This window comes from Mchenga conophoros, linkage group LG3 (assembly GCF_057382185.1).
Source record: "Mchenga conophoros isolate Kocher_MC1m ecotype Shallow Benthic linkage group LG3, M_conophoros_male_GT1.1, whole genome shotgun sequence".
Taxonomy (NCBI): domain Eukaryota; kingdom Metazoa; phylum Chordata; class Actinopteri; order Cichliformes; family Cichlidae; genus Mchenga; species Mchenga conophoros.
The window spans coordinates 28761769-28831528 of NC_140528.1; the positions used below are offsets into that span (position 1 = coordinate 28761769).

Consider the following 69760-nt stretch of genomic DNA (forward strand, 5'->3'; position numbering starts at 1 on the left):
AATCCGATGAAACACCTGGCGACGCATAGCGTTTTTTTAAAAGCAGAGAAATGCGCCGTATTTGATAGCTTGCTGCGAGACCTCACACCGAGCGCATCTACTGCGGGTGGGTTGCCTGTTATCAGACCCGGAGTTAGCAACATCCCCCAAAAACCCGAAGAATAGAGTCCTGGCCCCTAGCCCTGCCAGTGTAGCAGAAATGATGAGGATGATGATGCAGCAGCAGCCATTCTTCTCTGTGTGAGTAGCTTAATGTTGTTCGTGTGTAATTTACGTTGAGTAGGCTAACCACATTATTACATTAATGCATGTAAGGTGAACTAGCAAACATCATCATAGCTACATGCGGCTGTCTTCTTGTTTGATGGCAGATACTCCCTTCACCCTGGCCAAAAAGGCTAAAATGACCAAAGAAAAAGTGGAAAACAGTTAATCATGAGAGGTTTTTGGACAAAGTTTGTGTTTTTTCCATTGTTTAAGCACTGCTTCCAGCCAAGAGTGATACCATATATGCCCCATAGCTGCAGAAAAGGCTAACATTGTTATCTTTTTACAAAAAACCAGCTGAACATGAGAGGTTTTTGGACCAATTTTGTGTTCTCTATTCTTTAAGCACCGGTTTGAGCACCGTTTAAGCAGGAACATATTCTCGTTTCACTGTGTACTGTACCTGGACATGGTTGTGTAACACAATAACGGGAAAAGACAATATTAATTATTATTAATTAAAGAATATATTAATGGGCCAATAGGTTCGACTATAGAAGCACAGGGATGTGTTTTAATGAGACACAGAGACAGGAATGTAACTCAAAAGAACAAACCGGCTTTAGTGAAATAAAGCACGAGTTTGACAACCACAGGTTAAAGGCGATTTACAATTGTAGAAAAGAACAACAAATGAAAGCAAAGTAAAACACATAAAAATAGTAACTTTTGATCTCAATGTTGGGACACCCTAGTAACCTGACTCCTTAACTGTTATAGAAAGCAGATTACACAAATTCAGTGTTCATTCAGATGTCTGTGAAGGTTCTCAGTCATCCAGGTCATCGTAGTCAAAGGAGCTTGCAAAGAAAAGCGTCTGGATAATGATGACAAGGTGGGGCCAGGTTTCACAATGAATCACCCGAAACTCTGGCTGATTGGGACCCACACCCAGTTTCACACCTTGGCTCAGGTGATTAGAGGATCATCAGGGGGTCCTTTTGTCTCTCTGTGGGGGGTCACTCCCACTAGGTTTATATCTGGGACTCTCCACCATTTGACCTTAGAACTGAAGAAGCTTCTCGGATGAGAGGTGAAACGTCTTCAAGCAACTTAAAGAAGTCCAGACGCTTTTCTTTGCAAGCTCCTTTGTTCATTCAGATGAAAATCTCACACACCTTTCACATGTGGAGAATGTTCTACACAACAGCTTATCATTTAAAGTCCCAAACAAACATGTCCAAGGGGTAAAGTCCAAAAATTCCCAGGGTGTGAAAGAAAATAGGGGTGAGAGAATGTCAGTCAGTGGTGTTATAACCGGCTGTGTGTGAAAGTGTGAGTGATACAGTCCTACCACAACGCAAAGTGCAGCAGATCATCAAGAAAGAAGCAAATCTCAGTCTTTCAAAGTCCAGGTGGGAAGGCTCGCACCTCAGGAACAATCCAGTGTACAATAAACCAGACCTGTCAACAGAAGGGGTCAGCAACTCAAATATTAATTATGCTGTTCTAGCTGTAATTCACAACTTAGAAGTTTAATGACGTCATATTTGACATAAATGACAAAAAATAAAACATCTCTCTCATACAAACTATGCATTAATGCAACGTATTGTAAAACACTTTTCCAAATAATATATGAAAACATTAAAACTTACAATCCAACTAAGTAAAGTTATTGCAAATGCGACAATTATAAATCAAAACAATTTAGAGAAATTCAGTTACTCAACAATAAAGTGCAAAACAAACTAAAACTAACTGTGTGTGTAGTATGTGCTCACTGATCTCAGCACATCGTGGCCGAACACAGTGGTATGGTGTCTCTCAGTCAGAATCATGGGGTTAGAACAATGCCACCTTAAAATGAAACTGAAAAACAATATTGTAACTGAAATAAATGTATTCTTGTATTGAAAGTTTAAAAAAAAATGATAGTGAAAAACAATTAATTGAAACTACATTTTTTGTATCGCTTACAATTTGTTTTTCAGTTTCAATCTGCTGGCACTGTCCGGGGGCGCGCTTGAGCTACATCTGGTGAAGTTGTGGTAAAATGTTAATGTAACCCAGTGTTAATTTGGTTAACTGATATTGTGTGATATTCAGTATATATGTATATATCTGTATTGGGTGTTCGGTTATCAAATGTTCTTCAATGATTTTGAGGGTTTTTGTATTGCTATTGGTTTGCGGCTGCTTTACGACGGTCGACTGTGGTAGTACATCCTAGTGGGAGGGGCTACGAGCTCACATGGCTTGTAGCTGTGCCAGAGCAACACGTTCTCACTCCCAACTCGTCAAATGTGTGACGCATGGTCAGGCTCCCTCTGCTTCACTTAACGACGCGAAGGGGGTACCCTGCGCGTCGAGAACTGACGTGCAGGGTCCTCTCATTGAATACTATAGAGCTCCCTAAACGTTGCTTATTGACGACAAGAGATTGCCGTGGAAGAGCCTGTTGTCCGTATTTATATATTTCCGAAATCCCACTGTAGTGAAGTGTACTGAACACAATATACAGGGTGGGCCATTTATATGGATACACTGTAATAACATGGGAATGGTTGGTGATATTAAAGTCCTGTTTATGGCACATTAGTATATGTGAGGGGGCAAACTCCTCAAGATGGGCGGTGACCATGGTAGCTGTTTAGAAGTCGGCCATCTTGGATACAACTTTTGTTTTTCCAATAGGAAGAGGGCCATGTGACACATCAAACTTATTGGTAATGTCACAAGAACAACAATGGTGTGCTTGGTTTCAACGTAACTTTATTCTTTCATGAGTTATTTACAACTTTCTCTTTGTTCACAGCCATTGACATGTCGAAGAGGTTAACGTTTCTCGCAGTTAGTATCATGGTTGCTAGGCCACCTGAACAGCACGCCTCTCACTTCCGCACTTCTCGTACTTATAGTACGCACCGTACGTAGTACGCGTAGTGCACGTACTTCAAGCATGCGACCCTGAATTGGGACACAGCCCTGGAATCGATTAGTCACTTCCGGAGTACTTCCGGTAAGGTCAAAAGGTCAAGGCTAGGGTCATCAATCAAACTCGCATTCTTGAGTGACACAAGCAGGGGTGGATATGGCTCTGTGGAAAAATTAAATAATTATAACTTAAGCTGTCAACTGACCATAGTTGGTTTTAGTACATAAATATTGGGCTGACTGTGTTTCTGCCCATATGGAAAAGAAATAGGAAAAACTTATAAAAGACCTGCATAAGATGTGGCCTGCTTCATATAGTGAATCATGTCAGGCTTACATGATTTACTCATGAAAGTGGCCACTTTCTCATTACTTTCACATAAGTATCCAAAACATACATGTTTCATTTATATGATTTTTCTAGGCATCTTATATCTGTTTTCACTCTTGTGTGCTGTTCATACAAGTTTTTTTTCTTTAGCATTCTGCAGTGTATAGGCAGCGTGAGCTAGTGCATGAGGTTGAGAAATACTTTATTATACGTTTTTAAAAGTTTTAAATTGTGTAACAAAAAAATATACAAATACCAATTTAATAATTGTTTAAGTATTATTAAACAGCACAAGACACAATAGTAGGAATATGCTTGTTTGATATTTAGCAGAACAGTGTCCAAGATGTTTACTGATATACTTTCTTGTCACAGGCTGGGTCTCCGACCCAGCACTCTGAGTTTTCTTTGTATTTTTTGATATGTTATTAGTTTGTGTTATTTCCTATTTTTGCCTTTAGTTTAGGCAGTTATTGGTTATTGTTCCTGGGTTTTCTATGTTTTGGGGTTTGGTATTTATTCATCACGTGTTGGGTCTGTTGTGTTGTCATGTTTAGTTGTTAGTATTTCCTGTTTTATTTTGACAATGTCATGTGTTCTTTGTTCATTGTATTTAGCTTTCTCTCCTGGTCCTGTCATTAGGTTTATGTCTGTCAGCTGTTCCCCCATGTGTCCCCACTTCCCCTGATCACCTCATGTCTGTATTTAAGCCTTTTGTTTTCTTCATGCCATTGTCGGTTCGTCTGTTTATCTCACCAGGGTCACAGTTTTAGTCATGGTCTTAGCCTGTTTACCTCACCTCAGTCATAGTTCTAGTTTTCATCTGTTATGTATTATTAGTCTTAGTCATGGTCTTTGTTTATTATTTTTTCCACCACAGTCATAGTTTAGGTTTTGGTCTCAGTACCATTTAGTATTTTGTTTCTTAGTGTTTTGCCTGTTTGTTTTTGGTCTCTTGGTTCATTTCCCTGCCGTCATCGCATTAAAGGTTCACCTTTCTGTTAATCATTACAATTCCTCGTCATCATCTGCTTTTGGGTCCTGTTTCCACACACATCGGCGCACCCCGCCGTGACAGAACGAACCGAACAGTATGGACCCAGCGGATGCTGCTCTCACCGAGTGTCTGGAGGAGACTGCTCGGATCCAAGTGATCCTCGACCGCATCTTTACAGCGCCCGATTTAAAGAGCAAGCAGGTAATGGTTAACGTTGCTGAAGCTATTATGGAGAGGGATCCCCGCCTTCTCCAGCTCCCGGACTCACCTGCCATAGTTGCTGCCTTTACCAGGATAAAGGAGATGCTGCAGGCCCAGGCACTGTCGAGTCAGGAAATGGCTTCCAGCACCCACCAGTCACAACAACCCCACAATCAGTCATCTCCATTGCTGCCTCCGGAACCTGAGTGTGTTCGTGTCGGTTCGCTGAGATTCGCCACAGCGTCACCACCTCTCAGCTCACCAGTTTCCACGCCCTCATCACAGTCTCGCCATACTCCTGCCACGGTCCAGCGCGAGGAAGCGCTGGACACCGTTGATTTAGATCACGACGAGCGTCAGTCGATATACTGCGCTCTATTGGAGGAGGAGCTCCGGTGGAAGCCGTGGCTCATTCCGGAGCACGAGCACTCTTTCCGGGGAACTCGACTGGCTCTCGGGGGACCTCGGAGTTACCAGGGACTTCCACCTATTTCACCGCCGTCTTCCACTCCTAAGAAAAAGCGGCGTGCGCGCCGCCGACGCTCCATTACACAAACACAAGTGAGTGACTATATCTTGGCACCTCATGTTTTTTCTCCGGAGGTTATGGAAACTGACACTACTTTTCCGGTTAATGAGCCCGGCTATACAGAGACTGTTTGCCCTGGAAAAGCTAGCCATCAGGCTCAGCTAAGCTGCTGTGGGACTGCTATCCAGGCCGGTTTGGAGACGGAGGTACAGCTGGTGCAGCCAATTTCAGTGTCAGTCGGAGGGCCCGGGGAGCCCGTCCGGCCTCATGTTTCGTTTGCTGGAGGTTCAGGAGAACCCAGCCAGCTTCATGTTTCGTCTGCTGGAGGTTCAGGAGAACCCAGCCAGCCTCATGTTTCGTCTGCTGGAGGTTCAGGAGAACCCAGCCAGCCTCATGTTTCGTCTGCTGGAGGTTCAGGAAAACCCAGCCAGCTTCATGTTTCGTCTGCTGGAGGTTCAGGAGAACCCAGCCAGCCTCATGTTTCGTCTGCTGGAGGTTCAGGAGAACCCAGCCAGCCTCATGCTTCGTTTGCTGGAGGTTCAGGAGAATCCAGCCAGCTACGTGCTTCGTCTGCTGGAGTTTCAGAAGAATCCAGCCAGCTTCGTGCTTCGTCTGCTGGAGGTTCAGTTGAACCCAGCCGGCTTCAAGTTTCGTCTGCTGGAGGGCCCGAGATGCCCGTCCAGCCTCATGCCTCGTCAGCTGGGGGGCCCGAGGAGCCCGTCCAGCCTCACGCCTCGTCAGCTGGCGGGCCCGAGGAGCCCGTCCAGCCTCACGCCTCGTCAGCTGGCGGGCCCGAGGAGCCCGTCCAGCCTCACGCCTCGTCAGCTGGCGGGCCCGAGGAGCCCGTCCAGCCTCACGCCTCGTCAGCTGGCGGGCCTGAGGAGCCCGTCTGGCCACCTTCTGCTTCACCACCTGTGGCTGCAGCGCCACCTCCTGCGGCTCCCGTGCCGCTGCCTGCAGGACCACCACCTGCTGCGCTACTGCTTGCTGCTTCTACGCCTCAGCCTGAGGACGACGCCTCACCTGGTTCTGCCACACCTCAGTCTGAGAACTCATACGAACTCATTTCACCCACTATAGACTGTGTGTTGCTGCAACTTGAAAAGCAACCTGCCTCGTCAGCTGGAGGGCCCGAGGAGCCCGTCCAGCCTCATGCCTCGTCAGCTGGAGGGTCCGAGGGGACCGTTCGGCCGCCACCTGCGGCCGCCTCGTCGTCACCTGGTCCAGCTTCGTCAGAGTCTTCATCCTCGTCTGGTCCAGCTTCGTCAGAGTCTTCATCGTCGTCTGGTCCAGCTTCGTCCGAGTCTTCATCCTCGTCTGGTCCAGCTTCGTCCGAGTCTTCATCCTCGTCTGGTCCAGCTTCGTCAGAGTCTTCATCCTCGTCGGGTCCGGCCTCTGCCTCTGCTGCTCCGCCTGGTCCGGCCTCTGCCTCTGCAGCTCCGCCTGGTCCGGCCTCCGAGTGTTCAGCTTCGTCTGCTCCTGCACTTCCCGTCCGGCCTGCTCGTCCCGTCCGGCCTGCTCGTCCCGTCCGGCCTGCTCGTCCTGCACGTCCTGCTCGTCCTGTCCGGCCTGCACGTCCTGTCCGGCCTGCTCGTCCTGCACGTCCGGTCCGGTCTGTACATCCTGTCCGGCCTGCTCGTCCTGCACGTTCTGTCCGGCCGATGACTGGACGTCGTTGCCGTCATGGACAGCCCTCTGAACTACGCCGCCGTCATGGACGGCCCCCTGAACTGCTACGCCACCAGTGCCTCCCGCCCGGCCGGCCTCCTGACCTGCTCGGTCGCCGTCGCTGCCTCCCGCCCGGTCGGCCTCCTGATCTGCTCCGTCGCCACCGGTGCCTTCTACCTGGCCGGCCTCCTGAACTGTTTTCTGGGCTCTTGGACCGTTGGCCTCCTGGTCGGCCTCCTGAACTTTTGAACTGTCTTTTGTTTTGTTGTCGGCCTCCGGGGCGGCCACCTGAACCGCTTCGCCATTCGCTCCTGTTCTGCCGGGTTCATGGTCGCCCTCCTGAAGTCGGGTCTCGGATTTTTTGTGTCATTGTTGTGTTTGCTCTGTGTGTTTTCGTTTCTTTGTTTTTTGTGGCCTTGTTTCTGGCCCTCCGTCCTGGGCCCCCGCCGCCCGCCCTTGGTGGGTTGTTGTGGTTTTGTTTTCTGGGTGTTTTCGGGCGTCTGGAATCCGCCCTTGAGGGGGGGGCTCTGTCACAGGCTGGGTCTCCGACCCAGCACTCTGAGTTTTCTTTGTATTTTTTGATATGTTATTAGTTTGTGTTATTTCCTATTTTTGCCTTTAGTTTAGGCAGTTATTGGTTATTGTTCCTGGGTTTTCTATGTTTTGGGGTTTGGTATTTATTCATCACGTGTTGGGTCTGTTGTGTTGTCATGTTTAGTTGTTAGTATTTCCTGTTTTATTTTGACAATGTCATGTGTTCTTTGTTCATTGTATTTAGCTTTCTCTCCTGGTCCTGTCATTAGGTTTATGTCTGTCAGCTGTTCCCCCATGTGTCCCCACTTCCCCTGATCACCTCATGTCTGTATTTAAGCCTTTTGTTTTCTTCATGCCATTGTCGGTTCGTCTGTTTATCTCACCAGGGTCACAGTTTTAGTCATGGTCTTAGCCTGTTTACCTCACCTCAGTCATAGTTCTAGTTTTCATCTGTTATGTATTATTAGTCTTAGTCATGGTCTTTGTTTATTATTTTTTCCACCACAGTCATAGTTTAGGTTTTGGTCTCAGTACCATTTAGTATTTTGTTTCTTAGTGTTTTGCCTGTTTGTTTTTGGTCTCTTGGTTCATTTCCCTGCCGTCATCGCATTAAAGGTTCACCTTTCTGTTAATCATTACAATTCCTCGTCATCATCTGCTTTTGGGTCCTGTTTCCACACACATCGGCGCACCCCGCCGTGACATTTCTTGCATTTGAAAATCACCGTTGGACTGAGTTTAACTGCATTAGAAGAAATGCTGATAGTTATTTTTTAGCCATACTTATAGTGTTTAAGTGTTCTACTATAAATCTCAAGTTCAAGGATGATAAAACATTAGCAAAATTTAAAATAGTAAGCTAACACAAAATTTATATATATTTTTATTTTGTTAGATTTCAAATCTTTTTCAGTGGATAAATAATTAGTATTGCTCACTCAGGAAAAATGAAGTCATCTGTAGTACTTTGTACTCACAATGATTAAGTCGTCCTAATTTAGTCATCAAGCGTTGTTAGTGTCTCTTTGTTTTCTAGGCAATGCGTTTGCATACGTTTTTTAAGCTCAGAGAACTAGTAAGATTTTACAGTGTGGATGTATGTGATATTTAAGAGCACACTGATAAGCATGAAGCATTTAAATGCACAGACCATTTTGATTCAATGCTTAAGATTTTAATGATGAAGAAGATGAGAAACAACAATTCATTCTGGGAAACAACGTTTTGCTAAACGCATTCTTTCAAGTACACATGCAGTCTGCTCCTGTTAAAAGAGCAACTCCAGTTTATGTCACTTGTCGCTTCATTCCTTATGCAGCATTACAGTAAAAGAAAAGAAGTAAATCAAATCAGAACCAGATTCTTATTGTGATATATTAGAGGATTTGCTCTGTCGTCAGGTAGGCCACGCCTTCACGAGAGCCCAGGAATCAGCAGATGGCCCTGACACAAATAAATGGGTATTGGCTGTCACATCTCCCATCATTCCAACACTTGCTTCCTGTAAGTACACAAAATCAGCATGAACTGAAATCACAATCACATGGAGAAATGATCACTGATCTAAATATGTTGTTCTGTATAACAACAGCACCTGACACATACATGTGTTTAGCATTGCATCAAAACACTATGTAAATAATTAATATGATGGAAAAATGTACTGCTGACATTTTTTCACTCATCACTGTTTGTCACATTAAATGCATAAAGATTATTTGGGGGATTCTGGGTATTGTTTCCTTTTTTCTTTAACATTTATAGTGCTCTTACATTGTGCTTTTAGGTTTACCTGAAAAATTCACCATTAAGCAATGCTCGTTTCCCCCAACGTTGTTAGGTTCTCCCTGACACCACTGCGTAAATGTGAAATAGGTTCCATCAATCCAAAACCAGTAATTCTCCTAGAAAACAGAAAAACGTAGGCAAGAATATGTTCACAAATAAGCTACAGTTCCAAGTTCTAAATGTGCATGTAGATACAATAATATGAAGAAGGAATTTTAAAGTCTTGAATAATCAGATCCCATCTTAAAGACCTCCATATCTACTGCAGGTGGGAACTAATCCCTGAGCCTGGTTCTGCCTCAGGTTTCTTCCTGTTAAAAATTGTTTTTCTTCCCCACTGTCACCACGTGCTTGCTAATGGGGGAGGGTCCTCTGAATAATGATAAGTGATATACCTGTTGACCATCTGAGCCACCAACCCATGTTAGTCCACTTTCACGAGAGGCACTAGATATGACGGCTCGAATGAACTGGTACTCGTCGTTGCTGTTTACAGATGCCAGGTTTGCATTCAAGGACTGGCAGATTCGCTACAATGGAAATCAACAGACTGAGTTTATAGAAATGACAACGTAAACAGAAAGAGTTAAGATTGCACAAAGGATAAATGATAAATTCACATCACTGCTTTTACCTGCGCCTGAGCCCAAGTCATTTGACGGTTATCGTAGAGAAAGCATCGATTCCCATACTGAGTCCAGCCGCTTGGACAAGATGCTGCTCTCTTCTCAACATGATGTTCTGCTGAAGACAATCAAAGAATATTGAGCTACTTTACTGTGTCGGAAAAGTTTTTAAAATAAAAATTCATGAAAAATGTGTTTTTATCTGAGTGTTAAAGATGAACTTTTTTAAGCTATAAATGTACTTGTCCATCACACATGAAAACAAATTTATGAAAGCTGACGTAGGAAAGCTGATGTACTGATGATAAAAATGTGATTAGTTTTGGTTTCAAACCTGAAAAGTCCACTGACCTGCTGAAATTGATGCCTCTGTCCCATTACTGGCCACTTCATCTGGAAGTGCTAGACAACAGCAAATGTTGATTTTCATTATAATTTTCAGTTTAATATATTCATGCATAAGATGTATAGATGATGCTCAGTATACTGGAATACTCACCAGCAGCAGTGCCCAGAGCCACCATTGCACAGAGAAGTGTAGACACAGTCAGCAGCTTCATGGTGATGTTTAGCATCTCTGTACAAATCAGAAAATTCAAAGTAGGTCGTTTATGAAAGAAAAGATAGACAATAATCTGACACTTCCCAGCAAGCATTTGATATAATACCTTATCTTCCCTGTTATCAGTGTCAGCTTGTAACTTCAGCCTTCAAGTGTGCAGGTGCTGAACCGAACACCAGCACTTATATACTGTTTCTGTACCTTCACTCAAAACCAAGAACAAACAGACTAAAATACACTGTTATTTATTTTAGCTCCATGCTTGCTGGCATTTCGCTTTATAACAATGGTTTTTACCTCCACCCAGATAAAATGTCACTGCTGTTTAATTTGTCATATTGACTGATGGTCAACACAGAGATACATAACCTCATCTTTGTGTCACACTGTTGTTTTGCATGGTGAAGGTAGCTGTCTTTTACTCATCATTATCCACACTAGATGAAATAAAACATGCCAACAGTGTGTTCCTTTGTTCTTCCCAGTAATGACTGGGGACACCCCTGAAATTGAGGAGCAACCTGAAAAGAACTTTTTGGTGAACAGCCAATTGGAAAATGAGACAGAAAAGGACAGTTTAGAATGACTTCCATGTAAAATAAAAGTCATTAGATGATCTATTAGTACACCAACTATATACATTTCAAGTGTGCAAAGAAAGAAAAGAAAAGGAAATAAAATGGTCTCTCAAACCTTTTTGTAGAAGAACACAAAACCCAAGTCTTAACTCAAGCATGGAGCTTTAACAGCAGCCCAGAGGACTCGGCTGAAAACTGCTTGGAAACCAAAAACCTCTGTGAAACGGCGACAGAAGCATCTTTGTGCGTCTGCGGTTCATTAAGTACCTCCAGATTATGACAAATGTCATCTTGATGATTTTCAAACTCAATATTGCCAAATAAAAAACCAAAAGGATATGGTTCAGTTGGACAACACACACACTTTCAGATTACCAGTCAGTGACATGCAGTAAATGGTGTGGGCTACAGTGTTGAAGACACAGCCAGTGTGCATGATGCAGGCACTCAGGTGAGCTATTAAAAATGTTAGCTTCTTATAGTTAGTAAAGCACAAGCTTTTGAAATAAGTGTTTCCTAGCTTTAGTGGTCTTTTGTGCTACTGAGCCACGTGTTTTCATTTAGTAGTCTTAGGCTACGTTCACACTGCAGGCGAAAGCCCATCAAATCCAACTTTTCTGACCCTATGAGACCATCTATCCCATCATGGTGTGACGCAGTGAAGCTGTCACTAATGCACCAGTGCAGCCTGCCTCACTTTCCCTGTTGCAGTAATGTTGAACCAAGTCAGCGCACTTTGCTGAGCTGCACCTGTGCAGATGCAGCTGCAGTGTAATGATGCACTCAGGGAAAGACACTGACTGGCCCGCACAGTTTATTAGCTGCACTCCTGCAGCAGCGCCCAGCTCGTCTACATGCGGCTCCAACCTTGTTTGCTCTCATTTATTTTTCTGGGTTTCTGGCAGCATGTTCATATTTCTAACTTGTGTAATTTTGACAGGATATATTTTTATGGAGAGCAAAATATTTAAAGTTTATTTTTTGAAGTTTATTTAATAATATTCCTGTCTTTTTTTAATTCATATATATGTTTAAAAACATTGTTTTAGTGTTCAATAAATGTTTATCTTGTGTGGCCCGAGACCTAAAGTGTGCCTTGACCTTTGGCCCCCTGTGCGATTGAGTTTGACACCCCTGACCTAGCACGATTGTTGGAACAATACAAGTAAGAATACAAGGCTTTAACTATGTCCTTATTGCAGCATTAATGAGCACAATAAAGCCAGCCTACTGATAAACATAAAGGCTGTTGAACAGATGACTTGTTTTTTTGTGAGACATAGAAAAGTTCTGGCTTCAGCGAACATGATTCAAGGTGAAAGGAGAAGACGTGGGTCAGGCAGCCAGGAGGAGCGGTGTGCCCAGAACCACACGAGGACCACAGAAGAGTGGCTCGTGTTCTTGGGTAAGCCACCCCTGCTGATACACGTGTCCTTCAACATGCAAAGTGCTGCTCGTTGCTACATATAACAATTCTGGTGTGTTTGGTCCATTTCTTGGTCTTGGCTGCCCAGCTTGGCCTTACCTTGGCCTCAGAAACATTTCACGTCAGAGAGTACACGCCTGTCACATGTACGCCTTTTACTAACACTCAACAACAGCCTTCAGTAATTCTATATATCTGAAGCTCTCACATGTACACAAGGCTAGTAGGTCATCCTGAGTTCATCAATATATGTTCGTTTCATCTGTCTACAGTCTGTCTGTGTGTGTCTGTGGGAGGTTGTCTGTGTGTCGCACAGAGGCTGAAAGGACTTCATCCCAATAATGTGTTTGTTGACTGTTATTTCTAAAAGCTCTTTGTTTCTCTCACCTCATCCCCACCTGTGAAAAGATGACTGAATTTCCCAGAGTTCGTTCTGTTGGAGGTTTATTTCCTTCTGCTGCTGCTCAGAGATCATCAGAATCTATAAAGGCCTAAACTAACAAGCTTTTCCAATGGGACATTATTTTCAACAGACCTGAACAGAGTATAAGAGGACAAGAGAACATGAGTGTTTGTGTTCTACACATAGAAGTGAAGCTCTATTTGCTGCAAAACAAAGTTGTATAGAAAGATTTTCCATGTGGAAAATTATTGCTATTATTGCCAAATAGCATCTCTTGTCTGGAGAACAGGACTCACTGAAACATTATCCAGAGCTTTTGCTGACACGACATGTTCCAAGTCAAAGTCAGCTTTGTTGTCAGAAACCATGTGTGCAGATAATACACAGGAACTGGAAACTACAGCCTGAGTGTTGCACTAGAACAACGTAAAAACAACATGAAAGATAAAAAGACTGAGTTTGAAAAGAAATGAACTGTGGATTCATTTTAATTGTGAGACAGCATAGCAACCAGAGATTCTGAAAGAAACACACATTAGCAGGATTATGAATTGATTTACATGCCATTGAGTCAAATAATAAACAGCCAATCATTCTGTCTCAGAGCTTTTCATGCTTTCCTCAGCTCCTCCCATCTCTATGTTCAGTCGTACTCACTGCCCATCATCCCAACTCCTGAGGGAAGAAACATAATCCTTGTAATTAGAAGGATGTGATCTCATAGTGTGGCTGTGGTTCAGAAGGGAGCACATCTATCAGTCTGCATGCCAAATATCCTCGGGCAAGATGCTGACCCCAGGTTGTTCTCCACAGCCCACTGCAGTGTGAGTGTGGGATAGAAAGCACTTAAAGCTTGTGCCATTAATGAGGCGTGTTGTATAAAGTGGTGTGAGTGCTCAGGCAGAGTGTAAACAAGCCGAGTAAGACATACTCCACAAAATGAAAACTACATAATTCATTCTAAAGTTCAGAAGCTATATCTGAATTCTGCACTTATATTCTAATCTCTCTGCCTTATTTAAACATCCACGTTTTCAAAAATCTGTGGTAACCTCAATTGTTTTAATAATACATGTCGATTAGCTCTCCATTGTGTAGCCCCTTAAAATACAGCTTATTTCAAACCGTCAATCCTTCCTCTTGGATGCAGGATTATATTCTGTAGGAAAGCTGAACAGATGTGGAAAAAGACCTTATTAACCTTGTTCAACTGACTAAACGCTGCAAGAACATCTTACTTTACTGGCTTGATTAGCAGTGATAAGCACTATACGCACATCTCTGACTGCTTTGTCAAGGAGGGAGTGACAAAGCCGTCCTTCGGTGTAACCCGCCCTCAGAAAAGAATCTCCACAGATATTTGCGTGCTCATACTCAAGCTTGATATATTACTCACTGTCTCGTGAAGGTGTCTGATGATCAGTGTGTCAACGTTTTAAAATTCTCTCCCAAGTTGTGCATTAAGGTGAGCCTGACTCTGTCTGGCTGGTACTCCTCAGATAATATCTGATGTTTAGATCATTTATGATGTTTGTGCTTAAATGGTTTTATTTCATATAAAAACCTACAGTTACAAGCAAAATAGAGTAGAAAGCATTCTGTTAGTTCAGGCTTATTAAAAGCAGAAGAAAATCCAAATCTCTGGTGTAATGCACACACTGCTTCAGTCCTTAAGCTGCAGAAGAAAGGAGAGAATAAAAATGCAGACAAGTAGCGTCTGAGCCGATCACGTTCATCTGTAGTTCAGACATGTGGATTACAAACTGAGTTACAGGTGAACTGTTAGCTTGTTTCAGTGCTGGGATGATCACAGATTATGATAACGACAGATGGAGATTAGCATCATTCATATAAGAACAGGATCCAGATTTCCTCGCACACAGACAGTGAGAGCGACGGTGATCATGACAATCAAAACAAAAGTAGTTGATCAAAGACACGAAGAGAAGAAGAGCTTCATCTGTCAGTGTCTCACACACAGCAAGGACTTCTGAACATTGATTTATGTGTCATTAGAAGTGACCGAGATGCAGGAGATAAACACAACTACAGCACTTTTCAATTTTTAATTCAGTTTTATCGCCACTTCACATAATAATACATGATTTACTCTGTGTGCTGGGATATGAGAACGTTTTCAAAGCCACCGTATCAGTTAAAGAACCACCTCTACATCTGCTACCAACTCCTATTGAACAAACACAGCTCGATGTCATCACATTAACTAACAGCTGAGTGCTCTGCTGTGTGACTGAAACGTCTCGTTTTATTTCCAGTCTTCATTTCTGTTGCTTTATCCCACAAGTAGTCAGTAGGTATGCAGATTTAATTCCTCAGACTAACTGTGACAGTTCAGTGTAAACTGTTCTTTCAACATCAGGTTTAAACTTCAAAGAGAGACCATCAGTTAAAGAGGAGATTCAGATTAGAGACCTCTGCTGCCACCTTCTGATGAAGACGCTTTGTTCTCCACACAGAAGTAAAGCTGTGGCTGTGACTCAGTTCTTCCAGGTGATAAAGTATTTTTCATTTCTGTAGTTGGTACGTCGATATACTGAAGTAAATATTAATAATTCATTTTGGGGTTGTGTCATATTTATTATCTGGGAATCTGCTACATTAAACATGGCCAAATATTCAAAGTGTGTGTGTGTGCGTGTGTGTGTGTGTGTGTGTGTGTGTGTGTGTGTGTGTGTGTGTGTGTGTGTGTGTGTGTGTGTGTGTGCGTGTGTGCGTGTGTGTGTGTGTGTGTGTGCGTGTGTGTGTGTGCGTGTGTGTGTGTGTGTGTGTGTGCGTGTGTGTGTGTGTGTGTGTGTGTGCGTGTGCGTGTGTGTGTGTGTGCGTGTGTGTGTGTGCGTGTGTGTGTGTGTGTGTGTGTGCGTGTGTGTGTGTGTGTGCGTGTGCGTGTGTGTGTGTTTGAAATACAGCTCTGACTAGAGGAGTGGAAGTGCAACCCACCCACCAAATTCAACACTGTGGACCTCCAGCCATCCTTTTAAAGCTCTTGTCCACTCCTTTCTCATTCAGTGTGACTGCTTTTGCGAGGCTGGTCTTAAAGGGTCTCTTGTGTCTGAGGAGAGGATGGTTGCTTCCCAAACATTAATGCAACGACAGCACTGCACTTGAGTTTTTTCTGGCTGGATCAGAAGATTTGGATTTGCTCCCTTTGCCTTCATGTGAGCAAAGCTCCGTTAAATCTATTCTGAAGTTAGTCTCGTGATTTTTAAACATGGACTCATCAGGATTTGTTCAGTGCTGTAAGTGTGTCAGTCTGGTATCTGAATAGTTTTTGTGTGTCCTGTTGTTTGAATACTTATTTCAAAATCTCATGTGGTCCAGAGCCTGCTGAGGTGATGTTCACTGTGAGAGGATGTGGAAGCGTTCTTAGTGGGAAAAGCACAACCAGAGGTGCTGAAGCTCTTCAGATCAAACTGTCATTATTGTTGTTTCATCATGACTGGCTCCAGCTGAATTGCTGTTGGCTGTTCTTTGTCAGTCTGCGACTGACCTTTGACAACGTTTCTGTATTTTTCAAATGTAGAATTGAGCGTCTGTGGAGGGAGGTTTGGACAGGTGTGACACATTTACTATGATGTACTCACAGCTTGGAGGAAGATGGATTTCTCATCATCTCAGATACTCTTCATCTCTTCTGTGCCCAGCACTCCTTCCTCCCAAGTCTCAACGTGGATTTGTTCTCTGTTGTCTGTCATGATACCCACCCAGGTGTTTTGGAGTCTCCACTGAAGGATGAAGATGTTGAATCTCTACACCTTGACATTGATCCCCTTGTGCCTTCATCTAGTTTTAGAAGAGACATTTCCTGGACCGCACTCTCACATGCTCTGTACCTACATCACCATCTCTGAGAGTCGCAGCTTGGCCCGTCACAGGGTGAAGTTATAAGAACGTCTTATTTTACCAAGTCCTCTCTCAGGTTCCTAAATCATTGATGGCATTGAGATAGTTTTTTACAATAATCTCTTCTTCTGTAATATAAGAACCTCTCCTGCTTTTAATGGTACTTTTCATTACTTCCTGGTGCATTCTCGTCCCAAACAGATGCTGACGAGCTGACACAGTCACATGGAAGAGGGAGAGAAATCTGACAAAACTAATGATTTCAGTGAACCTCATGTCTAACAATGACAAATGTATAAAATAAATAAAGATGAAAGTAACACGTCCTCTTTAGTTTTCTGTGTTACTAATACTCCACTGAACAGATGTCTGAAGCTTCTCCTCTGGCAGGACAGGAGTGAGGCCTGGTCCTGTGAGCCGCTGTGAGGATGTACTCGGGGAAAGGTCACCGGCCTCAGACTCTTCACCTTTTTAAAGACAAAGCAGTCATTTAGATAGAAGATTGGACAGTGTTCACCTGCACAAAGAGAAATTAAATTAAATGTAATTACTGACCAACACTCACAGTGTTTTCTACAGCTGTGGCCAAACATTTAGAGAACAACAAGTGTTGCTTTTAGATCTTTTTGTCAGATGTTTTCTGAAGGATAGAAACTTCTATGTTTCTACAGCATGTGATTGATTATATTTGCTCAGCTCTGAGTTCTAATTGTAGCTGATGAGAAATGACTGAACCATCCTAGTGACAGTTCTGGATCTTAGACTGTAGGATCCACAGGAAGTTTATAAAGATGATGACCCCGAGCGTGTTTCTGCTGTGCTGATGGATCTCCAAGGAGCGTCCTGACTCTGTGTCACATGTTAGCTTCATGTGGGTCAAAGGTCAAAGCTGCTGACTGTCAGGAAGCTTCAGAGAAGATCAGACAAAAACGAAACAGAGCTGAAGATGAAGCAGATCTACATGTGACTGTTGATGGTTTCAGATGTGGATCTCTGTGCTGTCCACACACAGATGCAGGCTAATAAATACAAATAGAACAAGATAAAATACAAATACTATGAATAAATGAGTGGAGACTAAATGTAAGTGTGAGGTAGATGTATGTGCAAAGGAGCTGTGAGCTTGATATGAAAGATGACCTGATGTGCAAACATTACTGTTAAAACAGGTCAGCTGTCCAAGAGTCTGACAGCAGTGGGAAGAAGGAGTTGTTGAGTCTGGATGTTCTGGATTTTGAACTTCTGAACCTTCGTGCTGAGGGTAGAAGTGTGAACAGCCGTGTTGGGGGGATGTGGGGTCTTTGAGGATGGAGGCAGCTCTCCTCTGGACTCTGCGATGGTGGATGCAGAGGGCAGCGGGGTCCTGATCATCTTCTCTGCAGGCGTTTGGTCCATAGCAGTAGTGCTGCCGTACCATGCAGTGATGCAGCTGGTCAGTGTGCTCTCCACAGTGCAGCTGTAGAAGCTGCTGAGGATCTTGGGAATGAGTTTGTGAGGGATGACTGTATTGAAGGCGGAGCTATAATCAACAAAAAGCACCCTGAGGTCTTTGTTTTCCAGGTGGGAGAGGGAGTAGTGAGGGGCAGCAGCGATGGCGTCTGACGTGGACCTATTGGGCCGGTAGGCAGACTGCAGGGGGTCCAGAGTGTCTGGGATGTTGCTCTGGATGTAGGCCAGCACCACTCTCTCAAAGCACTTTGCAATGATGGGAGTCAGTGCGACTGGTCTGTAGGCGTTTAGTGGCTGGGCTTTTCTTGGGGAGGGGCATGATGGTCGTGGTCTTGAAGCATGTGGGGATAGTGCTCTGTGTGGGAGTCAAATTGTTAAATGTTGTCATTGTGTTACTTAAATTTGTAAGTCTTGGTTCAAGCAGCCTGATCAAAGACGTTCCTTTGTCTCTGACCACCTCTCCAGCCAGTTTGTTGGTGGGGAGGCTGCAGTGTTTTCTTATAGGCACATCTATGTGAGGGCTCTGTTTGCTGCTTAGTAAGCTTCCTGCTTTATCATCCTTTGTGGGCAGGAGGTCACACAAACGCACCCCAAACACACACACACACATAGGGCCTTATGTTTGTTGACCATAGGGGGGTTACAATGGGTGGTGCTTGTGTGTACTGTAACTGTGTTCAGTAAAAGGTCGTCTGTGGGTGGATTCAGTGCTTTCCTGACACACCGAGCGGTCCTCCCTTGCTAGCAAGTAAAAGCTGTTCGTCTTGTTTCCGTTAACAGGAACAAGTTTGTAAACCAGCGGGGCCTGTGGAAGCACAGACACAACACTCTGGCTGAGGAAAGGTTGAAGATGGAGGTGAGAACGTGGACTAACTCTGAATGCAGAGCTGGCTTGGAGCTGTGGAGACTTACTGAGGAGTAAAGTGGACATGAAGGAGTCACAGAGGGAGGAGGAGGTGAACAGTGATGTTTGTTAGACAGGATCAGACTGAAGAGGGAACATAAGAAGAGTTTCATGCTGGATTTGAACAGGACAGGAAGATAAGCTCCGCCCAGCAGCTGAGTCCTCTCTGCTCACACTGGTGTTGGACTGCAACATCAGGGAGTCTGCTTCCACATCTGGTTTCCACAGCTGGAGGAAGCTATCCCACGAGCACGCCTACGCCCCTCTGTCATTACTGAAGTAGTGATGGTGTTTAATCAGTGTGAGACTGTTTCACTGGTCCAAGCAGAGATTTACATAAATGAGCTTTTATGAGTTCTTATATTATCTGATCAGGCCGTTTGCTCCTGTTAAAGAGAAATGTGCATCGAACGTTGTGGGTATTCATGAGTCTAACACTTTAAACCTGTGTGTGACGTTGTGTCCTTGAACGGCCCTGACAGACGGCTGTAGTCCATAATATTAATGTTTCCTGCTGACTGAAATAAGCAGCTGAGCTCTGTGAGGGCAGAGCTGCTGCTAACAGGTGAGTCTGTTACCTGGACTGGACTGAGTGAGCTGCTGTGTCACAGCTTTATCAGTGACACACTCAGCATGTGTGTGTGTGATATGTCACAGTGCTGGAAACACACATGAAAATATATTAAAGGTTGAATCTTTGTTCTTTTGGTTTGTGGAACAAAAATCAGCAACGAAGAAACGCGAGCGTAAAACTTGGTGTAGAAGTGCAACAAACATAAGCCGGCTCATTTGATGCTGTGACGCTTGAAAAGGATTTGCGCACCTACATCATTATTTACGGTTTAAATTGTGCTGCCTTCAGGTGCACCTGGTAAATTCAGGAATCTCTACTCCAAACCACAGCAGGTTGTTTTAGAGGCTTTTCTGGGTTAATGTTGGTTTGTTGGCAGAAACATGTCTGTGATCGCTGTGTTGTTCTTTTTGATGCAGGATTTCATGTAACTCAGTGCTAAAATCATAACAATGAAGTTGAACAGTTCTAGTGCTCATGCGTCAGCTAGCATGCGTCAGCTAGCATGCAGCCTGTTTCAGTCGCTCCTGCTTTTACTCTTTACTCTAATTTTTTCTTACTTCTTTCTTTGTCCTTTACTGAGTGTGTTCATCTGTTTAAAAGCTTTCTTTTCAAACATGTGGATCGAGAGAGTTTTTGTTCTGCTGTTGCTTTCACTGAGGAATGGGACCGCAGCACAGCAGCTACACACCAGAGATCAGCTGAGCCGCCTGATGCTGCTGTTGCAGATTAACTGGTGTCTCAGATTAACTGGAGACGGTCAAACAGATGTGTGACAGACTTTAAGGAGCTGCTGCCAACAAACCAGCAAATAAACACTGAATATTTCATGTGTGACATTTGTGAGGTGGCCTTAAACACAGTCCGTCAGTCTTTTTGCTCTTGAACAGTGAAATATTAAAAACTGTCTGGAGTTTATTTGGTGATGTTCTCGTGCACGAGGCGAAAAAGGAAATCCAGGTAGTTTCTCCTGATCACCTGAGGCCGTCATTACTGTGTGAACCCACACACCACTCCTCACTCCTCCCACCCGCTGCACACAGTCACTGAGTACAGACCGGCTGATTCCTGTAAAGGGAGAGGCAGGAAGAGGCGGAGCAACAGCTGAAAAACAAGAAGCCCAACGTCATTTTGCAGAAGTGAAAGTGTGAGAGAGCAGCAGCAGAGCTGCAGTCGAGTCCTGTTTGTCTCTAAAAGAAGATTCACTGGAGTCCATCAGGTTCCTCTCAGCAACAGTGGTGAGTGCAGCTGATCACACTTCCTGCTTCTACACAAATCTTCACTCTGTTCACTTCATCAGGACTCATCACAGTCACACTGGATCCATAGAAATCTGCTCATGTAACCACAGATCCACTGTAGGAGCATCGAGCTGCTGCTTCAGTCTCACTGTGGCTCTGCTCAGGACTGTGGACTCAGGCTGTGCTCTGGACTTCAGACTGACTCCACACTTCCTGGTTATTCATCACTTCCTGTTCCTATTAGATTGATTCTGGATCTGATTGATCATAAGGATTACAGACGTGAAAACACCTATTTATTCTTTATTGATATAAAGCCTTTGATACTGTAAACCAGCAGATTTTGGTCAGTACTTCAAAAAGTCATTCACACATTTTACAAAGATTATCTGACTTAGTGTATCCTGTAAGAGTCACAGATGATCCTCAATCATTCAGAAAACAGTCGATGCTGCACTTTATAACTTTGTGTGGAAACATGAATCTCATTATTTAGACAGATGTGTTTGAATCATCCTGATAATCAGGCTTTAAACATGTCAGAGTTCCACACATCAGCTGTGATATTCAAGCTGACCTGGATCAAACATGTCATCAGACACAAACATAGATGATGCTGTTTAATCCCAAAGCTTATTTAAACAAACTGGAGGACAGAATTCCTCCTTAAATGGGATTTTGATCAAATCCACTGATCTCGTTTTCACACACAGGCTTTATCATGGTGGCTTCTTCTCTACTAACATCAATCTTTGATTTGGACAAACAAATATGTGAAACACAAAAATAAATCAATGTTTTCTGAGGATCCAGAATAACATGAATGATGTATCCCAGCGAGTGACTGGAAAAGTTCATCTTCTTCCACATCCTGAGTTTGTGAGGATGTTCCAGTATCTGTGAGAGAAAACAGGACAGTTTTTACTGACGCACAAATGGACCAAATATACAGACACCTCTGAATAAACATGTTCTCATCAATGCCATTAAAATACTGGATCAACAGTTAATAACACATTTCTGAGGTTTGTGATTCATCGTCCTCCTCACTGTCAGCTCTACTGGAACAGTCACTGTTTAATATTAATGGCTCGTTGATCTGGACGTACAATAAGAAGTATTCAGTCACCAACAAGGTCGAAGTTTACTTCACAGTGATTGATGGAAAATATCCAACAAACTGATTTATTCAAGTATACAAATGATCTGGATGAATCTTGGACCTTCTGTAAAACAGAGAAACAATTTCACATCTTTGTAACGACTGTATTTATCTTCATCCCCAAACGTTGATCCTGTCCATCTGGACGCTGCACTGTACAGCAGACACTACGATGTTAGGTTTGTGTTTGGATGAACCAGTTTGTGTCTGAGTGTGTTGCTGGGTCTCCACCAGTTACTCTGAGAACTGAAGAAGCTTCTCTGATGAAACGTCTTCAAGAAACTCAAAGAAGTCCAGACGCTTTTCTCTCCAAGCTCCTCAGACTACTGACGCTTGTTTCTCTCTTTGTAAAATGAAATTTAAAGTGAATTTTGAATCAAATGTTTCTCTTCTTTCTCCCTCAGAGTGCAGACATGTCTGCTGCCAGCAATCTGCGATCTGAAGATCAGTTTCTGTGCTCCATCTGTCTGGATGTGTTCACTGATCCAGTCTCTACACCATGTGGACACAACTTCTGCAAAACCTGCATCAGTCAGCACTGGGACATGAATGTCATCTGTAAGTGTCCCATGTGTAAAGAGACTTTCTACACTCGACCTCAGCTGAGGGTCAACACCTTCATCTCTGAGATGGTGGCTCAGTTCAGACGTGAAGCTCAGCAGAAAGCCAGCAGCAGCAGCTCAGAGCAACAAGCTGCCAAACCAGGAGAAGTTCCCTGTGACTTCTGCACTGGAACCAGACTGAAGGCCCTGAAGTCCTGCCTGGTGTGTCAGACCTCCTACTGTCAGACTCACCTGGAGCCTCATCTGACAGTGAAAGGTCTGAAAAGACATCAGCTGGTTGATGCTGTGGAGAACCTGGAAGGCAGGATGTGCACGAAGCACGATAACCTTCTGCAGCTGTTCTGTAAGACCGACCAGACATGTGTCTGCATGCTCTGCCCTGTTTTAGACCACAAGAACCACGAGTTTGTTCCTCTGAGAGAAGAATATGAAGGAAAGAAGGCAGAGCTGGAGAAGACAGAGGCTGAGATTCAACAGATGATCCAGAAGAGACGACTGAAGATTCAGGAGATCACAGAGTCGGTGAAGATGAGTAAAGATGCTGCAGACAGACAGAAAGCAGAAGGTGTTCAGGTCCTCACGGCTCTGATGGAGTCTGTTGAGAGACGCCTGAAGGAGCTCATGAAGGAGATCGAAGACAAACAGGAAGCTACAGAGAAACAGGCTGAAGGTCTCATCAAAGATCTGGAACAGGAAATCTCTGAGCTGATGGAGAGAAGCTCTGAGGTGGAGCAGCTCTCACGCTCTGAAGACCACCTCCACCTCCTCCAAAGCTTCTCCTCCCTGAAAGCTCCACCCAGCAAGGACTGGACAGAGGTCAGAGTTCATCCACCATCATATGAGGGGACTGTGGGGAGAGCTGTGGCTGAGCTGGAGGAGACAGTCTGGAAACCCATGAAGAAGAAGCTGTTAGAGGCTGAGCTGCAGAGGGTGCAGCAGCATGAGGTGGATGTGACTCTGGATCCTGATACAGCTCATCCTAACCTCATCCTGTCTGATGATGGAAAACAAGTGTACTGTGGTGATGTGAGGAAGAAACTTCCAGACAACCCAGAGAGATTTTCTAAGTGTGTTTGTGTTTTAGGAGAGCAGAGTTTCTCTTCAGGCAGATTTTACTTTGAGGTTCAGGTTAAAGGAAAGACTAAATGGGATTTAGGAGTGGCCACAGAGTCGATCAACAGGAAGGGAGACATCACACTGAGTCCTCAGGATGGTTTCTGGACTGTAGGGCTGGTAAATGGAAATGAGTACAAAGCTGCTGCTGGTCCTTCAGTCCCCCTCTGTCTCCATCCTGGTCCTGAGAAGGTGGGGGTGTTTGTGGATTATGAGGAGGGTCTGGTCTCCTTTTATGATGTAGGTGCTGCAGCTCTGATCTACTCCTTTACTGGCTGCTCCTTCACTCACAGACTCCACCCATACTTCTGTCCCTGTAACAATGATGGAGGTAAAAACTCTGCACCTCTGATCATCTGTCCTGTCAATCAAACTGATCAACGACTGATTTTATTGGATGAATGATTGATTTTTCTTGAAGGGAACAAATGAACATATTGAGTGTAAATCCTCTACAGTCTCCATGTTTCTATAGAATCTGATCATCAGGACTCTGATTCACACTTTGATTCTCATGGAGTTTGATTTGAACAGAAGAAAAGTTGAATCAGGAAATGTTCCCACTGATGGAGACTCGAGCTGAAGAGCAAATATCAGAGAACAAATGTCCAAAAGCTTCATTTCCAATAAAGTTTGTTCAATGCTTTGAGTGAATCCAGACTCATGTGTGGCTGTTATACGGAGCATCAGAGTCCAGCTGAGTTATGTTGGATACAAACTGCTTATTTTGGCTCTGTGAGGAGTTTTGTTCACTGAAAACTGATGAGACGGATAATATTCAAAGAACTCTGTAGAGATTCATGCATCCACGTTCTCCACCTGCAGGTGTGGAGGAGAAAGGTGGAGCACAGACTGCTGCATCCTTCCAGTCACATCATTTTGATGATTATATTTGCATGTTGTGATGATTTGGGTTAAAGACAAACAGAGTTGAACGGCTGCAGTCACAGCATGAAGACGATGCTGAAGCTGAGCTGTCAGTGAACATGTTTCACTGTGATTTGATTTGAAGAATAGAAAGTGTGTGTGGCTGCTGACAGCTGCAGTCTGTTAGTCTGCATGTTCAACACACAACTTGAGGCTGAGAGCGGTGTGTTCTTCCGACTAGCCTGCTAGGTGTTTTGCCGCCTCCTCTCAACCACGCAACACAACCCAACGTTCCAACGTGTCAGGAGCATCAGCACAGCTGAAATGCATTTTTCCTAAGCACCGCGTCTCTGTGGCTTTTAAACCCCAAAACACGCTACAACAAAAATGGGTCCACCCCAAGGATGGGGTCCCCCGGTGTAGTTTCCACTGTGAGAGACTGTGGGCTTCCTCAGAGTGAGGCTGAGAGCGGCAGGCCCAGCTGGAGTCTGACCTGTGGCCCTTCAGATAAAGCTGAAAAAGGCCAATATATGATATTAAATATAAAATATAATTAAAAAACAACATCAGAATGAACAACGAGCTGCTGTTAAGAACTCCCGACGTCCGTCCAAGGCCCGATTGGTTTCTGTTTCCATGACAACAACAACCGTATGTGGAAAAGACCAAAAACTGAAGCGGTGAAAAAGTTTTGTTGCAGATTAACTATTAACTTTATGTTATTCATTGTCAGCTCGTGCCATCATTAAAGCATGTTAGAACACACATGTAGGATTTCACGAATCATCGCTCCTAAATTTAATCGTATCCATAACAACTGTGTGTACGTGTTCGCTTTGAAAACATCACATTCTTTATGTTGGTTGGTTTAGACGAGTGATCTCCAGGATGAATGAGGGCAGAGGCCCGTTTCATGGAGACTGTTTAAGTGTAAACCTGGATTAAAAGCCACATTTGAACACCTTCATCAGAGGCTGTGACCATGTTGAAGGACTGATGCTGACGTGCTCTGACACTCATTAGCATAGAAAACAAAGTGGTGAAAGCACAGAGCCCTGAGGAGCTCCACTGGACGGTCTGTTCACAGAACATTTAATTATTTCACTTTTATTTACATGCAAAACAGCCTCAGAGAGAACAGCTGTTTCAGAGCTGCCAGCTTTATTGGAAAGATGAACTGAAATCCTAAAATAGTCCAATTCATGACAAACTGACACGGTGAAATGTTGCAGGATTCAAATGTGTCGATGGATGAACTCTTTCAGTATAAGATGCAATAATACAAAACACATGAAGGTGAGGAGGAATTCATTTAAAGTAAGTGTGATTTAAAGAGGACTGATTCTTTCCTGGTCAGGCTGAAGCTTTCACCGTCTGACCTCTGTAAACAAACCGAAACACGTTCAGTGTTTAGTTTTACCAATTAGGTTTCATGAATCACCATCTGAGAACGTCTCCGATGTGGGCGCCACTCACAGGGATCACTTCCTGTAGAAGGGTCACATGACCTGTTAAACCCAGAGAGCTTCGTGTGACCTCTGACCCTGATCACCAGCGTCAGGGTCAGTGAAGGTGAGATACCGTGTGACAGGAGGAGGAACTATAAAGTTTTATTTGTACGAACACGTAGAACAGATGAAGTCAGAACGAAGCAGGTGGAGCTCAGTCAGGGTGGAGGTGCAGACAGGTGAGCTGAAGGGGAGGAGCCAGTCTGGTCAGGAACTCTCTGTCTCCTCGAGTGAACCTCCTCACCTCTGAAACACACACACACACTCTGAAGGTTGCAGTCAGGGTGGTGAGGGTGGTGTGTGAGGGTGGGGTTACCTTCTGGTCTCTGGTTGGTGTGTTTCCTGCAGGTGAGGCTGAGCGGCCGAATCATGACATCGCTGCTGCACAGACACAACAGGAAGTGGAGGAGGAAGTCGTCAGCGTCCCCGTCACACACCTGAGACAGACACAGAGGTTATGTCTCTGCAGACTCACGGCTCGGCCCTGTGGAAACGTCCTGCAGGACGCCTGTTTCTCTCTGTGGTGGCCCCCCCACAGCGTCCCCACCGTGCTTCACTGTGTGGACGCTGTTCTTTGGGTTGTAGCTGCATCTTCTTCTCGTTTCACCTCCTCTGACCACAGGACGTTTCAGTCTGCAGGGTCTTTTAACACAGCTCCACCTGTGGGTGGAGGGGCCCTGTGGGTTCTCCTGGTGTGACCCGAGTCCTAAATGCCTCTCGCTGTCCTGCCCCTCCCCTGTGGTCTCCACCCTCCATGTGGGAGGTGTGGCGTTCACAGTCAGCCCTGATTACCCTCAGAACTACACCACCTGCTGCTTCATCAGGTCGAGTGGGTGGAGTCAGGGGCACGACCTGAGTCTCGCTGAAACACACGGCTGTAAGGCCCCTCCCTCCTGTTCACGTGGGCCCAGCGTGGGTCCGTCACACCTACAGACTTTTAAAGGTGGAAGTGGCCACGCCCCCAAACCAGTTCAGCAGTAAGGTGTGAGCAGACGGAGCTGTTACCAGGATGCAAACAGGATGTGTCCTTTCAAAGTTAAAGCCTCATCTTAAATTTTAAAGACAAAATAAAGTTTAAAGACGACGATGAGCACGTGACTCACCTGTGACAGGTTAACATATACACCTGACAGGTGCTACTGACCTGGCTCTGCCCACGAGGGAAGACTCTGATGTGACCTCTGACCCTGAGAGCTCTCTGAAGCCCCTCCCACTGAGCATCAGCCAATCCCAGCAGAGCACGAACCAGAGCAGCTGAGAAGCAGACGTGAGCCTCACCTGTCCCGTCATCGATCACCAGCCTGATCGAAGAGCAGAGCCACATGGTTTGATCATGTGACTGTTCATGTGTACTAATATCAGAGAGCAGAGACCGATGAGGGAAACCTCTGGCCACGCCCCTTAGTGACATCATCAAAGCTGGGTTGATACCTGAGTGTTAGCGGCGATGAGTCTGTAGAAACATCCAGGCTGGAGGACAGGAAACCACCGCGTACACACACCTGAGAACACCAGCACCACCTGCACACACACACACACACACACACACACACACGTAACTGTGTATCCAGGTGAGCTCAGGTAAACACACACAGGTGCGTCTCTCACCTTTCTCTCCTGCTTTTGTTCACTTTCTTTCTCTGTCATTGGCTCATTCTTTGGGTCCCGCCTCCAGCTGACCACTGGACCAATCACAGCAGCTTTCACTGAGAAGCACAGTCTCAGCCCTGCCTCCTGATCCTCTGCCTCCGCCCCTGTATTCCTCCAGGACACACCCTCCTTTTGCTCCACCCTGATCACCATGGAGACACAGGGCCAGGGGTTGCCGGAGTTGGCTTCTTCTTCTTCTCTTCTCCTCCTTTTACTCCCAGCAGTCTCTTCTTCTTCTTCTACTGTCTGCTTCCTGGCAGTGACATCCCCTCCTGGCTCCTCCCCCTTGTGTCTCAGGTGTGTCTCCATGGCAACAGATGGACTCAGGATGTGCAGGTGGTCCAGAGAGAACTGCAGGTAAACCCTGTGAATTGAACCCAGCTTTATTTAACTCATAATGTTTACAACCAGGAAGGAAGCTCACATCCTGAACCAATCAGACGCCCTCCTACATCACAGAATGGACCAATGAGCAGTCAGCATGCTGCAGGTTGTGTGTGTGTGTACCTGCAGTGTTTGTGTGTGATGAACCTGTCCTGGTCCAGGTGTTGGTAGGAGGGGAAATCTGATTGGAGGAATCTCTCTGTCACCATGGTGAACTGCACCACACCCACCAGACAACCTGCAGCACACACACACACACACATTAAAGAATAAAGCTGTGTGTCCCTGTGTGTGTGTCTGTGTGCGTGCATTGTACCGATCCAGGCGCTGTTAAAGACCGCCCTCTGCGCTCCCTCCTCCTCCTCGCTGCTCTCCGTCAGCACGCAGGCTGCAGCTCCCGCGGCGTCTCTGAGCTGCATCGAGTGTTTGAACTCAGACGTCTGTGACGGCAGCTCCAGCACGCCGACCAGCAGCAGGGGGCGCTGCCTGACACACAAACCGGCAAAAACCATTGGTACGTAATCACACGACTTCATGTGGGAGCTGCTGTCACCTTACCTCACAGCGTCTCCACCCCGAGGCTCGGAGGACAGAGTCCTGCAAGACCAGGACAGGAACCCGTTGATCTGGGCGGAGGTCAGGTTGGAGCCATCAGGGGGCAGCAGAGAGCTCAGAGGGGCCGAAGACCAGCAGCCAGTCTGCAGGGACTCCAGGAGCTCCGACACACCGAGGTACTGCCGGACCGCCGAGGACACGCTGTACTGCAGGGACACAGAGCACACTGAGCATGCTCCACACTCACCTGTAAGGAAGACAGGTGAGAGTGGGACCTACCTGCGTCACAGGACAGGTGTGAGGCTCGTCCAGCATCTCAGCGTAGATGTCTCTGCGTCCTCGTCCTCCAGCTCTGCTCAGAGTCTCCATCAGCCTCCAGGACAGCAAGCACACACACTGCTGCCTCCACACACCTTGGACCAGACTGAGGACCAAGACCAGAACCAGGACCAGGAAACAAGCCAGAGCCAGCGGAGGACAGGAGGACAAAGGTTAGGCTCTGCTGTCTCTGACTGTGGACAGGTGGTGGTGGGTGGAGCCTCACCTGTGTGCCAGCTGCGAGCTTAGGTGACAGGTCCACAGGTAATCGGACACATCTGTGTTTCTCTGCAGCAGTAACCGTGGTAACGCCCCATCTCCCGGGCAGCGGTTGTCGGGTGGCGAGCCTCCCGCCCTGCTGAAGGCCGTCACCCTCAGGCTGGAGCGCAGGCAGGTGCAAAGCATGCTGGGAGGGAAGTCCGGGCAGGGCCGGTACAGGAAGTGGGCGTGATGCAACTGCAGGGGGAGGAACCATCAAACTTTATTAGTCGTGGCTGCCACGAACACAAACGGGCATGATGATGTCACGTCATGTGACTCACCTCCACTCTGTCTCCCGCCCTCAGCTTCCTCTTCGCCGCCGGCTGATAGGCCACGCACAGACCCACCTTCCCATCCAGCACGTAGAGCCCCGCCCCCTCACTCACAACCTCAGTCACCGTGCCCTATCACAGCAGAGGAGGCTTAGTAATCAGCACACAGGTACAAACCTGTGGTAGCCAATCAGAGCTCACAGCACTCTCACCTGGTAGCTGATGACTTTGGATTGCTTTATCCTCACAGCTGATTGGTCCAGCTCCACCTCCTCATGCTCCGCCTCCTCACAGTCGTCCTCAGCAGGCTGTGACAGCAGGGACTCAGAGTGTGTGTGTTCCTGTGTGTGTTCCTGTGTGTGCGTGTAGTCGGCGTGCAGCTCGGAGCGCTTCGTCACACACAGGATGTTGTTTCCTCTCCAGCCTCGTAGCGCACACACACGTAGAGCTGTCACACACACGCTCTGCCCGACACACACACGCTGGATCCAGCTGAGCCGGCTGCTGTCCTGCACACACACACACACACTGAGCTTCATCGTCCCTCCTCACCATCATCATCCTCAGAGAGCTGGTACCTGTACGAGCACGGGCAGCGAGCGCGACTCATCCGTCAGCGTGAAGCAAAAGAAGGTCGTTCCTGCCACGGCCAGCAGAGGGCAGACTGAGCCCACCTCTCCGAACACGCTCAGCCGCTGACCTTTGACCCTGGAGCACACACACACATCTGTCACACACACTGCTCAGAAACTCCACTGCAGTTCAGAGGTCATGTGACCCACCTGTGCCTCAGCAGCCTGCCGGCCTCTCCGACTCCCACCGCTCCGCTTAGCTCCACCCTTCCAGGAGCAGCAGCCAATCCCTGCTCAGCACCAGGACACAACAGGACAGGGGAGCCAATCAGCTCCAAGAAGCCTGCGGCCTCTTCCTGGCCCGATGCATTGTGGGGGATGTAGTTCCAGTGAGGGAGGAAAACGGGACGATCGAGCCACAGGGGCGAGAGAGACAGGCACTGGATGAGGGCGAGAGAGAGACGCGGGTGAGAGAGAGGCGGAGTGTGTCCTGGGTGGATGCTGGAAGCCTGTACTGATGATGACAGCTTCATCAGCTCTGATCTGCAGTGATGCCGTTTGTTTTATAGCTGCAGTAGATCAGATTAGATCAGATTAGATTAGATCAGATCAGATCAGATCTGATCAGATTAGATTAGATCAGATCAGATGAAACTTTATTGATCCCTCGGCTGCGTTCCTCCAGGAAATTCGGTTTCCAACAGCCCAGCACCGACAGAAGTTACAGAAGGTGAGCAGAAATATACACATATACAAATACAGAGTATAGAAAAGGGAAGAATAGAATAAATAGCAATAAGAACACAAGGGAATTGCACATTTCAAGTACTGTGAGTCATTAATCCGTGCGGTGACGCTAGGACCACACTGAGCCTGCTGCAGCTGTCTGACTGTAATCTGTCAGGTTACTGCAGGTGATGCTATCTGTATACTTTATGTGAGGAGGAGGCTCCACATCTTTATAAAGCTCTGCTGTCATCACGTCTGTGCCAGCACAGTTACTCACTTGCTGACAGACTCTGTCTTTACATCCTTACTTATCGATCAGCTAAGTGAATCCATATAAACACAGCTCACATTTAACAAGTCCTGATGTTTCTGAGTTACAGAAATGAAAGTCAGCTGTTGAGCTTGTTTGCTTGTTTCATGCTGATGTAAACATCAGCAGAGAAGCGTGTGATGACCAGACTCTATCAGCACTTGTGTCCCTGCACAGAGAATGAGCTGAATTAAAGAGGAATTCGATTTCATTCACGTTGCACATGAACACCTGCAGTTTGTTGTGACCTCGTTACCATCAGTTCTGACCAGATCCGGTTTAGTGACCCTGCTGTGAAGAAGCTCCTGAGAACTAACCAGCTGATGGACCATGGGTTAAGGTTAGGCTCCTCCCCCTCTGACTCACCTCACACATGACGCTGCCGCTGGCGTCCGTCAGCCTGTACTCTCCGTCAGGGCCTTCTCTCAGACAGCCAATCAGCAGCAGGTTGACCCTCGGCAGCGCCCTCTGACCCGGCACGGCGAGCTCCGCCTCCCTGGCCCAGGCTCTCTGCTGATTGGTGCTCCAGGACAGGTTGCTGACGCAGGCCAGGTGCTGCTGGGAGACGAGCTGGGAGACGGACAGCAGCCTGCGGACAGACGGGAGGACAGCGGTAAGGCCAGGTCACGTGACCTGCGACAGCGATGATGTCAGCGGGCGTTACCTGTAGCTGACAGGTAAGCTGTGGGCCACACACATCTGCTGCTGGATCGCCTGCACCGCACACATGCTCAGGTCAAAGAGGCTGAGGTCACCGTGGTTACCTGGGAAAACAAAGTTTAAAGGGTAAACACAAACATAAACAACTGAAGCCCCGCCCACTGAGAACACCTGAAGTGGACACCAGAGCTGGTGTGTCAACAGGTGGGACCACCTGAGGAAGCAGCTGCTCTTCATCCTCAGACTCTTAGTCCTCCCTGTTCCTCACTGACAGTCGGTCACCTTCATGGCTCTGACCTTTGAACCACACTCACATCTACACACTGGACTGCTCTGATGACACCTGTGAGGGCAGGTGAGCCCTGCTTTCACTGTTTAAATAATGGTTTAAATAGTATTTGGTTTCATAAAAGACATGGACATCGTCATTAAGGATTTAAAGTACAGCTGATTTATCAGCCAGCTGTTTCAAACAAACAGGAACTCACCTGTCTGCGAGGGGGCGGAGCTACACACCACAGGACTCAGGTGTTCAGAGATGGAGGTGAAGATGTTCTTTAACCACAGGGACTCCTAAAGAAACAAAGCAGCAGGTCGGAGGTCACAATAATAAATGTAGAACAGGCTCACATCCTTATATTCTCTTTTCTGTGTGGATTTCTGCTATAGAATTAGCTCGAAACAGCGATCGGCTGCTGCTCTTAATTGCCAGGACAGGCCGGGTTTCGGCAACCCTCAAGGGTGCTTCGCAACCAGCGGGCCTTAACGCCGTTAAGATGCCGCCTAAGAGGAGCAACGTTAATGAGGAGGAACTGGAGGACATAAAGAAATCCCTAAACTTTATGTCTGAAGAAATAACAACAATTTCAAAACAACAAAATCTGATACTCAATTTAATGGATGATATTAAAGAACTAAGAAGGCAGAGCGAGGAAAAGGACAAGAAGATTGCTATGCTGGAAGGACGGGTGTCAGATCTGGAACAATATTCAAGAGTAAATGATGTGATAGTGACAGGACTGGAAACCAAGCATCAGACATACGCACGGGTAGCAGCAGCAGAGAGAGGGGAGCCACCCGAGCAAGAGCTACGCTCTTTGGAAGAGCAGGTAATGGCCTTCTTTAAAAGCAAAGGTATCAAAATGGACAGTAAAAATATTGAGGGATGCCATCCTCTTCCTGCCATTATCATTCATTTTGTTAATAGAAAACAGAAAAAAGAACTGCTCAAGCAAGGAAGAAAGCTAAAAGGTACAAATGTTTATTTAAATGAACACCTAATCAAGAAAAATGCAGACATTGCAAGAAGAGCAAGAATATTAAGAAAACAGAAGAAAATACAGTCAACTTGGACGTCAGACTGTAAAATATTCATTAAGTTAAATGGAACACCAGAGCAGGCTAAGGTTCTAGTCATCAAAGAGATGACGGAACTAGAAAAATATAACTGATAAATGCAAAGCAGTGCTAAATATGATGGGACCGTCCAAGTGCACAACCAACGCAGATGTCTGACAATTTTCAACTAACAACTCATATAGATATTGAAAATAAGACATTGATGTATGACAGCAACATAGATCCTGATTGTAATTTCTTTAACAATAAGACAAATGAATGCAATTATTATACAAATGAGCAACTTAAAAAGGAATTCAAGGTAGAACAGGGTATAACAATGGTTCACTTTAATAGTCGAAGCTTATATGCAAACTTTCAATCCATCAAAGACTACATAACACAGTTTGAACAGCCATTCAATGTGATAGCCATATCGGAGACCTGGATAACTCCTGGAAAAGAAGAAGACTTTAAAATAAATGGATATGAATTCCTTCATGTAGACAGGATCAACAAGAAAGGAGGTGGGGTGGCACTTTACATTGATAAAAACCTAAAGTACAAAAGAATGGGAAGAATGACAACTGTTATTGATGGAGTGATGGAATGTTTATCAGTGGAAATAAGTATAGAAAAAAGGAAAAACCTAATTGTCAGTTGTATATATAGAACACCAGGATCTAAGATTGAGATATTTAAGGATAATATGGAGGACTTATTTACAAATATAAATCAGAAAAGAATGTTTATTTGTGGGGACTTTAATATTGACTTATTGAATCCAAATCATAATAAGAGTACAGAAGAATTTATTGATTCCATGTACAGCATCGGTTTATTTCCACTGATAACAAGACCGACCAGAATAACATCTCATTGTGCAACTCTATTAGATAATATATTTACAAATATAATAGAAGGAAAGATAAAAAGTGGGCTGTTAATCAATGATATAAGTGACCATTTACCAGTCTTTGCATCGTATAAATGCCATTATAAAGTGAACAACGATGGACATAAGATTATTTACAAAAGAATAAGAACAGAGAAGACCTTAAATTGTCTTAGAAAGTAACTTTTAAAGCAAGATTGGAATATTGTGTATGAACAAACAGAAGTTAATAAAGCTTACGAAGGATTTTTAAGAACATTTAACACATTACTTGATAAAAACTGCCCAGTAATTGAAATCAATAGGAAACACAACTATGCAGGAAGACCATGGATGACAAAAGGACTACAAAATGCCAGCAAAAAAAAGAATACCCTATATCGAGAATTCATAAAAAAGAGAACAATAGAAACTGAAATGAAGTATAAAACTTACAAAAATAAATTACCTAATATAATGAGATCCTGTAAAAGAGAGTATTACATTAAAAGGTTAGAACACAATAAAGATAACACAAGAGATATATGGAATGTATTAAACAGAATAATCAAAAATGAATCAAGGAATAATGATTACCCTGGGTACTTTATAGAAGGGACAAGAAGTATTAATAACATGGAAGAGATAGTAAATGGCTTTAATGAATTCTTCGTAAACATAGGGCCAAAACTGGCAGAAGAAATAAAGGTTGATGGAATAGAAAGGGACACAGGTGAAAATATTGAAAGGAATAGTAGCTCAATGTTTTTAAGAGCAGTGGAAGAGAAAGAGATTTATGACATAGTTAGAGGACTTAAGAACAAAACCAGTACAGACTGGAATGATATTGATATGGTAACGGTAAAGACAGTTATTGATGGTATCGTAAAACCATTAAAATATATATTCAACTTGTCGTTTCAAAAAGGAGTTTTTCCACAAAAAATGAAAGTTGCTAAAGTTATTCCCATTTACAAAACCGGTGAAAGACATCATTTTACAAACTATAGACCAGTGTCAATACTCTCCCAGTTCTCTAAGATACTGGAACAACTCTTCATAAAAAGATTTGACAGTTTTGTGGAAAAATATGAATTAATGACAGATAGTCAGTATGGGTTCAGAAACAACAGATCAACAGCTTTGGCACTGATAGATTTAATGGAAAAGATAACGGAATGTATGGATAATAAGAGGTATGCGCTCGGAGTTTTCTTAGATCTAAAGAAGGCGTTTGATACTGTTAATCATGAAATTCTATTAAAAAAACTGGAAAAGTACGGGTTTAGGGGAGTGGTTTTGGAATGGTTAAAAAGCTATGTAGGGAATAGGCAACAATATGTACAAATAAATGAATATAAATCTAATTTGATGGATATAGCTTGTGGAGTACCTCAAGGTTCAGTACTGGGTCCAAAAATGTTTATTATGTACTTAAATGATATCTGCAGAGTATCGGAGATTTTAAAGTTTGTAATATTTGCAGATGACACAAATATACTGTGTGCAGGAGAGGAATTGCCACAGGTTTTGGAGATGATCACACAGGAATTAACGATATTAAAGAAGTGGTTTGATATAAATAAATTATCATTGAATCTAGATAAAACCAAATTCATGTTGTTTGGAAACCAAAAGAAAAACATCGAAGTAGAAATATGTGTTGACAATGTATATTTAGAAAGAGTCAATGAAATAAAATTTCTTGGGGTGATCATTGACCACGAGCTCTGTTGGAAGCCACACATTACTTATGTTTGGGGGAAATTGGCACGGGGCATTGCCGTCCTGGGGAAAGCAAAGCATATGTTGGATCAGAAAGCACTGCACATTTTATACTGTGCTTTACTACTGCCATATATGAGCTACTGTGTAGAGGTCTGGGGAAACACATACAAAAGTAACACAAAAACAATAACTATAATACAGAAAAGGGCCATTAGATTAATAAATAATGTGGGGTACAGGGACCATACAAATGCACTCTTTGTCAAAATGCAAGCTATTAAATTCCAAGACTTGGTGAAGCTTAAAACAGCGCAAATAATGTATAAAGTCAGAAATAAATTGCTTCCCAAAGAAATCTGTAAATTGTTCATAGAAAGAGAAGGTGGGTATAACTTAAGAGGGAAATGGAATTTAAAGATACAAAGTGCTAGAACAACTTTAAGAACTATGTCAATTGCAGGAGTTAAATTATGGAACAGTCTAACAGAAGAAATAAAAGACAGTCAAAACATAAAACAGTTTAAAGTAAAATATAAAAACCTAATTTTAAATAAGTATAAGAATGAAGAAAACAGGGTTAACCCAGGACGGTAATGTTGCTGGTAATGGTGTTGCGGTTCTTTTTTTTTGTTTTCTTTTGTTGTTTTTCCATAACTTGTGTATCTGCAAATATACACATTCTGTATTTTTCATATGAAAGAAACTATACTGTGGTGGGGCTTGCTAATTTCTTGTTTTTGATTTATGTATGTTATGTTTTGTTTTACTTCATATGTTTCATATGTTGTTTGTTTAATTTAAGACAAAAAAAAAATTAAATGAATGAGAGGTAAAACTTGAAGGGGTAGGGACAAATAAGTAAATACTTCAGCCTACTCCTTTTCAAACAAATACTGGAATGATATTTTGTAATGATTGTGAAGGCACATGTTTGAAATGTTTGAAATAAAAATGAACTGAACTGAACTCTGCCTACGTCATGACGCAGACAGTCTACGTACGCAGGGCTGTGCGTGTACGTAGACTGTTATTTATCGCTCAGTTCGGGCAAACAGGGTCAGACTGGGACTCACCGCCTCGGTGCTGGGCTTGACCCGGTCCAGGAGCTCCTGCAGGGGGTCCATGTCTTCGCTCCGGGTGCCGGTTTCTCCCCCTGCTGACAAACTCCCGCTCACGGCTTTCAAACAGCTTCCGGTCCTCCTCCTGTTGATGTCCTCCCTCTGACCGTCGCCCCCGTGTTCCCGCCTCTTACCGTTCATAAAGCCGCCATGATGCCCTACCGTCCTACTTTGTTTACTTTTGTTCTGTATTTTAAACAAATCATCAAACTTATTAAACTGACTAGTCTCTGCTCACGCAGGATCTCTACCGCGCATGTGCGGAACAACTTTTCCCTACCCTGCATTTCACAATAAAAGCCCTTCACGTTCACATACACTCAGTGGTCTCCTACCTCCTTTCCTAAGCACTTTTCCTTGTTAGAAACGTTCTGAGGTGGAGGAAATGTGTTTAGGAGATGTGATAAGAACTCAGGAAAGGAAACAGCTGTGTTTGAACTACAAGTCGATCACGTGACTCCAGCCCAGTGTGTTCTCAGCCTGATTAGTGCAGGTGAAGAACATGCTTTTATTATGAAGGGGTCAGACTTCCTGCTGAGGCTCAGGGTCATGTGACTGACAGCACCTTTTGCAGCTCACCTGACGCCACAAGGTGTTTCCTTTTCAGGAGGATGACACTGTGCGAACCTCGGGAATCTCAAACAAAAACACATTTCTGTCAAGTGGAAACTTTAAAATAAAATAAAATTATATATATACATATATATATATAATTTTATTTTTTGAGCTTGCAGAGCATAGATGCAGATCAAACTGAAGGTTTGTCACTGTTTTTTGTTCACTTTTTATCCAGGCTGCAGGTGTCTCAGTGGAAAAATAGAGCGTGGCTGAGCGCACCTGTGCAGACCAGTGATACAGTTTAAGATCAGAGAATTGTAACCCCCTCTTTCATATGGCAGGTACAACAAGCCAAGTCTTCATCTAGGACCTTTGTTATTCCAAATTAACCAATTAAAGATATCGTTTAACTTCTGAAAGGATTCTTTTGGAGGAGGCAGAGGACGTGACTCAATATAAAAACTCTGCATAACCTTTCATCCTTGTTCAGGAATAGGACGGAGGAGGATTTTGAATCATTTATAGCCAGAAAATCGTCTAAATAGCTCCATTTGTAGCATTAATTTTGCAACTTGGCTAACAGACAGCCAGTCTAGGGCCTAGGGCCAATCTCTGCTCTCGATCTCCTAACTGGAAACCAAATAGTACAGCTCTCATTGTAAGTGTCATCACCAGAGGTTCCATAGTCAGAATGAATAGCATTGGAGATAACGGGCACCCCTGATGAGTGGAACACTCCAATGTGACGGGTTAAGTTGAACCCATCTGAGAAAATGATTTCCAAATCCATATCTTGGGAGAAGGTTAAATAAATCTGACCAGTCTATTCTGTCCGAGGCCTGACGAGCGTCCAGTGATAATAAAGCTGCATCGTTAGCATCACATCTCTCATGAATTATATGAGAACCCTTCTTATATTGTGAAACCCTTGATGCTTTGGTACAAAGTGAATCAAATGTGGGATCCAAGGCTCTGATCTTCATGCTAAACATTTAAAGTATTTTAGTGTCAACCCCCGTCAGACTCTAAATGATGAGTGTTCTGCAGGTTTAGCAGGTTTCTCAGTACTCACTGCCTGTCTCACAGTGGGTGGAGAGCCTCCGTGTGATATGCTTCTACATACATGTTAAAAAGTGGAATTATTCTTTCTTCTGGGAAGGTTTTGTAAAGTCAGAAAGCCATCTGGCCCAGGTGCCTTACCACACAGCAAATCCAACATGTCCAAATGAAGACTGTCAGATTTGATTTCAGCTCTTTTAAAGTGTCTTTATAAGTTAATTTAACTCTTATTGGAGAGTTGGAACGTTAACTCTGACTTAGTGTTGAATACCAAATCTGTCTGGAGTTGATCATTCAACACTTATTCATGCTAACTAGGTGTTAAGAGTTTATATACTAACCCCCACAGAGGATTTTAGTTTAACTACATAAGAGTTATCTTCTAATTCATTCTGTGAATTTTACTGTTCTGAATTTCTAGAAATTCCTTTGGAAATAAACATTATTGCAAAGAGGACTGCATCAGCTGAGGCAACATGATGTCCTGTGAGCTCAATTTTCTTTTAATCAGAAAAGGTCAGACACAACAAAAGCCAAGCAAAGCATCAAACAAAGGAAAAATAAAGACAAGTCAAATGTCCAGCCAAAGGATTTATGGGAGACTCCATCAGGGATGGATCGAGTCAACCGGAGCCACAGCTGGACTGGCCAGAGTGGCAACAAGCTCATCAGACCTCTGTGTTGGGCAGGTTTGGGGAGTGTCTGTGATGATAAAGCCACGACTCTGAAGACGACTGCAGAGTTTGGTGCAAGATGTTGCGTCCTTGCAAAACTCCTGCAGCTCCGAGAAGCTCCAGAGTCGACCTTCCCTGGAAAACAGCTTCTGGGAGGCTTTAGCTCTGGAAGCTTCTTGCTCCCTCTCCTGTGCTGTGCCGTGTTTCAGGCACACTCCGCTCAGGTGATTCCAAATGAACAGCTGGGGCTTGTTGCACAGCAGGCAGTACACAATGTTTTTCTCCATGTTGTTTGGACTGCAAATACAAAGAGAGAGACAAACTCTGCACATCACTTTATAGCACCAGTAGCGTGTCTCGGTATGATGCAAAGCTAGCTATGTCGCTACACTGGACACCGAGCAGTACCTACTTTAAAACTGAACCTTTGTTGATCCTCTGCTGTTTCTCCAAAGCACACAATGTTCTGCACAAAGACATTTAACTTTAGCACATGTATAAAACATGCACGCACACCAGCAGTTCGTTCAGCTAAAAGAAACGCTTCATAGAAACCATTTCTACAACCAGCAAACGCAAAGAAAACAAGCCATGACTAAAACAGCAGTTACGTAAATGAGCAGAAGTTGCTAAACAAACAAAACTGAACCAGAAAGTCTCCAGACATCATGTAACCACTGTTTGACAAACGGTCCTACTGTAGGATGATGTTACAGTGATGTCTGACAAACCATCCCACTTAACCGAAGCTGCAAATTCGATAGTTTTGTGCCAAAAGCAGATGGCGTTTTCACTTTAAATGAACAAACATTCACAAAGGCTTAAAACAATATAGTATCCAAGTCAATAACATGCTAATACTTCCAAGTATGAACACAGAGTAGCGTTAAATCACCCGGTGTTCCAGATTAACTGGTGACGGTGGAACAGATGGTGGATTTTTTAATATTTTGTTGTTAACAGCAACAAGACTGGCGGAGTGTGTCTGAGGGAACCTCACAAATGTCACAGCAACACACTGCAGTGGAACCCCGACTTACGAAATTAATCTGTTCCCGACGGTTTTTCGTAAATCGAAGCAGCCATCGCGCCTTTTGAGTGAGAAGATGCTGGCTGGAGACGGAGTTCTTGGTGGCGGAGGTGGTGGAGGCTGAAGAAAGCATACGTATGCATGCATACATACAGCACCACCACGGGGGAAACTGGCATAACATTAAGGTGTAAAGTTGTTGATTTTTTAATTCAAAGATTAATCAGGCTTTAAACATCAGGAGGTAGTGCAACAGACACTGAAGTGCACATTAAAGACCAGAGAGAACATTATTTTTATTAACAAAAAGTTTTAATCCACCAACAGCCCTGACATCTAAAACACTACAAGTAAAAAAGAAAGGCAACAAAAAACAATTCAGACATTTTTACACAATTAGTAACACTTCAGCTTTCTTTGTAATGTCTGCTTGTATTTTAAGAAGTATCGCATTTGGGTAAAAACATTACCAATAACTCAAAATTAGAGGAATAAGTGTATATATGTGTCAGCTGTATGCATGCATACATATGCTGCATGTACATGACGTTCTAAACATTAAAACTAAAACTTTTTTTAAACTTAGATAATTAAAAAAAAAATCTATTTTATCATTTATTTTTTACATTTTTTGTGCATTTTTATGTTTTTGAACTAGAGCTGGGCGATATAAGATTTTTTCATATCACGATATGTTTTTTTCATTTCAGGCGATAACGATATCTATCACGATATCAGCCAAATAACTATATTTGTAAGATTTAAATGTGCCGTTGCTCACAAGTAAAATGTGAAATAATCAGCAGCTTGTTTTGATTTAAATATTTATTTCCCATAATAAGTTCAACAGGGTAGATGTACTTAAGGAACATGAGACTTTTTCAGGTAAATAAAGGCAAATATTGCAAACTACACAAAAGGCAGCCGCTAAAGCGTTTAAGTTTCAAAATAGAACAAACAAAACAGACTAAATTGTCAATTCCACTTAGAAACAAAATATTAATTCTAAAAATAAATCTTAGTTTGTTTTACAGAAGAACAGACAAAACTGACTAACTTTTGTCAATATCAAATAAACTGAGAACTAAAAGGAAATTCTCAATCTCTCCTTGTTGTATAGCTGAGCTTTTCAAACAGTTGTAACAGTTACTTTAGTCTGACAAAAGCCGAATGACGAATTAGCGCTTCCAGTCAGAGACTGAGGCTACGTCCACACGTACACGGGTATTTTTGAAAACGGAGATTTTCCGTTTTCGTTTTAAAAAATAATCCCGTCCACACATAAAGGGAGAAATGAAGGAAAACGCTGCTATGAACATGCCAAAGCAGCAGGTGGCGATAGATTCCTAACCGTGCAGAAATGTTGGCCAATCAGAAGTCTAGAAGCCTCGGTGGGAAAAAAGTAAACAAAGCTGGGGCATAGAAGCAGAACCGAGTCGTAAGTGTGGAGGGACAGTAACTGTGTGTATATGTAAGCATTTAAACACTGCAGAGAGTAGAATTAACAGTATTGTAGAAATTCATTTCACCGAAACAATAACGTGGCGCACAGTGTGACGTCAAAAAATGCGCACACCTTTGACGCTGCGTTTTCTCCGTTTTTCTAGTCCACACTAAATGCAAAAACTGAGTTTTTAAAAATCTTCGCTTTCAGTGACCAAAAACGCCGTTTACGTTTGGACGAAAGGTGCAAACACATAGAAAAATCTGCGTTTTCAAAAATACCCGGGTACGTGTGGACGTAGCGCATGCACCAGTTTATTGTATTTCCAGACTTGCTTTCGGCACAATTTACAGTGCACGCTACTCTGTTTTTTGTCAGACTTGAAATAGCCGAAATACCTTCACACTACGGAACTTCTCTGGCTCTTCCGTTTGACAATCTCTCCGGCATTGGAACCATCATCTGTTTTCTCTTCGGTCACGCTCGGTTGATTTTTCTAGTCGGCACACTCATTTCCTCCATTACCCGGGCGGTACGGTGGCTGGCTGCTTCCCAAACAAACACACGTGCGGCTTGGCACTTGTGCTGTACGTAACAAGTCACGCGACGTGACGCTGCGGCTGTGATTGGTTCAGCTCTGCGCTACGTAATTTGGATTGGCTGTTCTTTTTTTTTTTTTTAAGAGGACAAGAGCGGCGAGGTCTATCGCGATAGTTGAATTTTTCTATCGAGAAAAAGTTATATCGCGATACATATCGTTATCGTTCTATCGCCCAGCTCTATTTTGAACTAATCACTACTGCTACTTTCATCGCTTTTCGCCCTCTAAGGCACACTTTCACCTGAAGGTTGACTTGTTGCTGGCCTCTTTGTGAAAAATCTATCCAACGACGTCTGTCTCTGTCTACTTTTCAAAATGGATCTGAAGTGGGAGAGGCAGACGCACCAAAATGCTCTATAGCACGAGCGGTAAAGTTCTTTTCAGGGTGATTGTCCTTGATATCGGCCGATGGTATGACGGCCTCCTCCTCGCTGAATTGTTGCCGTACTGATGAGTGCAGCATCGCCTCCAACTCTTGCAGCTCTGCCGTTGACAGCTCCTCTCGATGTTCATGCACAAGGTCGTTTATATCCTGCAGTCCCAGGGCAGTGCCAAGATTTACGATCTCCTCAACCTTGACTTCAGGTTGAGGTTCCCCCTCAAAGCCTTCAAAATCTCGAGGGGCAACAGCATCAGGCCACAGCTTCCTCCAAGCAGAATTTAGCGTTCGACGACTCACCTCCCGCCATGCCAAAGAAATCAACTTGAGGCATGCAACGATGTCGAAATGATTTTTCCAAAACTCCCTGAGGCTGAGCTGCGTACTCTCTGTTATGTCCGAACACAGTTTGAACATGTGTTTCGTGTACAGTCTCTTTAAATTAGAGGTCACTTGCTGGTCCATGGGCTGGAGGAGAGGGCTCGTGTTGGGAGGGAGGAGGAGAACCTTGATGAACGAGAACTCCTCCAGGATATCGTCCTCGAGGCCAGAGGGGTGGGCGGGGGCGTTATCGATGATCAGAGGGCACTTCATGGGGAGCTCGTTCTCCTCGAGGAACTTCTTGACAGCAGGGCCAAAAACCAAGTTGACCCATTCGACAAAGAACTGTCGGGTCACCCAGGCCTTGGGGTTGGACCTCCACATAACCTCGAGCCTCTCCTTTAAAGTTTTTGTGTTTCTTGAAGGCACGCGGATTTTCTGAGTGGTACACTAGGAGTGGCTTGACCTTACAGTCCCACTGGCATTAGCACACAGGGCGAGGGTGAGACGGGCCTTCATGGGCTTGTGGCCTGGCATCTTTATTTCCTCCGCGGTGATGTACGTACGCCACGGCATCTTTTTCCAGAAGAGGCCAGTCTCGTCACAGTTGAATACCTGCTGGGGGATGTAGCCTTCTTGATTTATAAGTTCCTCAAATTTTTTAACAAATTCTTCGGCAGCCTTGTGATCAGAACTTGCTGCCTCGCCGTGACGCACAACGGAGTGGTTGCCAGTCCTCTTCTTGAACCGATAAAACCACCCATGCGATGCCCTGAACTCTGGGGAGGTTAGGGGTGCCTCCTGCGAGGACGTCGATGCCGTTGGCTGCTCATTGGAAGCTGCCTTACTTACTAAATCATTATAAATTGAGGACGCCTTCTCGCAAATGACAGTCTCTGTGAGGGTATTGCCCTCCCTTGTCTTTAATCCAAACAAGGAGAAGCCTTTCCATCTCGTCGTGTATGGGGGTCCTCCTTTTGGACATGATGGTGGTGCCCTTTGAAGGTTTACCTGCTTTCATGACTTATTTTTGTTTTATAATTGTTCCTATGGTCGAAGTGCAAGTACGGAAGCCAAGGGGTTGTCACATGATTCGGAAGGCATTGTGGGCATTGAGCTGTTCCCGAAACATCTTAACCTGGTTCGGGAACAGCACCATGCAGGACAGACGAGCTCTACAGAGGGTTGTGCGATCAGCTGACTGGACCAAGGCCAGGAAGATGGTGAAGGACCTCAGCCATCCCAACAACAGACTGTTCTCTCTGTTGAGGTCAGGAAAGCGATTCCGCTCCCTGAAGACCAACACAGAGAGACTGAGGAGGAGCTTCTTCCCGCAGGCGATACGGTCTCTCAATCACAATCACACCACAGTACTGACCCACACATATAGTTCTTACACACACACTGGACATTCTGGACTTTGTTTTCACTTCATCACTTAAATCACTGCTGCTGTTATTGTGTATATATTTATTTATACTTCTTGTGTATTTTGTTCAGACATTCTTATATAGTTCTATATTGTGTATTTTGTTGTACAGTTATTTTATTTTCAATTTAATTTATATATTTTATCTTATTCTTTCCCAGTGTGTTGTACAGTTATTTTATTTTCAATTTAATTTATATATTTTATCTTATTCTTCCCAGTTAAATTTACCCTTCATTCTAATTTGTGTTGTACAGTTATTTCATTTTTAACCTTAATTTATATTTTATTCCTTCCTAGTTAAATTTACCCTTTTTAATTTTTCATATTTATTTCCTTTCTTATTCATAGCCTTTTCCTTTTTGTTTTCTTTAGGTCACGAGCAGTTGTCCAAGCATTTCACTACATATCGTACTGTGTATGACTGTGTACGTGACAAATAAAATTTGAATTTGATTTGAAGGCTCAGCCAATCAGAGCCAGCGGATTTCGTTACGCGGGCATTTTGCCATAACACGGGCAGAAGTATTGCCGTTCAGTGCCTTCGTAACTTGAACTTTTCGTAAGTCGGGGCTCCACTGTATTCTGCATTAGCCAAGTCGCTAGCATTAGCATCCATCAACCTGCAGCCTAAAGCCACAGTGTACACACAATGACCCGCATCCTTTACCGAGATGTGCGAATGACCGAACAACAGCCTGTACTGTGAGGTGCGCCGTGCACGGTCATTGTAATGTTTACTAACCTGAGGCAGTGAAGCTGCTGTCAGCCTGGGTAACAAGTAGACGAAAACACAATAATCTTCTTTAAACCGTGAACGCAAACGACACACATGCTGTGCTGGCGTTAGCTTCACAACAGGAAGTTCTTTCTGTGAAATTCTTCTTCTGCGCCCCAAAACACTGCTCGGTACCACCATCGCGCTCTGCGCCCTCTAGTGTCCGGATGTAGAATAGCATTTAATGCCTGAAACTCACAATCCAACAGGTTTTTGCAAATTGTTTTTAAATCACTGTAACTTTTGAACCGTTCGCTCAATTGAACCTAATACAATTGTTTCTGAAAGCAGAGACTCTGCGCTTTCTCTGCATTTAACTTTAGCGTGAATATGCATGCACACTTTGTTCACCTGATAGAAAAAGTCACATATAAAATTACCCGATACTTGAAAAAACACCAAAGTTAGCAGGTTTACTCTCGCTGTAGTTTCTCCGTAGCGTTACATTCACCTGGAAGTATGTCGGTTCTCAGTCATCCAGCTCAGCATAGTGTAAGGAGCTGCTGATGGAGAGTCCCACATTTAGCCATATGGGAGAGTCCCCAAGAGGGTCATGGACCCCTAATCATCCTCTACCTAATCATATGAACCGAGGTGTGAAGATAACAAAGCCAGCAGGCAGGGTGGCACCTTTGTCTCTCATGCACGAAGAGAGACGCCTCTGAAAAGGCCTCCAGGCCTCTTTAAGTGCAGTCACACCTTACAAAAAGGGATCTTAAAACTGGATTATAGATGTTCAACGATGGTCGTTCACACAGCACAAAAGCATTGCACATCTGCCTTTCACGAGCTGCCGTCTTCCAACAAAAAGCATTTACAATTCCTCATCAGCCGTCAAAGGGTTTCCTACAGCTCGCCTCCTGCCTCTGCACAGCCAGGGAGCTTCTAACGACCTCTGACCTCCTGTAGTTTGGAGTTATCAAAGTAACCCATGACAGTAATGTTTATGCTGAGAGATGGGCTTAATATGATGGAATAAAAATCAGGTCTGTTTTTATAGAAATGCTGTTGAATGCATTAGTTTTAAAATAAGTGAGGAATGTGCTTTTCTATCTCCAGTGCACCCAGGAGGCATTTCTGCTGCACACAAAGGTAACTGAATGTCATTTCTTCTTTTCAGGGTGGAAATGTGTCCAGACTCTAACATGGACCCACGGGCCCCACCCTTGGGATTTATGAGGAACAGGGAAAATGATCGGGAGAGAAGCAACAGACTGACTGAAAGAACTGGAACGAGCTCGTATAGAATCAGCTAAACAATATTGTGGATGAACAAATAGAAGCTTAAACACCTCAGACAAAACTATTATAAAACGGCCCCAAAGCTAAAGAATAACAGCACGGAAACTGTGCAAACAGTTAGAAACATTAAAAATCCACCTGCTTATTGCTGCAAACCCAAAGATACAGAAGAATCCTTTTGGTCCTCCTTCATCACTTCCCTGCTCCTCCTCTGCCTCACCTCGTGCTCTCATCCTGGGTTTGCATTGAAAGTATCCCCACCTAATCCCTTATCTATGTAATGCTGAGCTTGCTAAACCTTTTTTATACTTTTTGTTTTATTGGTGACTCCAGAACTCGTGCAGCTGTTAGTGATCACAGCAAGTTTCCCAACCCCAGTTTTAGTTTCCACTCACCCTTTATTTACAGACAGACATCAGTAACATTGTCAGCTCTGTCTTGCCTGTTGATGGTCTTGTTTTCACATTTTGGGGTTAATCCTTTTAAATAAACTATAAAAACAATCCATGTGTCAGAGCCTCGTTTGTGCTGATTAGAGTCAAGTTTCTTTATTTGTCACATGCACAGTTATACAAATACAACACGCAGTGAAATCTATCCTGACACGCTCCTGCACTGTGAAGGGGACAGAAGAACATGATGTTATATACATTAAGTATAGCAAATATACTTTGATGTATATATTATATACACTGTAGGTGTTGGAGCTGTTATCGATGAAACACTGTCCTTCTCCCTGCCGTCTCTCTTCATGAGATCCTCCACCGATGGGCCAAAGTCGGCTGTCATTCCCAGAATGGTCCAGGTCTCTATCTTACAATGAAACACAGACCGATCTCTGCTTCCTCCTCTGCCTCCTTCATCCCCTCTGAGGATCCAGAAAAGGCTTCAAAGACTCTACTCCCTGTCAAAATTAGGGCTTAAAAAGTTTTCTCCCCCAATAAAGATTAAACCATAAGCTGGGAGGGCTGGGTTTGTTTGCTCTCACTGGTCTGATCGAGCATCCCTGACGTTTCACACTGGTTACCAGTTCTTCAGAGGGAAAAACACAGGTGGGAACAGGAGAGAAACAAGGCACAAGATAAACAGCTCCCCACGGGGTCACATGGGACTATTTCACACATGGTGTGTTCAAAAGCACATCATTAACCACGTACATTCTAAACCCTAACCAGCTTCACAACATCATTCACACTATATGAGGGTTAGTGTTGAGGAAAAGACTGCAGAAGCTGGTAATCCACAAGTGCACGGTGCTTCAGGAGACAGGTGGTCAGGAGCTGCTGAAAAGAAAGCTCACCATGGTAGGGACAGTGAGGAAGAACAAGCCTGAACTTCCCCCTCAGCTGGTATCAACCAGAGGAAGGACTCTCATCCAAATGTGCTTTCACTGACACACACACTCTTGTGTCATAAGTTCCCAAGAAGAATAGAAATGTCATCCTGACATCTTGTCGTCCTACACAAAGACGCCGCTGTCAGCACCACAGAGGACAGGAAGCCTCTGATGATCCAGGACTACAACAAGAACAAAGGAGGCGCTGAGAGCCTTGATAAGGTTTCATCCATCATACATTTTATTTTTATTTATGTGAATCATAGCATTTTTTATTGTTATATATAATATATATAATTATATATATTATTTATTATATTATATATATATAGATTCAATATTGTTCCTAATCTCTTATTTATTGTTCTTGTTATTACAGCTTAATGGTACAAACACCTGCAAGTGAATGACAGCACGCACACACACACACACACACACACACACACACACACACACACACACACACACACACACACACACACACACACACACACACACACACACACATACAGCACAAATTAATTCTTAATTAATTAAGTAAGTAAGTAAAAGACAGCAAAGGAGTCGACCAAAAAGTCCACAGGGAACTTCTCCTGGTTTGGCAGCTTGTTGCTCTGAGCTGCTGCTGCTGGCTTTCTGCTGAGCTTCACGTCTGAACTGAGCAACCATCTCAGAGATGAAGGTGTTGACCCTCAGCTGAGGTCGAGTGTAGAAAGTCTCTTTACACATGGGACACTGACAGCTCTGATTCATGTCCCAGTGCTGACTGATGCAGGTTTTGCAGAAGTTGTGTCCACATGGTGTAGAGACTGGATCAGTGAACACATCCAGACAGATGGAGCACAGAAACTGATCTTCAGATCGCAGATTGCTGGCAGCAGACATGTCTGCACTCTGAGGGAGAAAGAAGAGAAACATTTGATTCAAAATTCACTTTAAATTTCATTTTACAAAGAGAGAAACAAGCGTCAGTAGTCTGAGGAGCTTGGAGAGAAAAGCGTCTGGACTTCTTTGAGTTTCTTTTCATCACAGAAGCTTCTTCACCTCATCCTCAACACGGACCAAGGAATGAATACTGCACTTTTGGAAGAACCCCTGATAACACAACACTGAATATGCCACAGTCAGACTGATGGCAAACAATAACACAGAACCTTTTTTGCCCCACTGTATATTCTCTTGCTTCACTATAAAAAGAAGAGACTGTGAGAAGTCTAAATGCCTCCACCTGTGGCCTTACCTGTCTCCCCGGCACCACCCACTGAATAGCCAGGCACTCCTTTTCTACAGTGTTATACCTTCTCTCATGCTACATATGTGAGAGAAAGGCTAATATAGAGCACTGGCTGGGACGAAACGGCCCCTAGCCCTCGAAGTCTGCAGGACAAATGGGAGTGAAAAGTTAGGAGTGGGGAGCAATGGCTCCCCACAGAGAGCTTTCTTCTGCAAAAATGCTGCCTTGAATGGCATGACCCACTCTCCACCCCTGGGGCAGTACACGCATCCCCACGTAATGCCCCAACAGACTACTAAACCCCGGCCAATTCCTGCCCCAAAATTGGGGGATGCAAAAGTCGCAGGCTAACTGCGGCCTTAATTCTATGCATTTTGTCCCTTCCCTTCTCCTTTGTCCTTCCTCTGAATCATGTCCTCTTCCTCCCTCCTTCTCTCTGTTCCTCTTGTTCTTTGTCTGTTGTTAAAGCTGGTGTGAAGTGTTCAGTGTGGAGGTGACTGACATGATGTGAATATCACAGTGACATAACAAATCCAAACCTTCCTTAAAGGATGATGGAAATAAAACCAGACCTGATTTAAATGTGTCAGATCTTTAAGGTGGCCTCCTTGTGCACCTCTGGACCTCCTCCAGTACTGCTGGACTGATTTACTGTTTCTTATAGATTTTTTCTCACTGAAACTGGGAAAAAGTATTTAAAAATGCCATCTCATCAGGTTGTCTGGCAAAACTCATGTTTTTAGTGTAATAAAGTTTTTTCAAGCTGAAATCTGCTGTTCTATATTTGAGTCAGAAAACCATATCCAATAATGATTTCTTACATTAATTCAAGTATTTCTAAGATAGAGACTCAAGAGACATAAAAATAGAAAGTGTAAGGATGATCAGATGAGCAATGATCATGTCTCAACAGGTTTATTTTGTTCATAGCAGGAGTTGAGGAATCGCAGAACAATGATACATAGTTAATTGTAATAAAATATGGGTCCTTTATTTTATCGTTGCTGTACTTTTTTTGATGGAAACTCCTCATGTTTTGCAAAAACACTGTACATGATGGAGAGAAATTGACATAACTTTTGGATTCAGCACCCTAAAAAACATGAAATTTACCAAACATCTCCCATGCAGCTGATTTTTCACTTCTCTTTGTGAAACTGGACCATGTGATGTTACATGTGTGTCAATATGAGACCAGACTGGATACATCTGATGCTCCTCTGTCTGCTCCTACAGGACGTCTGACGAGTTCCACAGAAAGGAAAAAATAAAAACCCAAATTCCTCTGGTGGTAAAACATGGTGAAGAGGAGCTGGTGGATGAAGAGCAGACCCTCTGCTAGCTTTTTGAGGTTCACACAGTTTAAAGAAGCTTTGATCTTCCTCTGTCAACAGCTGTTACATAATTTCCTTCCAGATCAGAATCAGAAAAGGGTTTTATTGCCAAACATTGAGCAGATTTACAACATTAGGGAATTGCTGTGGTACTTAGTGCGAAACATACTGCAAGACAACACTTTAATCAAAAATTAGTGTCAGAGGTGTCTCTATTGTTGGGGCTGGTGGAGGTATGAAGGCTGCTTGATGGCTCATAAAAAGGGCAGTAAAAGTCGTTGACGGTGTTGGCCAAGAAGAAGTTGTCGGCAGAGTCGTTCTCTGAGATCTGCTGCTGCATCTTGTCAGAGTGCTGGTGTTTAGCAATGTCCACTTCTTTACTGAACCTGTACTTGGCCTCTCTGTCCCTGTCTCTTTTCCAGCCACAGCTGTTTGAGTTTAAGAGTAAACCAGGGTTTGTCACTGTTATAACTCACCCTGGTGCGTGATGGCACGATGCTGTCCTTGCAGAAGTGGATATAGGAGGTGACAGCGTCCATGAACTCATCCTCATCTGTAAACATGTGCCAAGGTCCTCCAGCAACTTGTTACTCCACAGCTTTTTAGTCCTCATGACAGGTTTGGAGAGCTTCAGCCTCTGTCTGTACGGAGCGATCAGGTGGATCATGACGTAGTCAAGGGATTAATAAAGTATTCTGATTCTGTTCAGTGTTCAGGTCTCTTCGCTCTCGCACTGCAGGCCTACTTGTTGCTTCTCGAGTATTTAAAGGTAGAACGGGACTATCTCAGTGCCATAAATCATTGATGGCATTGAGATAGTTTTTTAAATAATCTCTTCTTCTGTAATATAAGAACCTCTCCTGCTTTTAATGGTACTTTTCATTACTTCCTGGTGCATTCTCGTCCCAAACAGATGCTGACGAGCTGACACAGTCACATGGAAGAGGGAGAGAAATCTGACAAAACTAATGATTTCAGTGAACCTCATGTCTAACAATGACAAATGTATAAAATAAATAAAGATGAAAGTAACATGTGTCCTCTTTAGTTTTCTGTGTTACTAATACTCCACTGATCAGATGTCTGAAGCTTCTCCTCTGGCAGGACAGGAGTGAGGCCTGGTCCTGTGAGCCGCTGTGAGGATGTACTCGGGGAAAGGTCACCGGCCTCAGGCTCTTCACCTTTTTAAAGACAAAGCAGTCATTTAGATAGAAGATTGGACAGTGTTCACCTGCACAAAGAGAAATTAAATTAAATGTAATTACTGACCAACACTCACAGTGTTTTCTACAGCTGTGGCCAAACATTTAGAGAACAACAAGTGTTGCTCTTCACACACTTTTAGATCTTTTTGTCAGATGTTTTCTGAAGGATAGAAACTTCTATGTTTCTACAGCATGTGATTGATTATATTTGCTCAGCTCTGAGTTCTAATTGTAGCTGATGAGAAATGACTGAACCATCCTAGTGACAGCTCTGGATCTTAGACTGTAGGATCCACAGGAAGTTTATAAAGATGATGACCCCGAGCGTGTTTCTGCTGTGCTGATGGATCTCCACGGAGCGTCCTGACTCTGTGTCACATGTTAGCTTCATGTGGGTCAAAGGTCAAAGCTGCTGACTGTCAGGAAGCTTCAGAGAAGATCAGACAAAAACGAAACACAGAGCTGAAGATGAAGCAGATCTACATGTGACTGTTGATGGTTTCAGATGTGGATCTCTGTGCTGTCCACACACAGATGCACGCTAATAAATACAAATAGAACAAGATAAGATACAAATACTATGAATAAATGAGTGGAGACTAAATGTAAGTGTGAGGTAGATGTATGTGCAAAGGAGCTGTGAGCTTGATATGAAAGATGACCTGATGTGCAAACATTACTGTTAAAACAGGTCAGCTGTCCAAGAGTCTGACAGCAGTGGGAAGAAGGAGTTGTTGAGTCTGGATGTTCTGGATTTTGAACTTCTGAACCTTCGTTCTGAGGGTAGAAGTGTGAACAGCCGTGTTGGGGGGATGTGGGGTCTTTGAGGATGGAGGCAGCTCTCCTCTGGACTCTGCGATGGTGGATGCAGAGGGCAGCGGGGTCCTGATCATCTTCTCTGCAGGCGTTTGGTCCATAGCAGTAGTGCTGCCGTACCATGCAGTGATGCAGCTGGTCAGTGTGCTCTCCACAGTGCAGCTGTAGAAGCTGCTGAGGATCTTGGGAATGAGTTTGTGAGGGATGACTGTATTGAAGGCGGAGCTATAATCAACAAAAAGCACCCTGAGGTCTTTGTTTTCCAGGTGGGAGAGGGAGTAGTGAGGGGCAGCAGCGATGGCGTCTGACGTGGACCTATTGGGCCGGTAGGCAGACTGCAGGGGGTCCAGAGTGTCTGGGATGTTGCTCTGGATGTAGGCCAGCACCACTCTCTCAAAGCACTTTGCAATGATGGGAGTCAGTGCGACTGGTCTGCAGGCGTTTAGTGGCTGGGCTTTTCTTGGGGAGGGGCATGATGGTTGTGGTCTTGAAGCATGTGGGGATAGTGCTCTGTGTTGGAGTCAAATTGTTAAATGTTGTCATTGTGTTACTTAAGTTTGTAAGTCTTGGTTCAAGCAGCCTGATCAAAGACGTTCCTTTGTCTCTGACCACCTCTCCAGCCAGTTTGTTGGTGGGGAGGCTGCAGTGTTTTGTTATAGGCACATCTATGTGAGGGCTCTGTTTGCTGCTTAGTAAGCTTCCTGCTTTATCATCCTTTGTGGGCAGGAGGTCACACAAACGCACCCCAAACACACACACACACATAGGGCCTTATGTTTGTTGACCATAGGGGGTTTTACAATGGGTGGTGCTTGTGTGTACTGTAACTGTGTTCAGTAAAAGGTCGTCTGTGGGTGGATTCAGTGCTTTCCTGACACACCGAGCGGTCCTCCCTTGCTAGCAAGTAAAAGCTGTTCGTCTTGTTTCCGTTAACAGGAACAAGTTTGTAAACCAGCGGGGCCTGTGGAAGCACAGACACAACACTCTGGCTGAGGAAAGGTTGAAGATGGAGGTGAGAACGTGGACTAACTCTGAATGCAGAGCTGGCTTGGAGCTGTGGAGACTTACTGAGGAGTAAAGTGGACATGAAGGAGTCACAGAGGGAGGAGGAGGTGAACAGTGATGTTTGTTAGACATGATCAGACTGAAGAGGGAACATAAGAAGAGTTTCATGCTGGATTTGAACAGGACAGGAAGATAAGCTCCGCCCAGCAGCTGAGTCCTCTCTGCTCACACTGGTGTTGGACTGCAACATCAGGGAGTCTGCTTCCACATCTGGTTTCCACAGCTGGAGGAAGCTGTCCCACGAGCACGCCTACGCCCCTCTGTCATTACTGAAGTAGTGATGGTGTTTAATCAGTGTGAGACTGTTTCACTGGTCCAAGCAGAGATTTACATAAATGAGCTTTTATGAGTTCTTATATTATCTGATCAGGCCGTTTGCTCCTGTTAAAGAGAAATGTGCATCGAACGTTGTGGGTATTCATGAGTCTAACAGTTTAAACCTGTGTGTGACGTTGTGTCCTTGAACGGCCCTGACAGACGGCTGTAGTCCATAATATTAATGTTTCCTGCTGACTGAAATAAGCAGCTGAGCTCTGTGAGGGCAGAGCTGCTGCTAACAGGTGAGTCTGTTACCTGGACTGGACTGAGTGAGCTGCTGTGTCACAGCTTTATCAGTGACACACTCAGCATGTGTGTGTGTGATATGTCATAGTGCTTGAAACACACATGAAAATATATTAAAGGTTGAATCTTTTTTCTTTTGGTTTGTGGAACAAAAATCGCGAGCGTAAAAAAAAAGCTGTAGTGCCTTTCACTGTGCAATACTTTTGTTAATATCCAACGGTGCAAAAGACTCACAATACTTGAAATGTGCAATTCCCTTGTATTCTTATTTACTCTATGATCCCTTCTGTATACTCTGTATTTATACATGTGTATATTATTATATATGTATGTATATATTTCAGCTCACATTCTGTGACTTCTGTCGGTGCTGTGCTATTAGAACCCACCCGAGGGACTAATAAAGTTTTATCTAATCTAAAAACTTGGTGTAGAAGTGCAACAAACATAAGCCGGCTCATCTGATGCTGTGACGCTTGAAAAGGATTTGCGCACCTACATCATTATTTACGGTTTAAATTGTGCTGCCTTCAGGTGCACCTGGTAAATTCAGGAATCTCTACTCCAAACCACAGCAGTTAGTCAGTTAGTTAGTCACACAGTCAGTTAGCTTTGTATAAACACGTGTTAGAAATGTTCTTCAATCAGCTCTTTTTACTCTCATTTCACAGCCAGTACTTTTTACTTTTACTTCAGTAAAGAAGTTGAAACAGTACTTGGAGTATTTTTAACAGTAGTACTTCTACTTCAGTACACACTGTGTGTACTTTTACCACCTGTGTCTGAGACCTCCTTCAGGGTCCAGCTGAAGCTCTCAGTCTGCTGTGGAAAAAGGAAATCCAGGTAGTTTCTCCTGATCACCTGAGGCTGTCATTACTGTGTGAACCCACACACCACTCCTCACTCCTCCCACCCGCTGCACACAGTCACTGAGTACAGACCGGCTGATTCCTGTAAAGGGAGAGGCAGTAAGAGGCGGAGCAACAGCTGAAAAACAAGAAGCCCAACGTCATTTTGCAGAAGTGAAAGTGTGAGAGAGCAGCAGCAGAGCTGCAGTCGAGTCCTGTTTGTCTCTAAAAGAAGATTCACTGGAGTCCATCAGGTTCCTCTCAGCAACAGTGGTGAGTGCAGCTGATCACACTTCCTGCTTCTACACAAATCTTCACTCTGTTCACTTCATCAGGACTCATCACAGTCACACTGGATCCATAGAAATCTGCTCATGTAACCACAGATCCACTGTAGGAGCATCGAGCTGCTGCTTCAGTCTCACTGTGGCTCTGCTCAGGACTGTGGACTCAGGCTGTGCTCTGGACTTCAGACTGACTCCACACTGCCTGGTTATTTATCACTTCCTGTTCCTCTTAGATTGATTCTGGATCTGATTGATCATAAGGATTACAGACGTGAAAACACCTATTTATTCTTTGTTGATATAAAGCCTTTGATACTGTAAACCAGCAGATTTTGGTCAGTACTTCAAAAAGTCATTCACACATTTTACAAAGATTATCTGACTTAGTGTATCCTGTAAGAGTCACAGATGATCCTCAATCATTCAGAAAACAGTCGATGCTGCACTTTATAACTTTGTGTGGAAACATGAATCTCATTATTTAGACAGATGTGTTTGAATCATCCTGATAATCAGGCTTTAAACATGTCAGAGTTCCACACATCAGCTGTGATATTCAAGCTGACCTGGATCAAACATGTCATCAGACACAAACATAGATGATGCTGTTTAATCCCAAAGCTTATTTAAACAAACTGGAGGACAGAATTCCTCCTTAAATGGGATTTTGATCAAATCCACTGATCTCGTTTTCACACACAGGCTTTATCATGGTGGCTTCTTCTCTACTAACATCAATCTTTGATTTGGACAAACAAATATGTGAAACACAAAAATAAATCAATGTTTTCTGAGGATCCAGAATAACATGAATGATGTATCCCAGCGAGTGACTGGGAAAGTTCATCTTCTTCCACATCCTGAGTTTGTGAGGATGTTCCAGTATCTGTGAGAGAAAACAGGACAGTTTTTACTGACGCACAAATGGACCAAATATACAGACACCTCTGAATAAACATGTTCTCATCAATGCCATTAAAATACTGGATCAACAGTTAATAACACATTTCTGAGGTTTGTGATTCATCGTCCTCCTCACTGTCAGCTCTACTGGAACAGTCACTGTTTAATATTAATGGCTCGTTGATCTGGACGTACAATAAGAAGTATTCAGTCACCAACAAGGTCGAAGTTTACTTCACAGTGATTGATGGAAAATATCCAACAAACTGATTTATTCAAGTATACAAATGATCTGGATGAATCTTGGACCTTCTGTAAAACAGAGAAACAATTTCACATCTTTGTAACGACTGTATTTATCTTCATCCCCAAACGTTGATCCTGTCCATCTGGACGCTGCACTGTACAGCAGACACTACGATGTTAGGTTTGTGTTTGGATGAACCAGTTTGTGTCTGAGTGTGTTGCTGGGTCTCCACCAGTTACTCTGAGAACTGAAGAAGCTTCTCTGATGAAACGTCTTCAAGAAACTCAAAGAAGTCCAGACGCTTTTCTCTCCAAGCTCCTCAGACTACTGACGCTTGTTTCTCTCTTTGTAAAATGAAATTTAAAGTGAATTTTGAATCAAATGTTTCTCTTCTTTCTCCCTCAGAGTGCAGACATGTCTGCTGCCAGCAATCTGCGATCTGAAGATCAGTTTCTGTGCTCCATCTGTCTGGATGTGTTCACTGATCCAGTCACTACACCATGTGGACACAACTTCTGCAAAACCTGCATCAGTCAGCACTGGGACATGAATCAGAGCTGTCAGTGTCCCATGTGTAAAGAGACTTTCTACACTCGACCTCAGCTGAGGGTCAACACCTTCATCTCTGAGATGGTTGCTCAGTTCAGACGTGAAGCTCAGCAGAAAGCCAGCAGCAGCAGCTCAGAGCAACAAGCTGCCAAACCAGGAGAAGTTCCCTGTGACGTCTGCACTGGAACCAGACTGAAGGCCCTGAAGTCCTGCCTGGTGTGTCAGACCTCCTACTGTCAGACTCACCTGGAGCCTCATCTGACACTGAAAGGTCTGAAAAGACATCAGCTGATTGATGCTGTGGAGAACCTGGAAGGCAGGATGTGCACGAAGCACGATAAACTCCTGGAGCTGTTCTGTAAGACCGACCAGACATGTGTCTGCATGCTCTGCCCTGTTTTAGACCACAAGAACCACGAGTTTGTTCCTCTGAGAGAAGAATATGAAGGAAAGAAGGCAGAGCTGGAGAAGACAGAGGCTGAGATTCAGCAGATGATCCAGAAGAGACGACTGAAGATTCAGGAGATCACAGAGTCGGTGAAGATGAGTAAAGATGCTGCAGACAGACAGAAAGCAGAAGGTGTTCAGGTCCTCACGGCTCTGATGGAGTCTGTTGAGAGACGCCTGAAGGAGCTCATGAAGGAGATCGAAGACAAACAGGAAGCTACAGAGAAACAGGCTGAAGGTCTCATCAAAGATCTGGAACAGGAAATCTCTGAGCTGATGGAGAGAAGCTCTGAGGTGGAGCAGCTCTCACGCTCTGAAGACCACCTCCACCTCCTCCAAAGCTTCTCCTCCCTGAAAGCTCCACCCAGCAAGGACTGGACAGAGGTCAGAGTTCATCCACCATCATATGAGGGGACTGTGGGGAGAGCTGTGGCTCAGCTGGAGGAGACAGTCTGGAAACCCATGAAGAAGAAGCTGTTAGAGGCTGAGCTGCAGAGGGTGCAGCAGCATGAGGTGGATGTGACTCTGGATCCTGATACAGCTCATCCTAATCTCATCCTGTCTGATGATGGAAAACAAGTGTATGATACTGATGTGGAGAAGAAACTTCCAGACAACCCAGAGAGATTTTCTGACTGTGTTAATGTTTTAGGAGAGCAGAGTTTCTCTTCAGGCAGATTTTACTTTGAGGTTCAGGTTAAAGGAAAGACTAAATGGACTTTAGGAGTGGCCACAGAGTCGATCAACAGGAAGGGAGAAATCACACTGAGACCTCAGGATGGTTTCTGGACTGTGAGGCTGAGAAATGGAAATGAGTACAAAGCTCTTGCTGGTCCTTCAGTCCCCCTCTGTCTCCATCCTGGTCCTGAGAAGGTGGGGGTGTTTGTGGATTATGAGGAGGGTCTGGTCTCCTTTTATGATGTAGGTGCTGCAGCTCTGATCTACTCCTTTACTGGCTGCTCCTTCACTCACAAACTCCACCCATACTTCAGTCCCTGTAACAATGATGGAGGTAAAAACTCTGCACCTCTGATCATCTGTCCTGTCAATCAAACTGATCAATGACTGATTTTATTGGATGAATGATTGATTTTTCTTGAAGGGAACAAATGAACATATTGAGTGTAAATCCTCTACAGTCTCCATGTTTCTATAGAATCTGATCATCAGGACTCTGATTCACACTTTGATTCTCATGGAGTTTGATTTGAACAGAAGAAAAGTTGAATCAGGAAATGTTCCCACTGATGGAGACTCGAGCTGAAGAGCAAATATCAGAGAACAAATGTCCAAAAGCTTCATTTCCAATAAAGTTTGTTCAATGCTTTGAGTGAATCCAGACTCATGTGTGGCTGTTATACGGAGCATCAGAGTCCAGCTGAGTTATGTTGGATACAAACTGCTTATTTTGGCTCTGTGAGGAGTTTTGTTCACTGAAAACTGATGAGACGGATAATATTCAAAGAACTCTGTAGAGATTCATGCATCCATGTTCTCCACCTGCAGGTGTGGAGGAGAAAGGTGGAGCACAGACTGCTGCATCCTTCCAGTCACATCATTTTGATGATTATATTTGCATGTTGTGATGATTTGGGTTAAAGACAAACAGAGTTGAACGGCTGCAGTCACAGCATGAAGACGATGCTGAAGCTGAGCTGTCAGTGAACATGTTTCACTGTGATTTGATTTGAAGAATAGAAAGTGTGTGTGGCTGCTGACAGCTGCAGTCTCTGCTAGTCTGCATAACACACACACAACTTTCCCCCTGAGGCAACGATGCAGCAACAACACAACAGCTGCAGACACACACACGATTGTGCGCTCCCTTTCAGTCTGAACTCTCAAACACACAAACAAACTCTATCAATGTCGTACTGTTAAAGAACTCCTCCTTCTTCAGTAACAATGATTTGAGGTCTCTACCAGTGTCTCTTGTTTTGACCTTTGACCTCTTTATTCCTTATAACCAAATAAACCCTTTTATCTGATATTTTCACCTTATTGATTGATTATATATATCTATTATATTTTCTCACCTTATTTTGACCTTTGACCTATGTCCTTGTTAGCCTTGATCTTCCTTCATCAAACGTGAAATTTCTTTCACCTTTGAACTTAAAGCTTAAATCAAACCTTTGTTAAAAAGCTTCTTACCAACTTGTAATTCCAACTCTCTGCATTAAACACGTATCTTATCATATAAACACTGGATCACTGAGAGAACTTTAGGCAGAACCAAATGAAGCAGCTGACCTCGTCAAACTCACAGCGACAGTAACTGACAGTGAATTATTTTAATCTTCTTCATTGTATTTGTTAGAAACATTTATTTTCCTTTAATTGGACTTTGGTTAAGTTCAATCCGATGTATTAACCGACCTTTGAGGTGAAGTGCAGCTGCGAAGAACGCTACGGCAGGCAATGAGGTGCGTTTAATGTCGCTCTGTTAATTTGAGCGTCCATAAATTGAATGTCTTATTTTTTCTTACTTTATTATTGCTAATTTATTGGAGAATTTGGCCATTTAATTAAGATAGATTTTATGTTGTTGGTGGTAAAGATCTGGATGGATGTTTTATTCTGTGTTTCTATTTTTCAGTTTTACTTTTCAAGACTTGGTGAATTGCCTTTTTCTACTTTTTGTTTAGTTTTGTTAAAATTAGCAGCAGTGAGAAGTGTTGTTGTCGGTCTTGAATATATTTGATGTAGCCCATACTGTTAAGGTAAGTGTCATGTTTTTAGTTGTTAGTCTGATGAAGAATCTTTTATTTTTCTCCAAAAGTTGATTGTGTTTATCTGGACATAGTGTTTTTCAGGTCCAGCTGAATGCAGGTTTCCCCAGTCTTATACGTTGTGACAGCCACTATGGTGCGGTGTCCCTTTAAGACACCCAAGTCGAGGGTTGATGGTGTCATCAGTTTGTGCCGCTGCTCTCTCTCTGGGATTATGAGGACACGTGCCTGCACGCTTCTGCTTAACGAGGGACGGATTTACGTTTTCTTCTTGTTTTGTTTGCAACGCTTGGGTTGTATGAACGCTGGGCGTTATGTTGTTGAGCCGCAGCCGTTCAGCCGGGCTTTTATATGGTTGTTGAAGAAGGCGTATTAAAGAACCACCGTGGATTACCGATACCAGCGTGGGTGTGTGTTCTTCCGACTAGCCTGCTAGGTGTTTTGCCGCCTCCTCTCAACCACGCAACACAACCCAACGTTCCAACGTGTCAGGAGCATCAGCACAGCTGAAATGCATTTTTTCTAAGCACCGCGTCTCTGTGGCTTTTAAACCCCAAAACACGCTACAACAAAAATGGGTCCACCCCAAGGATGGGGTCCCCCGGTGTAGTTTCCACTGTGAGAGACTGTGGGCTTCCTCAGAGTGAGGCTGAGAGCGGCAGGCCCAGGTGGAGTCTGACCCGTGGCCCTTCAGATAAAGCTGAAAAAGGCCAATATATGATATTAAATATAAAATATAATTAAAAAACAACATCAGAATGAACAACGAGCTGCTGTTAAGAACTCCCGACGTCCGTCCAAGGCCCGATTGGTTTCTGTTTCCATGACAACAACAACCGTATGTGGAAAAGACCAAAAACTGAAGCGGTGAAAAAGTTTTGTTGCAGATTAACTATTAACTTTATGTTATTCATTGTCAGCTCGTGCCATCATTAAAGCATGTTAGAACACACATGTAGGATTTCACAAATCATCGCTCCTACATTTAATCGTCTCCATAACAACTGTGTGTACGTGTTCGCTTTGAAAACATCACATTCTTTATGTTGGTTGGTTTAGACGAGTGATCTCCAGGATGAATGAGGGCAGAGGCCCGTTTCATGGAGACTGTTTAAGTGTAAACCTGGATTAAAAGCCACATTTGAACACCTTCATCAGAGGCTGTGACCATGTTGAAGGACTGATGCTGACGTGCTCTGACACTCATTAGCATAGAAAACAAAGTGGTGAAAGCACAGAGCCCTGAGGAGCTCCACTGGACGGTCTGTTCACAGAACATTTAATTATTTCACTTTTATTTACATGTAAAACAGCCTCAGAGAGAACAGCGGTTTCAGAGCTGCCAGCTTTATTGGAAAGATGAACTGAAATCCTAAAATAGTCCAATTCATGACAAACTGACACGGTGAAATGTTGCAGGATTCAAATGTGTCGATGGATGAACTCTTTCAGTATAAGATGCAATAATACAAAACACATGAAGGTGAGGAGGAATTCATTTAAAGTAAGTGTGATTTAAAGAGGACTGATTCTTTCCTGGTCAGGCTGAAGCTTTCACCGTCTGACCTCTGTAAACAAACCGAAACACGTTCAGTGTTTAGTTTTACCAATTAGGTTTCATGAATCACCATCTGAGAACGTCTCCGATGTGGGCGCCACTCACAGGGATCACTTCCTGTAGAAGGGTCACATGACCTGTTAAACCCAGAGAGCTTCGTGTGACCTCTGACCCTGATCACCAGCGTCAGGGTCAGTGAAGGTGAGATACCGTGTGACAGGAGGAGGAACTATAAAGTTTTATTTGTATGAACACGTAGAACAGATGAAGTCAGAACGAAGCAGGTGGAGCTCAGTCAGGGTGGAGGTGCAGACAGGTGAGCTGAAGGGGAGGAGCCAGTCTGGTCAGGAACTCTCTGCCTCCTCGAGTGAACCTCCTCACCTCTGAAACACACACACACACTCTGAAGGTTGCAGTCAGGGTGGTGAGGGTGGTGAGGGTGGGGTTACCTTCTGGTCTCTGGTTGGTGTGTTTCCTGCAGGTGAGGCTGAGCGGCCGAATCATGACATCGCTGCTGCACAGACACAACAGGAAGTGGAGGAGGAAGTCGTCAGCGTCCCCGTCACACACCTGAGACAGACACAGAGGTTATGTCTCTGCAGACTCACGGCTCGGCCCTGTGGAAACGTCCTGCAGGACGCCTGTTTCTCTCTGTGGTGGCCCCCCCACAGCGTCCCCACCGTGCTTCACTGTGTGGACGCTGTTCTTTGGGTTGTAGCTGCATCTTCTTCTCGTTTCACCTCCTCTGACCACAGGACGTTTCAGTCTGCAGGGTCTTTTAACACAGCTCCACCTGTGGGTGGAGGGGCCCTGTGGGTTCTCCTGGTGTGACCCGAGTCCTAAATGCCTCTCGCTGTCCTGCCCCTCCCCTGTGGTCTCCACCCTCCATGTGGGAGGTGTGGCATTCACAGTCAGCCCTGATTACCCTCAGAACTACACCACCTGCTGCTTCATCAGGTCGAGTGGGTGGAGTCAGGGGCACGACCTGAGTCTCGCTGAAACACAGGGCTGTAAGGCCCCTCCCTCCTGTTCACGTGAGCCCAGCGTGGGTCCGTCACACCTACAGACTTTTAAAGGTGGAAGTGGCCTTTAAAAGTGGCTGAGTGAGCCCTCATCTGGGACTCTCCTCAGCTCTTGCTGGGACAGTGGTGCGGCTGCCCCTCTGTTGGTCTTCTATGGTCTCTTGTGTTCTGGGGGCCTCTGGATGTCTGGAGTTTTGATCTCCTCCATACCTGCTTCATACCCTGGAGGACGGGGCTGTGGCCCCCCCACACTCCCTAGCAGATCGTTACATGGAGAAACCTTTGGAATACAAGCGCGCTGATCCACACAGGTGTTCACTGCTCGTAGACTTAAATTACACCTTTCTTGGCTACTACTTCAAAGCACATCTGTCCTGCGTGCTGCACAACAACATTGAATATTTAGTATTTACTGCTGTTTACACTTAGCTAGATTAATGCGATGGTGTTGTGTTTAGTATGTTGCTTTGTTTTTTTTTGTTTTTTTGCTTGTTTTCTATTCTTCTCTCAACAGGTGATCCAGGAGATTTTTATTTTTTTTCTCCCCCCCTTTCCCACTGTCCCTCTCCCCTTCTGTTTTTCCTTTCCTTCCTCTTTCTTTCTCCCTTTCCTATCCCTCACTCATGTCTGTCCCATCTGTAACATCTGAAAATAAAATATAATAAATAATAAAAACAAAGATCGACCAAATGGACCAATACGGCAATGCCACGAAGATCCATTTGGTAAAGTAAATCCATTGGGTATCCTTGTTGGTCTTCAGACAACAATTCTGACGGCTAAAGAACCAAATGGGACAGGCAGAAAAAAATAAAAAAAATAAAAAAAATAAAAATAAAGGTGGAAGTGGCCACGCCCCCAAACCAGTTCAGCAGTAAGGTGTGAGCAGACGGAGCTGTTACCAGGATGCAAACAGGATGTGTCCTTTCAAAGTTAAAGCCTCATCTTAAATTTTAAAGATAAAATAAAGTTTAAAGACGACGATGAGCACGTGACTCACCTGTGACAGGTAAACATATACACCTGACAGGTGCTACTGACCTGGCTCTGCCCACGAGGGAAGACTCTGATGTGACCTCTGACCCTGAGAGCTCTCTGAAGCCCCTCCCACTGAGCATCAGCCAATCCCAGCAGAGCAGGAACCAGAGCAGCTGAGAACCAGACGTGAGCCTCACCTGTCCCGTCATCGATCACCAGCCTGATGGAAGAGCAGAGCCACATGGTTTGATCATGTGACTGTCACCTGACTCATCCAGGTGATTAACACGTATCAGCAGGTGAGCTCAACAGGAAGCTGCTCTTACTTTGCTTTGGACTGAAACACTGACGAGGTCGAGTGACACTGAGAGCTGCTGCAGCCCTGAGAGAGAGAGAGCAACAGGTAAACACACACACCTGAAATCGTGAGCAGTTTCCTCCAAAACGACACTTTACTTACTGCACCAACACTAACACGCCACCAACACGCTAACAACACATGAAGCACTCTGAGTACTTTCACTGCACCCGAGAAACTGACACTAAACACATCCTGTACACACTGTGTGTATTTTATGCAGTACCTGTGTGTACACGCTGCCACACAGCGAGCAGCTCCACTGCAGTTGCAGGAACAGGAAACACACCACGTGACCTTTGACCTGTCCCACAGCGCACCTCTGCTTGCTGCTCAGAGCCCACTCACCCAGGTGCATGATGGGAGCAGGAGGAGGAGGCTGGGCCGAGCTGATAGAAACCAAACAAACAAATAAACAACAGCACGACAAACACGTGAACCAGACTTTACCTGTAAACTTACCTGGTGTCTCCCAGGGAGACCACAGTTATGGAGCTGACAGGTAAGTACGTGCAGTACACACTTCCTGTCCTGAAACACACACACAGGTAAACCGCACAGGTACGTAACCATGGGCGTGACTTTGTATTGAACATTGGGGGGTCAAGATCTCTGTCTAAATAAATAAATCTGGGTACATTTCCAGATGATCAAACAACTATTTTGCTGGTAACACCTGAAACCAGTAAAGAAAACCAGCAGCCTATTGATGCAAGATGATCCAGAACTTTATTGGGGCTGACATTGTTGGAAATGAGTCCAAATAAAGAGTCCAAACTTTTATAAGCCTGTCTATGTGTGTCTCACCTGGACAGCCTCCTCTGGAAACCAGACAACAGCAGAGTGTTACCCGGCAACAGGCCAGGTGGGTAGGGGGTGTGGCTTAGGTCCAGGTACACCTGCAGACTCCTCCCAGCTTGGTCACAAAGAGTGAGACGCACACCTGCACACACACATTCAGCTAACAGTCAGACCTGAGACTCATACCTGAAGCACTGATGCCTGCAGTTCCTCTAGTGTCCAGCAGAGGCAGCAGTGAGTCGCCCCCATAGACTCCCATGTTACAACTTCACAGCAGAAAAGCCTGATACACAAACCACCTGTGTGTTTGTACCTGAGTGTGTGTGTCCAGAGTGGGCGGTCCTGTTGTTCACACTGATCCTTTCAGACACCACACCCTGAAAACACACCAGCTCTGAGCTGAAACACACACACACACACACACACACACACACACACACACCAGTAAGAGTTTAAAGCAGGCTGCAGCTGCAGTTCCTCGGATGGCCACAGGGGGCGACTCAGTGAGGGACGAGCAGTTTACCTGCAGTCTAAGACCTCTGAGACGGACAAGACTGTGGGTGGGACGGCCTGAAAACACAGACATTAAAAATATGACGTCATTCAGGGGTAAAACCGCAAAGGATTGTGGGAACGAGTGGCAAGCGGTACTAGCGCACGCAGGCTTTCACACGAAAACAGTCACACAGTAATAAAAAGAAACACAAAAATGGCAAGAAGCTGCTGTATTATTAACTGTGTTGTATTATTAAGTCTTCTGTTGGAGTTATTACGTAATTTATCACAACATGATTGATGATGTAGGTTACAAATAAGTCTTATATTGATTTGAATTGAATTCGTTGCTATGCTGCTTTGTTCACTGTGGCTTTGCGGGCTAATGTTTGTTGTGTTTTGTAGGAAAACCAGAAACAAAATGCAGGAATGTGATCCAGACTGGCCCCTCTATCAGCCTGGGTCATACCGAGTTTAAAGCTGCTACCACAGCCAGATCTGATTGGTTAAGAGAGAGAGCGATATCGAAACAGCCACGAAACGTCCGCATATATGTGCCCAAGGGTTGTACTGAAGCAAGCAAGTGATGAATAACTGTTTTCCAGTTTGTTGTTAGCAAAGTTTTTTTCTTTGCATTGTTGATTTGTTTTTCAGGAAGCAGCTAATAAAGCTGATGGATTTTTACAATGTTGCCTCTTTCTTGTAAGATTCTATAATAGAATGAAACAATGATGCCAGTTATAAATAAAGACAATAAATTGAATGAATTACGAAACACTCATTTTATTTATATTAGATCTGAAAATGTTGTGTAACACTACAACCTGAAACAACAAACAGATTGTGTTGGCCTGTACAGGAGATAAAATATTTAACAACAGCTAAATAAACGGTAAATGGCCTGTATTTGTATTCTTTACTTAGTCCCGAAGGACCCCAAAGTGCTGGAAATACTAGCGCTTAATGCAGGGTTTTGATTTTGTTGCCACTTGTACCCACAATGCAATGCGTGAAAGTCACATGGTCTGTCAATCTCTAAAAAAAAAGTTTAAGGGTCCTGGAGGAAGATGGGGAGCAAACCGAGTGTTACCTGTCTGCAGGTGGGCAGCAGCAGTGGGCGTGTCAGAGTGTGGAATCTCCAACCACGTCTGACTTGTAGGGTCGACTCAGCGTGGAGATCCACCCCACTGCGCTCAGAAACTCCACAGCCAATCAGAACACTGGGATCCTGATTGACAGACACATGGGCCAATCAGCTGCAAGGATTCAGGTCAGATCAACTCCCCACAAACAGGAATGGTGGGAGTCATCTGCATAGCAGTAAAAATGTAAGCTGTGTTTTGATGATGCTGCCTAAGGGAAGCATGTATAATGTAAACAGAACTGGTCCAAGCATTGAACCCTGTGGAACTCCATAATTAACCTCAGTGTGTGAACAACTACAGTTAAAGCTGAAAAACGTGTTCATGTGTACTAATATCAGAGAGCAGAGACCGATGAGGCCAACCTCTGGCCACGCCCCTTAGTGACATCATCAAAGCTGGGTTGATACCTGAGTGTTAGCGGCGATGAGTCTGTAGAAACATCCAGGCTGGAGGACAGGAAACCACCGCGTACACACACCTGAGAACGCCAGCACCACCTGCACGCACGCACACACACACACACACACACACACACACACACACACACACACACACACACACACACACACACACACACGTAACTGTGTATCCAGGTGAGCTCAGGTAAACACACACAGGTGCGTCTCTCACCTTTCTCTCCTGCTTTTGTTCACTTTCTTTCTCTGTCATTGGCTCATTCTTTGGGTCCCGCCTCCAGCTGACCACTGGACCAATCACAGCAGCTTTCACTGAGAAGCACAGTCTCAGCCCTGCCTCCTGATCCTCTGCCTCCGCCCCTGTATTCCTCCAGGACACACCCTCCTTCTGCTCCACCCTGATCACCATGGAGACACAGGGCCAGGGGTTGCCGGAGTTGGCTTCTTCTTCTTCTCTTCTCCTCCTCTTACTCCCAGCAGTCTCTTCTTCTTCTTCTACTGTCTGCTTCCTGGCAGTGACATCCCCTCCTGGCTCCTCCCCCTTGTGTCTCAGGTGTGTCTCCATGGCAACAGATGGACTCAGGATGTGCAGGTGGTCCAGAGAGAACTGCAGGTAAACCCTGTGAATTGAACCCAGCTTTATTTAACTCATAATGTTTACAACCAGGAAGGAAGCTCACACCCTGAACCAATCAGACGCCCTCTTACATCACAGAGAGTGGACCAATGAGCAGTCAGCATGCTGCAGGTTGTGTGTGTGTGTACCTGCAGTGTTTGTGTGTGATGAACCTGTCCTGGTCCAGGTGTTGGTAGGAGGGGAAATCTGATTGGAGGAATCTCTCTGTCACCATGGTGAACTGCACCACACCCACCAGACAACCTGCAGCACACACACACACACACACACACACACATTAAAGAATAAAGCTGTGTGTCACTGTGTGTGTGTCTGTGTGCGTGCATTGTACCGATCCAGGCGCTGTTAAAGACCGCCCTCTGCGCTCCCTCCTCCTCCTCGCTGCTCTCCGTCAGCACGCAGGCTGCAGCTCCCGCGGCGTCTCTGAGCTGCATCGAGTGTTTGAGCTCAGACGTCTGTGACGGCAGCTCCAGCACGCCGACCAGCAGCAGGGGGCGCTGCCTGACACACAAACCGGCAAAAACCATTGGTACGTAATCACATGACTTCATGTGGGAGCTGCTGTCACCTTACCTGACAGCGTCTCCACCCCGAGGCTCGGAGGACAGAGTCCTGCAAGACCAGGACAGGAACCCGTTGATCTGGGCGGAGGTCAGGTTGGAGCCATCAGGGGGCAGCAGAGAGCTCAGAGGGGCCGAAGACCAGCAGCCAGTCTGCAGGGACTCCAGGAGCTCCGACACACCGAGGTACTGCCGGACCGCCGAGGACACGCTGTACTGCAGGGACACAGAGCACACTGAGCATGCTCCACACTCACCTGTAAGGAAGACAGGTGAGAGTGGGACCTACCTGCGTCACAGGACAGGTGTGAGGCTCGTCCAGCATCTCAGCGTAGATGTCTCTGCGTCCTCGTCCTCCAGCTCTGCTCAGAGTCTCCATCAGCCTCCAGGACAGCAAGCACACACACTGCTGCCTCCACACACCTTGGACCAGACTGAGGACCAAGACCAGAACCAGGACCAGGAAACAAGCCAGAGCCAGCGGAGGACAGGAGGACAAAGGTTAGGCTCTGCTGTCTCTGACTGTGGACAGGTGGTGGTGGGTGGAGCCTCACCTGTGTGCCAGCTGCGAGCTTAGGTGACAGGTCCACAGGTAATCGGACACATCTGTGTTTCTCTGCAGCAGTAACCGTGGTAACGCCCCATCTCCCGGGCAGCGGTTGTCGGGTGGCGAGCCTCCCGCCCTGCTGAAGGCCGTCACCCTCAGGCTGGAGCGCAGGCAGGTGCAAAGCATGCTGGGAGGGAAGTCCGGGCAGGGCCGGTACAGGAAGTGGGCGTGATGCAACTGCAGGGGGAGGAACCATCAAACTTTATTAGTCGTGGCTGCCACGAACACAAACGGGCATGATGATGTCACATCATGTGACTCACCTCCACTCTGTCTCCCGCCCTCAGCCTCCTCTTCGCCGCCGGCTGATAGGCCACGCACAGACCCACCTTCCCATCCAGCACGTAGAGCCCCGCCCCCTCACTCACAACCTCAGTCACCGTGCCCTATCACAGCAGAGGAGGCTTAGTAATCAGCACACAGGTACAAACCTGTGGTAGCCAATCAGAGCTCACAGCACTCTCACCTGGTAGCTGATGACTTTGGATTGCTTTATCCTCACAGCTGATTGGTCCAGCTCCACCTCCTCATGCTCCGCCTCCTCACAGTCGTCCTCAGCAGGCTGTGACAGCAGGGACTCAGAGTGTGTGTGTTCCTGTGTGTGTTCCTGTGTGTGCGTGTAGTCGGCGTGCAGCTCGGAGCGCTTCGTCACACACAGGATGTTGTTTCCTCTCCAGCCTCGTAGCGCACACACACGTAGAGCTGTCACACACACGCTCTGCCCGACACACACACGCTGGATCCAGCTGAGCCGGCTGCTGTCCTGCACACACACACACACACTGAGCTTCATCGTCCCTCCTCACCATCATCATCCTCAGAGAGCTGGTACCTGTACGAGCACGGGCAGCGAGCGCGACTCATCCGTCAGCGTGAAGCAAAAGAAGGTCGTTCCTGCCACGGCCAGCAGAGGGCAGACTGAGCCCACCTCTCCGAACACGCTCAGCCGCTGACCTTTGACCCTGGAGCACACACACACACATCTGTCACACACACTGCTCAGAAACTCCGCTGCAGTTCAGAGGTCATGTGACCCACCTGTGCCTCAGCAGCCTGCCGGCCTCTCCGACTCCCACCGCTCCGCTTAGCTCCACCCTTCCAGGAGCAGCAGCCAATCCCTGCTCAGCACCAGGACACAACAGGACAGGGGAGCCAATCAGCTCCAAGAAGCCTGCGGCCTCTTCCTGGCCCGATGCATTGTGGGGGATGTAGTTCCAGTGAGGGAGGAAAACGGGACGATCGAGCCACAGGGGCGAGAGAGACAGGCACTGGATGAGAGAGAGAGACGCGGGTGAGAGAGAGGCGG

The 69760-nt window shown here is 44.9% G+C and overlaps 5 protein-coding genes and 1 long non-coding RNA gene across 11 annotated transcripts in view; 2 read left to right on the forward strand and 4 right to left on the reverse strand.

Annotated features, from left to right (window-relative positions):
- Positions 1-8629: 8629 nt before the first annotated feature.
- On the reverse strand, positions 8630-10393 carry LOC146578002 (ladderlectin-like). Its single transcript, XM_085257022.1, has 6 exons — positions 10318-10393; positions 10170-10220; positions 9827-9936; positions 9588-9722; positions 9197-9308; positions 8630-8905 (listed from the first exon to the last, which is right to left on the reverse strand). The coding sequence occupies exons 1-6, from the start codon at positions 10391-10393 to the stop codon at positions 8835-8837; spliced, it is 555 nt and encodes a 184-aa protein (XP_085113148.1). The 3' UTR covers positions 8630-8834.
- Positions 10394-21082: 10689 nt separating this feature from the next.
- LOC146578003 (CST complex subunit CTC1-like) lies at positions 21083-37088 on the reverse strand. 5 transcript variants are annotated; one of them, XR_014889873.1, is made up of 17 exons: positions 36751-37086; positions 32226-32310; positions 31742-31841; positions 31444-31666; positions 30249-30478; positions 30045-30174; positions 29679-29975; positions 29476-29598; positions 29160-29389; positions 28895-29039; positions 28619-28821; positions 28377-28546; positions 28184-28298; positions 27635-28040; positions 27458-27547; positions 27171-27327; positions 21083-21710 (listed from the first exon to the last, which is right to left on the reverse strand). XR_014889873.1 is itself a non-coding variant. In XM_085256296.1 (16 exons), the coding sequence occupies exons 1-16, from the start codon at positions 36934-36936 to the stop codon at positions 27313-27315; spliced, it is 2748 nt and encodes a 915-aa protein (XP_085112422.1). In that variant the 5' UTR covers positions 36937-37086; the 3' UTR covers positions 26618-27312. The 5 variants fall into 5 exon arrangements, 4 of the variants coding, with proteins under 4 accessions (XP_085112451.1, XP_085112422.1, XP_085112434.1 ...); XM_085256296.1 differs by lacking the exon at positions 21083-21710 and having other exon boundaries at positions 26618-27327; XM_085256308.1 differs by lacking the exons at positions 21083-21710; positions 36751-37086 and adding an exon at positions 31952-32108 and having other exon boundaries at positions 26619-27327; positions 32226-32311.
- On the forward strand, positions 21321-24297 carry LOC146578004 (E3 ubiquitin-protein ligase TRIM21-like). Its single transcript, XM_085256512.1, has one exon. The coding sequence runs from the start codon at positions 22356-22358 to the stop codon at positions 24054-24056; it is 1701 nt and encodes a 566-aa protein (XP_085112638.1). The 5' UTR covers positions 21321-22355; the 3' UTR covers positions 24057-24297.
- A 1806-nt stretch (positions 37089-38894) lies between the features above and the next one.
- Positions 38895-45166, reverse strand: LOC146578005 (uncharacterized). Of its 2 annotated transcripts, XR_014889926.1 has the most exons (3): positions 45036-45158; positions 39499-39552; positions 38895-39383 (listed from the first exon to the last, which is right to left on the reverse strand). It is a non-coding gene; the product is annotated as an uncharacterized LOC146578005 (long non-coding RNA). The 2 variants fall into 2 exon arrangements; XR_014889923.1 differs by lacking the exon at positions 39499-39552 and having other exon boundaries at positions 45036-45166.
- A 10114-nt stretch (positions 45167-55280) lies between these two features.
- The window catches only part of LOC146578006 (CST complex subunit CTC1-like), a 21176-nt gene continuing 6696 nt past the window's right edge, over positions 55281-69760 (reverse strand). Inside the window, exons 5-25 of the mRNA XM_085257084.1 lie at positions 69493-69722; positions 69287-69416; positions 68921-69217; positions 68718-68840; positions 68402-68631; positions 68137-68281; positions 67861-68063; positions 67619-67788; positions 67416-67530; positions 66865-67270; positions 66642-66731; positions 66180-66317; positions 65118-65164; positions 64908-64993; positions 64601-64736; positions 64256-64324; positions 64020-64182; positions 63762-63817; positions 63499-63655; positions 61885-62005; positions 55281-55885 (exon numbers count right to left, since the gene is read on the reverse strand). Coding sequence (XP_085113210.1) covers positions 55734-55885; positions 61885-62005; positions 63499-63655; positions 63762-63817; positions 64020-64182; positions 64256-64324; positions 64601-64736; positions 64908-64993; positions 65118-65164; positions 66180-66317; positions 66642-66731; positions 66865-67270; positions 67416-67530; positions 67619-67788; positions 67861-68063; positions 68137-68281; positions 68402-68631; positions 68718-68840; positions 68921-69217; positions 69287-69416; positions 69493-69722 — 3264 coding nt within the window. The 3' untranslated portion in view covers positions 55281-55733. The remainder of the gene's footprint in view (positions 55886-61884; positions 62006-63498; positions 63656-63761; positions 63818-64019; positions 64183-64255; positions 64325-64600; positions 64737-64907; positions 64994-65117; positions 65165-66179; positions 66318-66641; positions 66732-66864; positions 67271-67415; positions 67531-67618; positions 67789-67860; positions 68064-68136; positions 68282-68401; positions 68632-68717; positions 68841-68920; positions 69218-69286; positions 69417-69492; positions 69723-69760) is intronic.
- Positions 56516-58472, forward strand: LOC146578007 (E3 ubiquitin-protein ligase TRIM21-like). The gene has a single exon (XM_085256536.1). It carries the CDS (start codon positions 56531-56533, stop codon positions 58208-58210), a length of 1680 nt encoding a protein of 559 aa, XP_085112662.1. The 5' UTR covers positions 56516-56530; the 3' UTR covers positions 58211-58472.

Coding starts and splice junctions, on each gene's coding strand:
- LOC146578002 (XM_085257022.1), bottom strand. CDS start 10,393: ATGCTAAACATCACCATGAAGCTGCTGACTGTGTCTACACTTCTCTGT. Junction 10,221..10,317: donor GGCTCTGGGCACTGCTGCTG/GTGAGTATTCCA, acceptor GCTGTTGTCTAG/CACTTCCAGATGAAGTGGCC. Junction 9,309..9,587: donor GTGGCTCAGATGGTCAACAG/GTATATCACTTA, acceptor TCTGTTTTCTAG/GAGAATTACTGGTTTTGGAT.
- LOC146578004 (XM_085256512.1), top strand. CDS start 22,356: ATGTTTCTCTTCTTTCTCCCTCAGAGTGCAGACATGTCTGCTGCCAGC.
- LOC146578003 (XM_085256296.1), bottom strand. CDS start 36,936: ATGAACGGTAAGAGGCGGGAACACGGGGGCGACGGTCAGAGGGAGGAC. Junction 28,547..28,618: donor CGGGGTGGAGACGCTGTGAG/GTAAGGTGACAG, acceptor TTTGTGTGTCAG/GCAGCGCCCCCTGCTGCTGG. Junction 28,041..28,183: donor ATCACACACAAACACTGCAG/GTACACACACAC, acceptor TTCAATTCACAG/GGTTTACCTGCAGTTCTCTC.
- LOC146578007 (XM_085256536.1), top strand. CDS start 56,531: ATGTTTCTCTTCTTTCTCCCTCAGAGTGCAGACATGTCTGCTGCCAGC.